At 45.1% G+C, this 70,446-nt stretch overlaps 3 protein-coding genes across 5 annotated transcripts; 2 read left to right on the top strand and 1 right to left on the bottom strand.

The window, feature by feature from the left end:
* The first annotated feature begins 12,286 nt into the window (after positions 1 to 12,286).
* On the top strand, positions 12,287 to 22,440 carry FUS (FUS RNA binding protein). Of its 3 annotated transcripts, none has more exons than XM_077760308.1 (15): positions 12,287 to 12,387; positions 13,842 to 13,866; positions 13,964 to 14,115; positions 14,747 to 14,888; positions 15,089 to 15,279; positions 15,481 to 15,688; positions 17,280 to 17,314; positions 18,780 to 18,812; positions 19,557 to 19,660; positions 20,056 to 20,185; positions 20,911 to 21,012; positions 21,150 to 21,273; positions 21,601 to 21,701; positions 21,825 to 21,972; positions 22,240 to 22,440. In XM_077760308.1, exons 1-15 carry the CDS (start codon positions 12,375 to 12,377, stop codon positions 22,277 to 22,279), a joined length of 1,548 nt encoding a protein of 515 aa, XP_077616434.1. In that variant the 5' UTR covers positions 12,287 to 12,374; the 3' UTR covers positions 22,280 to 22,440. The 3 variants fall into 3 exon arrangements, with proteins under 3 accessions (XP_077616434.1, XP_077616435.1, XP_077616433.1); XM_077760309.1 differs by having other exon boundaries at positions 14,744 to 14,888; positions 15,089 to 15,255; XM_077760307.1 differs by having other exon boundaries at positions 14,744 to 14,888.
* Positions 22,441 to 32,478: 10,038 nt separating this feature from the next.
* Positions 32,479 to 40,489, bottom strand: LOC144228460 (apoptosis-associated speck-like protein containing a CARD). The gene is made up of 4 exons (XM_077760268.1): positions 40,452 to 40,489; positions 33,475 to 33,788; positions 33,166 to 33,222; positions 32,479 to 32,849 (listed from the first exon to the last, which is right to left on the bottom strand). The coding sequence occupies exons 2-4, from the start codon at positions 33,746 to 33,748 to the stop codon at positions 32,593 to 32,595; spliced, it is 588 nt and encodes a 195-aa protein (XP_077616394.1). The 5' UTR covers positions 33,749 to 33,788; positions 40,452 to 40,489; the 3' UTR covers positions 32,479 to 32,592.
* A 2,764-nt stretch (positions 40,490 to 43,253) lies between these two features.
* Positions 43,254 to 51,010, top strand: TRIM72 (tripartite motif containing 72). The gene is given in 7 exon segments (XM_077760267.1): positions 43,254 to 43,362; positions 43,365 to 43,498; positions 47,373 to 47,468; positions 47,556 to 47,786; positions 48,447 to 48,469; positions 49,256 to 49,374; positions 50,320 to 51,010. Coding segments are annotated over 7 exon segments (1,287 nt in total). The 3' UTR covers positions 50,895 to 51,010.
* The last annotated feature ends 19,436 nt before the right edge of the window (positions 51,011 to 70,446 follow it).

Genomic DNA, 70,446 nt, shown 5'->3' with positions numbered 1-70,446 from the left:
CTATTTTGAGAGAGAGAGAGAAAGAGAGAGAGAGAGAGAGACTCTGAAGCACTGTCAGCACAGAGCCCGAGGCAGGGCTTGATCTCACGAACAATGTGATCACGACTTGAGCCGAAATCAGTAGCCCAACACTTAATTGATTGAGCCACCCAGGTGGCCCTCTAACTTGATTTTTACTAGGCTTTCAGACTGATTTTTATAATAGGTCATAGGTTAGTGGCATTTATTCTAGTGCAGGAGTTGGCAAACTGACCCTCTGGCCAAATCCAGCCATTAGCTTGCTTTTGTAAGTAAATTTTTTTTGGAGTGCAGCTACTCCCATTCATTTACCTATTGTCTATGGCTGCCTTTGTGCTATAAAGTTAGGGTTGAATACTTGTGATGAGATCTTTACAAAGCCTAAGATATTTACCATCTGCCCTTTAAAGAAAAAATTTAAAGATTATCAATGAATAGGGGTGCCTGGGTGGCTCAGTGAGTTAAGCAAATGCTCCGTTCTTGATTTCAGCTCACGTCATGAAAAGCCTTGTGAAAGCCCTGTGTTAGGCTCTGAGCTGACAGCATGGAGCCTCCTTGGGATTCTCTTTCTCCTCCTCTCTCTGTCCCTCCTCCTCCTCTCAAAATTAAAAAAAAAAAAATAAGCCTAAAAAAAGATTATCAATAAATAAAACAAAGATCTCCAAAGCTTGAAAAAGAAAAAAGCTGAATGTGCTTGACAGAACAAGAAATTCATTGGGAGTGTTGCTCAGACTAGGAGGTCAGGAGTTTTGAGTAATAGGAAGGGGTTTTGATGGTAATATGCTAATTACCATAAAAAATCAAGGGGTGCCTGGGTAGCTCAGTTGGTTGAGCATCTCAGGTCATGATCCTGAGTTCGTGGGTTTGAGCCCCGCGTCGGGCTCCGTGCTGACAACTCAGAGCCTGGAGCCTGCTTCAGATTCTGTCGATCTCTCCGTCTGTACCTCCCTTCCTCAAGCTCTGTCTCTGGCTCTCTCTCAAAAAATAAAATAAAATGTTAAAAAAAAAATTTTAAATGAACATTTTGGATAGAATAGAATGATCCATAGGTCTGATTCAATTGGTTAAAACAAGTCCCATTGTCATTGGTTAGGAAGGAGTCTTCGGTTTGTTCCCATAAGGGTCTGGCATCCAGGAGTCACTCAAAGGCCACACCTGTTTATTAGCTTCAGCTGGTTAGAACCATTGTGATGAAATACAATATTCAGTTTTGCTATCTCTTAGACGAGTGTTGCTCTAAATGGAAATCTTCCCTTTTAAGAGATACACCTCTGGCATCAGTGGTGCCTGGACTGGCTCAGTGGGTAGAGCTTGCAACTCTATCTTGGATCATGAGTTCAAGCCTCACATGGAGCGTAGAGTTTACTTAAAAAAAAAAAAAAAAAGAGGGGCACCTGGGTGGCCCAGTTGGTTGGGCAACCGACTCTTGATTTCAGCTCAAGTCATGAACTTCCAGTCATGACATCAAGCCTCGAGTCAGGCTCCACACTGACTGTGGAGCCTGCTTAAAATTCTCTCTCTCCTCTCTCTCTCTCTCTCTCTCTCTCTCTCGCCCTTCCCCCACTGGTTCATGTACGCTCTCTTTCTCTCTCTCAAAAAAAAAGTCTGTTAAGAAAAAGAGATACCTTAGGTACCCTAAGTATGTTTCCTGCCTATTTCAATATACTATTTGTGTTTGCCAGTGTGAGAGCAGATCAAAACAAAAAAGAAGGGGGAAGATAGTGATAGCCATTCCTCTCCTTCTTTCTTGCTAACCAGACTCTGATTTTATTCAGCCATTGAGTGGGCAGCAATATGTTCATGGATGTAGGACCCCTACCCTCTGGCCAGGAGTGCATGATAATGGTTCTGCGCCTGCTCCTCTTTACCAGCAATTGCTCAAATTCTGACCCCTGGAAAGTCTGTTGGGGCTTCTGAGAAAGACTTTCTTTCCTTATTGAAAAGAAAAATATTTTCCAGGAGAATGGATCATTTTCACGTGGCAGGATTGTACTGCCCAGACCCTCCTTGTGGTTGAGGAGAGACACGTGACTACTTCTGGCCAATGAATTGTGAATGGAAATGAATGTACAACTACTGGGCCAAAGCTTTAATTCTGAGACCTTCTGTGCTAGCTTTTTCACCCTTGCTCCAATAACCAGCAATGTTCCACTTTGGCCCCCAAATGAGGATGATAAAGAGCAGAGCCCTCAGTGGACCTGTCCATAAGCAGAAAGTAAACTTACCTGTGTAAAACTACTGAGATTCTGGGGTTGTTTATTACTATAGCATAATAGTCTAGCTCAGCAGTTCTCAAAGTGAGGTCTGAGGTCCTTTGTGGGTTCTCAAATCCTTTTAGAGGGCCTGTAAGATCAAAACTATTTTCATTATAATACTAAGAGGTCATTTGCCTTTTTTCACTTTCCGGAGTTTTCCAGAGACTACATAACATGCAATGATAATTTAAAAATTATCAATTTCTGCGGCGACTGGGTGGGTCAGTTGGTTAAGCGTCCAACTTTGGCTCGGGTCATGATCTCACTGCTTGAGGGTTTGAGCCCCATGTCTGTGCTGACAGCTTGGAGCCTGGAGCTTGCTTCAGATTCTGTGTCTCCCTCTCTCTCTGTGCCTCCCCTGCCCACACTCTGTCTCTCTCTGTCTCTCAAAAACAAGTAAACATTAAATTTTTTTTAAATTTATCAATTTTTAATATGGTAACTGTAGCTAGAGGTAACCTATACAAAGAAGAGATGGGGCACCTGAGTGGCTCAGTCGGTTAAGCGTCTGGCTTCAACTCAGGTCATGATCTCCCAGTTTGTGGGTTTGAGCCCCGTGTCAGGCTCTGTGCTAGCTAGCTCAGAGCTTGGAGCCTGCTTCGGATTGTGTCTCCCTCTCTTTTTGTTCCTCATGCTGTTGCCGTGTCTCTCTCTCTCTCAAAAATAAATAAAACATTTTTAAAAATTATACAAAGAAAAGCTTTTTTGGAGGAGTGAGCACCTGGGTGGCTCAGTCGGTTGAGCATCCGACTTCAGGTCAGGTCATGATCCTATGGTTCATGGGTTCAAGCCCTGCATCGGGCTCTGTGCTGACAGCTCAGAGTCTAGAGCCTACTTCCAATTCTGTGTCTCCATCTTTCTCTGCCCCTCCCCCACTTGCACTCTGTCTTTCTCTCTTTCTCAAAACTAAATAAACGTTAAAAGATTAAAAAAGAAGTAAAGCTTTTTGGGTTTCCTTTCTTTTTCCTTCCTTTCCTACTTTGTTTTAATGTTTATTTTCTTTCTTTTTGAGAGAGAGAGAGAGAGCATGCACGAGCACTAACACATGTTCATGAGTGGGGGAGGGGCAAAAAGAGAGAGAGAGAATCCCAGGCAGGCTCCACACTGTCACCATAGAGCCAGACATGATCTCACAAAGCATGAGATGATGACCTGAGCTGAAATCAAGAGTCAGATGGTTGGGGTGCCTGGATAGCTCAGTGGGTTGAGCATCTGACTTTGGCTCAGGTCATGATGTCACAGTTTGTGAGCTGGAGCCCCATGTTGGGCTCTGTACTCACAGCTCAGAGCCTGGATCTGCTTCAGATTCTTTGTCTCCTTCCCTCTGCCCCTCCACCACTCACAGTCTGTCTTTCTCTCTCTCAAAAATAAATATTAAAAACTTAAAAAAAAAAAAGGGGGGGTTAGATGGTCAACAAACTAATCCACCCTGGTGCCCCTTCCTTTCCCTACTTTCTTTTCATGCACATATACATTTCCCCCAAATATTTGTTTAATGACATGTATTATCACACAAAAGTATATGTTTAAATTATTGTGTCATCCAGACCTTTGTATTTTATCCATAGGGGAGTATGATTGCCCATCCCACTTTGAGCTTCTGAAGTACTAATATAGTTTACCTACAGAGTGGATGGCCAGCATATCTGTTGAAGTAGTGCAACAGTCCCTGCAATTAGCGCATCCTGGAACAGCCTCTGCAGTGTATGGGTCCCAGCAGCGCTTCAGCCTGCACATCAGACACTTACAGCCATAAGGTCCCCAGAATGCCAACTGGAATCCACACTGCTGGAACCTATTTTTTATTCTCCGATTTATAAAATCATAGCCTCTCCGTGTTACAGGAAGTTTCCTTATTGTTCCTTTCCCTACGTTAGGAGAGAAAAACTTACATCCTTGTGTTTTGTTTTACCATCTCTGTGTAAAGATTCTCCAGGTTTCACCCACTTTTCAACATCAAAACATGTTTTGTCTTTAGGCCTGTGCCCATTTGCCCTCTGGACTCTTTTTGAAAGACACAGTGTTTCCAGGGTACAGAGATTAAAGATTAGAGGTTTTATTACTCAGACATTTTAGAGGGTAAAGTGAAAGTCTGAATTATTGAGAATTACTAGGGAAAGCAGGTCCTGCACATCTATTTGCTTTTGGTAATATTAAATAGTTTAGACCAAAGCTGAAACAAAGGTATCTTTAGGGCGCTTGGCTGGCTCAGTCGGTAGAGCAGGTGACTCTCAATCTTGGGGTCATGAGTTTGAGCCCCACACTGGGTATAGCTATCCTAGATCATCCTGAAGTTTTCCTGATAAATTCCAATTACTCTGCGGTACATGTGTGTATTCAAATGCTTATTACAGTCCTTAGGTGACACCATTGAATAAGAGTTCTGGAAATGAATTCAAGATTATAACAAGAAGACTCTCATCCAGGGAGTTTACTGGAACCATTTCTTCCTTCCTTCCTTCCTTCCTTCCATGTTTATTTATTTTTGAGAGAGAGAGCTAGCAGGGGAGGGACACAGAAAGAGGGAGACAGAGGATCTGAAGTGGGCTCTGCACTAATAGCAGAGAGCCCAATGCAGGGCTTGAACTCATGAACCATGAGATCATGACCTGAGCTGAAGTCAGATGCTTAACCCACTGAGCCACCCAGGTACCTCTACTTGAACCATTTCGATGTAAATACTACTTGTTATCTTAGACCAGTAAAAGGAAGTTCTGAAATATGAAAACCTTGGTGAATTACACATCCATAATTCCCCTACATTTAGATACATTTTGATATGATTATCAGCAAATTTCTACACAATTTTGGTACTGGTGCAGAGGGTTTTGCCTATTGTCATAGAAAAGTATCAAATAACAATTATATTAAACAGGACTATGTTATTTTTCCCTGGAGACTAAAACAAACCATGCCTGCATCTCCAATTTTACACTCAGTGGTGGTTAGGCTTTTAGGATGATATCTTTCTTCTTCTATCACAGAGTAGAAACATATCTTTGCTAGAAATTACTAAGGCCATATTTACCCATAAAGTTGTCTTATTTCAGTAAGGATCATCAGGTAAGAAAATGTCTGAAATGAGAAACAAATCTTCCAGTTTTATTATGCTATGCTTTTCAGACATCTTTTTTCTTTTATTTTTTTAAAGTTTNAATTTTAAAAAAAAATTAAAGTTTATTTATTAGAGAGGAGAGAGAGAGAAGCAGAGAAAGAGGGAGAGAGAGAATCCCAAGCAGGCTCCATGCTGTGAGCGCAGAGCCTGATGCAGGATTCAGTCTCCAGAATCTATGAGATCATGACCTGAGCAAAAATCAAGAGTCAGATGCTCAATCAATTTAGCCACCCAGAGACCCTTCTTCTTCTTCTTCTTCTTCCCTTCTTCTTCTTCTTCTTCTTCTTCTTCTTCTTCTTCTTCTTCTTTTAATTTGAGAGAGAGAGAGAGGGAGAGTGTGAGCAGAGGAGCAGAAGGAGAGAATGAGGGAATTCTAAGCAGGCTTTACGCTCACCTCAGAGTTCTATATGGGGCTCGATCCCCCAACCCTGGGAACATGACCTGAGCCAAAATCAAGAGTCAGGTGCTCAACCGACTGGGCTACCCAGGTGCTCCTGGACTCCTTTTTTTTAGATTAACTACTTTTTTTTTAAGTTTATTCATTTATTTTGAGGGAGAGAGAGCACATGAGCAGGGGAGGAGCAGAGAGAGGGAGAGAGAGAATCCAAAGCAGGTTCTGCACTGTCAGCAACAGAGTCTGATGCAGGGTTTGAACTCTTGAACCGTGAGATCATGACCTGAGCCAAAGCAAGTGTTGAACGCTTAACTGACTGAGCCACCCAGGTACCCCTCATTTTACTTCTTAAAATGTTATTCCTAGAACATTTAAAGTACATATGTGGATCATACTGCTCTAGATAGTCCCCTTGAGAAATCCATTTAAAGAAACAAAAAAAAAAGCTTCATATGTGTAAGTTTCCTTTTAGTTGCCCCACAGAAAGTCGGAACTCTTACTTATACCTTCCTGTCAAAATAATGCAACTGAATCTGAAATCTATATATTTTTGGCGTGTGAGGGTTTAAATCTTCTTTGCATGAACAAGTCAAGCATAAACAAGTTGTGTCAGATGCCTTTGCATATTTGTCAGGCAGCCCCAGCTGTTACATTTTCTTGACCCTTCTCCCTTTTCCTTTGTCTTTGGAGCTGAAGACCCTCGGGCTCTGGGCTTGCAAGAAGGGTGATGATGCAGGAATGCTACCAGAGCCTTTTATGTTACATTTTTCCGGAGCCAGGTGCCAGAATTCAGGATGCCCAATTTGTTCCCTTGGGACATCTACCCTGTTTGGAAGTGATTGTGGCACAAAGATGGAACAATTTCCCAATGTCCCCAGGCTCCTCATCCTGTGCCTGTTCAGTTTCCTTGCCCTGCCTCCTGGGAGGCCTTGCCCTTTGTGTTCAGACCCAGTGACCTGTGTGGCCCTTTTCCAGCGGGTACAAGCAGCTTTTCTCTTAGGGCAGTCCAATTATCTGCCTGATATTTACTTTCCCAGTTCTGTTTACTATGACAACCTCTTCTGGAGACACAAAACCTGAGTGGGCCCTGTTGGGGGCACTTCCTGTCCTGCCCAAGGAAATAATAAAATAGTTCTTTTTTTTTTTTAATTTTAGTGTTTTATTTATTTCTGAGAGATAGAGAGAGACAGTGTGAGCAGGGAAGGGTCAGAGAGAGAGGGAGACACAGAATCCGAAGCAGACTCCAGGCTCTGAGCTAGCTGTGAGCACAGAGCCCGAGGCGGGACTCGAACCCATGAACCGTGAGATCATGACCTGAGCCGAAGTCAGACACTTAACCGACTGAGCCACCCAGGTGCCCCTAAAATAGTTATTTCTTTCTGGAAGCCGTACATCTTGAAGGAGGGTGAGAGAGAAAAGGACATTTACTCATGCCTATTTTGTCCCAGCCCAAATTACAGGTGATTTGCAAATGGAAATATCGTTTGATATTTACAACTACAGTGTCACTTTCTTCTTTTTTGAGTGCTATGAAGCAGCAGTCTTTTTATGCCTTAAGGCCTCTGCTTAGAATAGTATGGATTTTGTCCTACAGAAAAGCTAATTGGGGCAGAGTGAAATTCAGCTCCTGGTTGGGGCGCCTGGCTGGCTCACTCAGTAGAGCGTACAACTCTCAATATCAGTGTTATGAATTTGAGCCCCATGTTGGGAGTAGAAATTACTTACAAAACATTTTTTTTAATTAAAAAAAAAAAAAAAAGGAAAGAAATTCAGCTCCTGCTCCTTTGCCCAAGCCTTCAGCCCTGCATTTGTTCCATTGGCCTAGAGGAAGGGATGCATTTCTCTACTTAGCACTGCAGGCTGGAAGTGACCCAGGTCTGGCCTATGGCCCTAACCATCCCTCCACACTGTGGAGGGACTCAGGCTCAGTGAACACTCCTGAGGGACTTCTTCAGTTCTTCCTTCTGGATCTTGTAGACAGGGACCCAGCCAAAGTGCAAGGCTAGGACAAGAACTCAGTCAAGTTGTCTCCTCCCTCCTTCCTCTGTTCTTGCTGGTTTTAGAGATGGTAAACTCCCAGTTGAAATGCCATCACCTCAGGAAATGATGACCCATTATATTCTACTCACTGCAAAAATAATCACCTCTCTCACCCTAATGGTCCCACCCTGTAAAATCCTTTTACCATCTTTGCTGTGCTGCTCTAAGAGTCTTTGCTGTGAGTCAAATTCTTTCTTTTTTTTCAATTTCTTTTTTGAGTTGGTCAATATACATTCATAGTAAATTAAAATATAAAAGAGGATCCAGGATGGAGTGAGTTTCCTTCAAACACTTCTTTTATAAAAGAGTAAAGAAATGGGGCACTTGGGTGGCTTAGCCGATTAAGCATCAGGCTTCTGGCTCAGGTCATGATCTTGTGGTTTGGGAGTTCGAGCCCCAAATCGGGCTCTGTGCTGATAGCTAGGAGCCTGGAGCCTGTTTTGGATTCTGGGATTCTGTGTCTCCCTCTCTCTCTGCCTCTCCCCTCTTCATGTTCTATCTCTCTCTTGTCTCAAAAATAAACAAACATTAAGTAAATTTTAAAAATAGGGGCGCCTGGGTGGCTCAGTTGGTTAAGCGTCCAACTTCGGCTCAGGTCATGATCTCACAGTTCCTGGGTTCGAGCCTTGCATTGGGCTCTGTGCTGACAGCTCAGAGCCTGGAGCCTGCTTCGGATTCTGTATTCTCCCTCTCTCTCTGCCCCTCCACTGCTCACACTCTGTGTCTCTGTCTCTCTCAAAAATAAACATTAAAATTTTTTAAAAATTAAAGTTAAAAATTAAAAATAAATAATGACAAATGAAGTTATTCCTGGTACACATGCCATGCAAATCTTCCTTCTCAAACTACCTTTGACCTGGGTTCCCGAAGTTCCTTTGTAGGTCTGATGCTTTTTCCGAGAGAAAAAATTGGGGGCTATGCCCTAGGCTTGCTCACAAACTCCTACTAATTTAGGCCTTATTGGTTGAACACCCTGTTATCCACCCCATTGGAAGGTCAGTGTGACTCTGGAGTAAGACAAAGAGAAGTCCATCATTCATTCATTCATTCATTCATTCATTCTACAATTATTTACTAAGCATCTACAGTGTTCCAGGCACTGTTCTGGGCACTAAGGATACATTAGTGTGCAAAACAGATGAAGCAATTTAGTAACAAAACTAATATTTAATAATGATAATTTCATTTCTCTTATTCATCACAATAAAAGGTTGATGTGAGGATTACATTTTGCAGATGAGCAAACAGGAAGAATGAGGTCGAAAGCTATGGCCAGGGCTATACAGAAGGTAGCAAAGCCAGAAAGCCAGGTCACCTGGTCATAGTTCCTTCTCTTAACTTCTATGCTTCAGCAAACATGGTTCAAGCACTGCATAATATGTAATGAGCATGTGGCAGACTTGAGGGAGGAAGATGAAGATCTGGTCCCTGAACCACAGAACACCAATCAACATATTTTTTTTAAGGTTTAATGCTTATTTATTTGGAGATTGCTTGAGCAGGGAAGGGGCAGAGAGAGGGAGACAGAGAATCAAAAAGCAAGCTTTGCACTATCAGCATAAAGCCCAGTGTGGGGCCTGAACCCATGAACTGTGAGATCATGCCTTGAGCTAAAGTTGGATGCTCAACCAAGCTACCCAGGTGCCCTCTGATCAACATATTTCTTAAAAACATCTTTGTCGGGGCACCTCGATGGATCAATCGGTTGAGCTGCTATGATTTGTTGCCTATTTGACACCATATTGAGAAAAATGTTAAATGCCAATTGGAGGGTAGTTAAAAAAAAAAAGATAGTATTTTCCTGTCCAAATTTGTTATTCAATGGATGCTATTTTCAGACCCCTAGTGGGGACTCCAGGTTAAAAACTAGGTCTAGACAATCTTATCCACATTATGCCTTCAGCTCCTGGATGTGTATGTCCAGCCATGACCCTCTCAAGCTCTATGCCTGTCTCTTAATCATATCCAGTCCAATTTTGTCCAGCAGATGCATTCCACAAGATTGGAGACAGCAACCATTTGTGAGAAGTTCAGATATTCTAGCCAGCATAGTAGCTCAAGGCTTTGGTCCTTCACAAGTAGCTCTTATGGGGGTTATAACATCCCTAGTATAATTTACGTCAATGGCATGAGGTGACAGCACTGGAATTTATTTCTACTAGAAAGGTCTGTGTGGTGTCATTGCACATTTGGACTGGTACGTGTTACTGGCTGGGAAGCATCCAGGCTTGACTTTGACTCTATCAGAAATGTGGTAACCGCCTCTCACAATCTTTTTTTTTTTTAATTTTTTATGTGTTTATTTTATTTTGAGAGACAGAGAGCGAGTGGGGGAGGGTCAGAGAGAGGGGGAGACACAGAATCTGAAGCAGGCTCCAGGCTCTGAGCTAGCTGTCAGCACAGAGCCCGACATGGGGCTCGACCCCACGGACTGTGAGATCATGACCTGAGCCGAAGTCGGACGCTTAACCAACTGAGCCACCCAGACTCCCCTATCACAATCTTTTCTGCTTAAAGTGGATTATGTCATCTGCAACAAAGAACTCCCAATTTATACCACTGTCATTGCAGAATGGTCTATATATCAAAATATTATGTCATCTAAGTACCTATCCCATAGGGAATCTGGTCAACGTTATTGTATGGCAAGATTTCTCAATCTCAGCACTATTGGCATCTTGGGCCTTGTTGTGGGAGGACTCCTCTGCATATTGTAGGGATATTTAGCAGCATTCCTGCCCTCTACCCAGATTTTTAAAGTGTTTTACTTTTTTTCTTCCTTTTTTTTTAACAGTTAATTTATATATTTTGACAGAAAGAGCGCACGCACGTGTGACAGAGCATGAATGCGAGTGCATGCCAGAGAGAGAGAGTGAGACGGAAAGGGTGAGAGAGAGAATTCCAAGCACCCGGGGCTCAAACTCACAACTTCAGTGAGCTCGTGACCTGAGCCAAAATCCTGAGTTGGTTAACTAACCGAGCCACCTGGGTGCCCCTCTATTTGCTTATTTATAGAGCATGGGGGAGGGAGGGGTTAGTGCAGAGGGAGAGAGGGAATCCCAAGCAGGCTCCTCCTGGTCAGCTCAGAGCCCCACACTGGCTGGATCCTACCAACCATGAGATCACCACCAGAGCTAAAATCAAGAGTTGGGTGCTTAACAGACCGAGCCACCCAGGCTCTTGTTTTAATACTTTAAAATTTGCATCTCTAGGCAAGGCTGCTTAAAATTCAAGTTGCAAGTTAATTTGAATTTCACTTTTTGTCCTTGTTCTCACAGGGAGTGAAGAGGCTTCAGAGCACTATAAAGTGTTCATTTAACCAACTAAAGCAGTATTTTGCGGCTACACAGACCTTTACTCCAATCAGGTCGAACCCTTAGCCATTCTTTAATCTGGATTGCACTTGGTCTTAGTCTCTCTTCTCGTTTGTAAAATGGAGACACCTTTACTTTCTTCATAAGATTGTGATGGAAAAGCAATTGATTATACTTTTTTTTAAGATCTTATTTTTAAATAATCTGCACAGCAACAGGGGGCTGAAACTCACAACGCCGAGATGAAGAGTCGCAGGCCCCATTAACTCAGCCAGCCAGGCACCCCTGATTGTACATTTTGAAACCACTTAAGCTCTATGTAATAATCAGTTATAACTATATAGACACATTGGTTCCTTGCTAGGGCTTCAAGAAAATATAAAGCTCTCCATCAGTAAAAGGCTGGGAGACAGGAATTTAATTTCAATGCTCTCTGAGGTCCAGAGGGCCTGGGCTTTCTGGTCCTACCGCTAGTCAAGGGCAAAACCCTGAGGGCTTGGCGGGGCACCAGTGCTGGACCCGATTAGGACAACTCTATGCTTTTTTCAGGTCAGCCGTCACAATCCACAAATCCTGGCAAGTACTAAGGAAATGCGACCCCAAAGGACGATGGAGTGGAAATCGAGACACCGGAAGAGAGGGTCTGTGTGTGTTGTCGGGGGAGGAACCTTTGAGCCAGAGAGGAAGGTTAGCGCCGGAGTTACCAAGCTCCTGGTGCAGTGGATGGGCAATGGAGCGCAAGAGCTTGCCATCCTGAGTGAAAGTGGGGCCCAGTGAAATGGGCCAGCCAAAATAATTTCGGTTCCCGCCCCACGACTCCCGGCTTTGACTACAGTTGCGTCCGCAGGCGCCCTGGGCCCCTTGCCCCGCCCCCAGAGGGTAATCAGACCGTATCATTATACCTTTATAGGGGTGGAGGTGGATCGTGGCCTAGTTCCGCAGGGCGAATTGAAGTACTTTGCCAGAAAAAATAGGATTATTTATGTTATTTGCAAGTTTCTTAGTTAATATGTTTCTCTTCTGTCTGTTCGAGTTCTCTATATTCCCTGAAGAATGGTAGGAGTCCGGCCATGCTCCCCCCTTTCTTTTCAGCATTTGGTACATTCCTCCGCGGTACGTAGGCGGGGAGGCGTACATAAACCTCGACGCAGGAGGCGGGGCTGCTCAGTCCTCGAGGCGTCGGTGCTCCGTGGTGGTAGAATCTTGTTGCTTGTTGGTCTGTGCGCGCGTGCGCGGACATGGCCTCAAACGGTATGTAAAGGCGCGAGGCGGCGGTGGCGCACCAGCCTGGGGCTTCGTTTCCTTCCAGTTGGGCTTTTGTTTTTCGGTGGGACCTGGACGGCGATCGCGTGTAGGGTCTTCTCGCACCGCTGTGGCGGGAAGCAGCGAGAGGGGTGGAAGGGGGAGGCCGATGGCGCCATTTTGTTTCGTTCCTCTGGCGCCTTGCGCGGGGCAGGGGATCTTCCCTTCGTAGTCCATTTACTTGAAGTGAGATTTGAGAGGGACGGTTCTTGGTGATTTGANCCAGCCCCGAGCTCGGGCCCGCTTTGTCGCAGTGCTGCATCCGGGCACTCGGTGCGCGCACGCGCTCTGCTGGCCCTCCCCCCCTTTTCGCGGCGCGAACCCCCTCCCGCCTCGTGTTAGCCCTGCTTTTTGTCGCGATACCCTCCGCTGGAGACTCTGCGGCGCGCGTCCGGTGTGGGCCTCGCCCCCGAGGTCCCTTGGGAAGGGGCGGGACCGCCTGGTTCCCGCCTCGGTTGCCACGCGGCCGGGGGCGGAGGCTGGGGATCGGGGCAGTGGGCCCGCTTAACGGTTTGGGGGCGGTCGGGGGGTCGTCTAACGGGCTTGGGACCTGGCCCAAGGGTTTTCCCGCCTAAATTTCCGCTATTTGTGGTGGGAACCGAAAGGAACGGCTGCTCGAGGCCACACCCTCTCCCGGTCCTCTGCCCTATTCCTGCGGGGGGGAAGTGCCTCGTTTCCTGTACTGAGGAGATGAGTTGATCTGGCTGGTGCGCGTTCGATCGGTGTGGCGATTTAAAGCGCTTTCGCTGCCTTCGGTTTTCGAGTGTCCTCACAGCTCCGAGGAAAGCAGGTAGATGAGAAAACGCTCGGAGCCAGAGGAGTGGGGATTTGAGTACCAGTTGATTGGGCTCCCAGGGAAAACTCTCTGATGATCTGTCATTTGGGGTCAACGCATTCTGTTGATTTACCTGGTTTTCCACTAAAAGCCCACTTTGCCATTCTCCAAGATCGGGCAAAGGACAAAGCTTATTAGCCGTGGTCGAGAGAGTGGGACCGCATTCTGATTACTGCTTTCTCCCGCTTTCATTAAAACCTGTCCGACTCAAGTAGATCTGTGATATTAGCTTGACTATTGGTGATCCCTTTCCCCTTCGTGTTCTGTTTGTGCATTTCCTGGCATCAATTGAATTTGCAGAAAATAGTTTTCCACCGAGATTCTAGTTTATTCCAATAATCAGGATATAGTGGTGTCTAAAAATTTGCTTTTTTTCCTTTTCTTTATTGTAAGTAAATTATCACCTGCCACCTTGTCCTTCCTCTCAACTAGTGTTTCATGAGGGAATTTCTGCTTTTCTTGCAACATAGTTGATATTATCTGGAGTCCCTAGGGCTTGAGTTAAGAGATTGAATTCTTTTCCACTCAGGGATAGCTGAGGTAATGTAATTATATTTTTCTTTTGCAGACTATACCCAACAAGCAACCCAAAGGTGAGTGTATCATTTCAGGGCGTCCCAAAGAGTCTGTAGAGGGGCAGGGGTGGCTAAGGTATTTTTTCCTGATTGCAATGTTTTTCTTTTTCTCCAGCTATGGGGCGTACCCCACCCAGCCTGGGCAGGGCTATTCCCAGCAGAGCAATCAACCCTATGGACAGCAGAGTTACAGTGGTTATGGCCAGTCAGACACTTCCGGCTATGGCCAGAGCAGCTATGGTGGTTCTTATGGACAGACCCAGAACAGTGAGTCTCTTTGAGTGGGTTACCCCGCCTCTTCCTGCTCTTTCTGAATGTTGCTTTTCTTAAACTTAAGCAGTGCTCTAATGTTGAAATCTGTCTTCATGTTTTTTTTTCCTGAATCCGTCTGTAACCCTTAAAACCTTTTGGAGTCCGAATCTTTTCTTTTTTCTTTTCGGAGTCTGGATCGTCATTCAGAATCCGAATCTTTTCAAACAAATTCTTATTGGTTTATAATTCTGGTTTCTTTTGTTTGACTTATTTTCCTTTTCATGGTCTCCTTTTCCCTATTTTCTCTCAACACAATGGAATGTGGGGGCGAGTATTTTCTATATTTTCCACACAGGGAGGAAATGTTAATGAATACGGGTCTCCTGGGTTTTGGGTTGTGATGAATAGTGATCCTGGAAACTGGCTTTGGGATAGGTGGGATGTGATTGGAACTCTGAGGCTGCTAGAAGTTAGATTAGAGTAGAAGGGGAAGGGCATCTTTTCCATGATTTCAAAGATTTGCAAGCAGCTTCTAAGAGGCTGCTTTTCAAGTATGCTTAGCATTAAGTAGTACAGATTTTCTTCGACCTATTGCCTGCCTTTTTTCTCATGGTATTTGTGACTTCCATTCTTTTCCTTGTAGCAGGCTATGGCACTCAGTCAACTCCCCAGGGATATGGCTCAACTGGTGGCTATGGCAGTAGCCAGAGTTCTCAGTCATCTTACGGGCAGCAGTCCTCTTATCCTGGCTATGGCCAGCAGCCAGCTCCTAGCAGCACCTCGGGAAGGTAAGGCGTTTGAGGGGGAAGGCCTGGAATATGATTAGGTGTGAATTGATAAGAATTCATTACTCCTAGAAGCAACTAGGAGTACCGTCAGGAGGGAGGAGTCTTTGTAATGGGGGAGGGTACAGAGAATGGAATGTGCCAAAAATGAAGTTTTGGACATGCTGGCATTATGATTCTGTTTTTTTTTTCTTTCTCCTTAGTTACGGTGGTAGTTCTCAGAGCAGCAGCTATGGGCAGCCCCAGAGTGGGGGCTATGGCCAGCAGTCTGGCTATGGTGGACAGCAGCAAGGCTATGGACAGCAGCAAAGCTCCTACAATCCCCCTCAAGGCTACGGACAGCAGAACCAGTACAACAGTAGCACTGGAGGTGGTGGTGGAGGGGGTGGTGGAGGTGAGGTGTCTTTAGCTTTGTCTCATGTCTGTTTTCTGTAGAGAGATTTGTATTCTGCTGTTGGGTTCCTTATCTTAGAAGGTTCTTAGTACTTTGTTTTCTTGTTCTTTAGCTGTCTTTTTATTTCTGTTGTCTTTTACGTGCTGGCACTGTTTTATCCACTTCAGTTTTTTCCTTAAAGAATTCTTTCTCTTCTGACAGGTAACTATGGCCAAGATCAGTCCTCCATGAGTGGAGGTGGCGGCGGTTATGGCAATCAGGACCAGAGTGGTGGTGGCGGTGGCTACGGGGGAGGCCAGCAGGACCGTGGGGGCCGCGGCCGGGGCGGTGGCGGTGGTTACAACCGTAGCAGTGGCGGCTATGAACCCAGAGGTCGTGGAGGTGGCCGTGGAGGCAGAGGCGGCATGGGGTAGGTGTTCTTGTGAGCCAGGGAGTAACATCGCCTGGGGAGCGTGGAGGGTTGCATGAATATCCCTTGAAGCTTAGTTCCCTAGTGCATGGTTAAGTTTTATTCTAGGGATTTATGAGGGCTTGGAGTTGGGGGGTTTGATGGTTTCTTCGTACATCCCCATTTTTTGGTGAGAATTTGGGAGCCTTAACTCTCTGAATAGACATTTGAGTACTGACATTTTATTTGCAAAGAAAAAGGGAAAAATATGTGGGTGTATATAGGTTGGAGTCATTGATCTCATAGGCAGGAAACATGGAAGTAAAGTCTTCTTTGCAAGGGAAACCGATGATCCCACTCCTGGTAGTAGGGAAACTCGTTAAATGTATTCCCATGTGTCCTCTAAAGCAGTTGTTAATGCTTAACCTGATGACTTCAGCTTCCAGGAATTGGCTACTCTTCCCGTATTTTGTAGTTACTTGAATCCATGAGCTTGATTTGCAGTAATTTGACTGGCAATAATGATTTTGTGCGTGACTTGGTTGATGGGGCTGTCTGAAGTGTGTAGACCTTTTGGACAAAATATGCTTGACAGTGGTATCCCATCTATTTGCTCCACTGTCCCCCTCCTCCTGCTACTTGTCCAGGTGGACCTTCTCTTTCTTCCCCTTCCCGCTGTAGTTGAAGTATAAAACCTTAGATTTGATGTTAAAGCATTGGTCAAATCTGTTGGTAAATACGTTTGAAGGACCTTCCTCTGTCTCCCTTTGAAAAGGGGAAGAATGTCAGTGTGTTAACTCCTTTTTTGGAAAAGTAGGTTTTTTAAATGAGAGTTTGCGAATGGTAAGTATTCAGAGGTGGGTGGGGGCAATCTCAAAAACCTTACAAAAATAAGGAAAACTCTGTTGTGTGCGTGTGTTTAATGCAAAACTTTAAAAAGAAAAACAACTGTTATGTGACTGTTAACTTGCTCTGCATTTTATGTGCCACAGGTATGAAAGGTGACATTGCAAAATACTCCGCTCTTCTCGCAGTGTAGAAGGGGTGACCCCGGGGGCGGGGGGAGATCAAAACAGCTCAGTAGTTAGGATAGGGCTTAGCTGAGTTTGTCTTGCTTTAAGGGGAAATTGCCTTTGGTTTTGACTTTTTATGGAATGGGGTTGGGTCTGCTTGCTGCTTTCAAAGCAAAAACCATAAAAATGTGTTCAGGGCTACCCCAGCCTGGTGTGAAATGTCTTCTGGGTGAATCGGGGGGTAGGGTTTTTAAACGAACTACTGGGTTTTCAACCACTCGCGACAAGAGGAAAAAACATCTGCTACATCAGAAGAACGACCAAGGAAAATGGGTCATTTTTTTTTCCAGAGGAAATAGATATATAACCTTTTAAAGCAAAAATCCTTAAAAATTGTGTCTGAGAAATTGCACACGAGTGTGTGACATGCTCAAAGGTCAGACAAGGGGTGGTCAGGAAGGAGAATGTATTTTAGTAGCCACTTGTATCTTTTTCCCAAAACACCTACTCATGTTTGGGGAATGTTAAACAAAATCAAAAAACGCCCTTTTGTAGCCGTTGGAAGCTTCATGTCCTTTCTTCTAACTTGTCTTCTCCAGCGGAAGTGACCGTGGTGGCTTCAATAAATTTGGTGGTAAGTGAACAGAGTTTCCAAAATTCCCAACTCCCAGCAATGCTTTGTCTGATTGTTCATTTGCAGATGTCTTAGCGTGTTTTAAGTGTCAAAGGTATTGAAGTGTCCAGAACCACCTCCAGAAAGGGGTGGGGTAGAATGCCACCTGCTGCCAGATGGGTGCTAACTGGAGGCAGGCAGGGTAAGACTCAGCAGTCATCTGGTGCCAAATTGGTTTGACCCAGGTTAATAAGAGGTGTTTAGTAGGCCTCTGACAGGACTGTTGCCACACCTGGCACTTAGTGACCACCGTTATGTGAAACTGGAGAGTGTGTGCTGGAACACGTGGTGCCAACTTGGCTTTAGGATCCTTTTGATCAGTGTGTCCAAGGCTAGTGTGTGTGTGTAACAACCTCCAAATGTTTTAATTCTGGAAGGGGGATGTGAAATATTGCCCTGCCCTGAGGATGGTGAATTTGGTGTATATTTAAATATTAAATACTGAATGGTGTCAATGCATTTGTACATATACATACTTAAACTCAATTCAGGTGGGCAAATAGAAACTAGCTATGGGAAGGAAGGTGTGGACTACTACAAGAAAGGTTGGGAGCATGTGTGGCTCATGGGAAATAACCAGGTCTTAACAGCACAAACTGAATTCATGGAAAAATGGCAAATTTGAGAAGTCTCCCAGTAAGCTGGAACTTTTCTGGTTTGGTTAACTAACAAAAGGTGTTTTGATTTGTCTCAACATTTAAAGCCAAAGGCTTGCGTTCATGATTTAGGTGTCATGGAGTGTGGGTACAATATTTATATACGGTGAATTCAGATAAACTTTGGTCGAAGATGGTCTCTGGAAAAAAAATAGAGGCTGCATTATGAAAATAAGATTTCTGGTCTGTTCCCTGGGACATGCTTTAAAAATAAAATAGCTCTTATGTATGTTTTTTATCTTCATGTGGTTGGGGAAACAACATGGTTTTAAGAATGGTTCTAAAGATGAAATTAAAAATTGTTCCACAAGGGATAAGTGTCTTTGGTGTTAAAGTTTGGAGAAACTGGATGAATGCATATCACATTGCTGGTGGTGAGCCCATTTCTCTCTGGCACGAGAGAACAGGGCCAAGCTATGAGTTGGTTTTGTTAACTGCAATGGGTCTCATTCCTGGGCCCCCCCCAGTCTGTGCTGAGGACATTTCCCAGCCTGAGCTGGGGGAGGCAGAATTTTCTGAAGTGTGGAGTTGTCCCTGTGGGGACTCAAGTTAACATACAGATCTTAGGGGGCCTGTGTCTTCCCCAGCCCTGTCTAGGGTTTTGTCTGGGCAGGCAGCCCAGGACAGGGTTTGGATGAGGCTGTGAGCACTTAACCTGATAATTTTGCAAGAGTTTGGATTGGTGTTAATTTTTTTCCTTGTCTGTCTCTCCCTGTTGACTAACAGCCTCTCTTTCCTTGTTTTTTTTTTTTTTTTTCATGTCACTTAAGGCCCTCGGGACCAAGGATCACGTCATGACTCTGGTGAGTTCGCAGTTGCCATGAAAGAATGGCTAATGTGTTATCAGAACTTTTCTTGGCTGTTCTTTGACATTTACAGGAATCTGAAAAAGGTCAGGGGTAGAGATGAAAGGAAGGGAATTTCAGTGTAGTTATAGTTAGCAGTGATCTGTAAATAAATGAGCATATATCAGAAATACCTTCATGAGTAGTTTAATTCCCCAGCAATTTAATAGGTCTGAGAGGAGCCTGATAATCTGCATTTCAAACAAGTTTGAGGAGGTGGTGATGCATCTGTGTAGACCGTACTTGTACTGCTGATTTAAAGCAGTGGTTAAAAATGTGGATCATGACTAAATTAGTCAATGAAAAGACCCATAAAGGGATGGATTTAGTCTTCTTTGGTTGTCTGTTGAATTGTAGTGTAAAATAGGTTTCTTATCTTGAAAATGGGCAAACACTGTATACTCCTTTTGTGATCTTGGGCAATAAACTCCTGAGCCCTGGTTTCTTTAACGGCTATTAACATGATTCAGAGGATAGTTGTAAAACTAAATTTGTGAAATGGCTAGCATACAGGCACTCAGGTAATAGAAGGGAGTTGGGCTTCTGTCATTTGTCTGACTTTAGACTGGTTTCTTTAGGATTTATTTTCTTTGAAAGCTTAAGAACAAGTATTAAAGTTGGGTTAAGGGTCAGTGTCATTTTTTTTTTCTTAACCTTTGCTTGTTTTCTCCATATTCACATTTTCTTTTTTTGTTCAAGCAGAACAGGATAATTCAGACAACAACACCATATTCGTGCAAGGCTTGGGCGAAAATGTTACAATTGAGTCTGTGGCCGATTACTTCAAGCAGATTGGTATTATTAAGGTACTGTGGAGCATGGTAGTGCTTTCTTGTGTTAGAAGCTTTTGGATTTTACACGTTAGTAAAAATAAAGTCTTAATGGTTGCCGGCTTAATTTTTTGAGGCAAGAACATTAGCTGTTGCCATTTTCTGAAAGAGCACATCTTCACACAGAAAAAGCACAATTGAAAAAAGAGGATGAGTGTCCTAAACCTTTGCATTTGTAGTTTATAAATCTTTTAGTATTGAAGTGAGAGATATTTGTAGTCAGTGACTTTAATTCAAGTTCTACGTGAGATAGGAAATTGTAACCAGGAAGAGAGGAGCTGAAATAAGGTTATGATAAACCTCTGATTCTTGAAAGGTGAAAGGTGGGTAGTGCTATCTTATAAGATGTTATTTCATGTTGCTTTTTTCAGACAAATAAGAAAACAGGACAGCCCATGATTAATCTGTACACAGACAGAGAAACAGGCAAGCTGAAGGGAGAAGCAACGGTATCATTTGATGACCCACCTTCTGCTAAAGCAGCTATTGACTGGTTTGATGGTATGTATGAGGCTAGTGGCGTGGGTGGGATAGGGCAACTAACCTTGGGAAGTAGGTTATATTTTAGTGTTTCCTTTTAACTTCTTTTTTTTTTTTTTTTTTTTAAACGTTTACTTGTTTTTGAGAGAATGAGCCGGTGGGGTGGGGTAGAGAGGGAGACAGAAGATCTGAAGCTGGTTCTATGCTGATAGCCAGGAGCCCAGCGTGGGGCTCTAACTAACAAACAAACCGTGAGATCATGACTTGAGCTGAAGTTGGATGCTCAACCGACTAAGCCACGCGTTTTACTTGCTGCTTTAGTGTAATACAGTTGACTCTTGAACATTGTGGGGATTTAGGACTGATGACCTCTGTGCAATTACAAATCTGGATATTACTTCACTTCCCCAAAACTTAGTTATCAGTTGCCTACTGTTGACTGGAAGCCTTACTGAGAAGTCGATAAATCTTTTTTTTTTTTTTTACATTATGTGTCACTAGGACAAGTATAAAGAGAAAATACATTCAACGTACCATACTGTATTTATTGAAAAAAATCCATGTATAAGTGGATCTTCGCAGCTCTGACCAGTGTTCAAGGGTAAACTAGTCTTACCTTGGCTTATATCTCATATGATGATAAGTCTTTTTAGGAAGGTGTAGAGTCTTCTCTTGATTGTACCAAACTTACTTTTGGATCCACAGGTCTTAATAAAAAGTCTCTTTTTATACCTTTATTTCTGTAGGTAAAGAATTCTCTGGGAATCCCATCAAGGTTTCATTTGCTACTCGGCGAGCAGACTTCAATCGGGGTGGTGGCAATGGTCGTGGAGGCCGAGGGCGAGGAGGTGAGGAGCTACTCCTTGCTGATGGTATAAAGAGGAGATGGGTAGAGTGGAGAGGATGGTAAGGGCTTGAATAGGAAAAGAAGGTTAGGTTAATCAAACTTGGAAGGCGAGGGGACTCATACCTTTATCTACACTAGGTCCAATGGGCCGTGGAGGCTATGGAGGTGGTGGTAGTGGTGGAGGTGGCCGGGGAGGATTCCCCAGTGGAGGTGGTGGTGGTGGAGGACAGCAGCGAGCTGGTGACTGGAAGTGTCCTAATCCGTGAGTGAAACTTTTTTCCTTAGTTCTTTTAAATGTATGTCCTTTGATACTATGGCAGAGTTGGATATTTTCTAGACAAATGTCAAGGCTATACTGATAAGGGTACAGATTTGGATGAGAGCTTACCCAATTAAGGTTATAGTGGGAAAGATACTATGCTGGGTTTCGTAATCTATAGTTTTTGTTTGTGGTTCTGCTCCAGAGAAGACTTTTTGCTCTTCTGAGACCTCTGTTTCCTCACTGTATCTCTACATCACTAGAATCTTTTCCTAATTTCTGGGTCTTGTTTATTCCCACTTTTCCAAACTGTTTGTCTTTTTCAAACAGTATATGTGAGAACATGAACTTCTCTTGGAGGAATGAATGCAACCAGTGTAAGGCCCCTAAACCAGATGGCCCAGGAGGGGGACCAGGAGGCTCTCATATGGGTAAGAAAGGGTAGAACTGGGAATAAGGAGTTGGGATCACAAAGCCCTTAATTTTAAGTAGGGAGGTTGGAGGGAAGGTAGGGATTTGGGGTTGTATGATCTACCCTATTTCTTTTGTCCTAGGGGGTAACTATGGAGATGATCGTCGTGGTGGCAGAGGAGGCTATGATCGGGGCGGCTACCGAGGCCGAGGCGGGGACCGTGGGGGCTTCCGAGGGGGCCGGGGTGGTGGGGACAGAGGTGGCTTTGGCCCTGGCAAGATGGACTCCAGGTAAGACTCTTAAATTGAAATAAGCAATTGAGGGGAAGTCATGATAGGAAGGTTTCATTTTGAGGACTAGATTGGAAAGCTGAGGTTATAAACATAGTGGGGTATGGAAGGAGAACAGGAGAATTATCTTGGAAAATTAATCTATAGACCCACACTTAAAGAGAGGAGACCTTTCTTGGTGTTAGCAGGGGCAGATAGATAGGATTTTGGGGGTTGGGTGGGTGGAGAGGTTGGTAATTCAGACCTAATGGACACTCTTTCTTGCAGGGGTGAGCACAGACAGGATCGCAGGGAGAGGCCGTATTAGCGTGGCTCCTGAGGTTCTGCAACAGCTTTTCTTCTTGTACCCAGTGTTACCCTCATTATTTTGTAACCTTCAACTCCTGATCACCCACGGGTTTTTTGTGTCGGACTATGTAATTGTAACCATACCTCTGGTTCCCATTAAAAACCATCGTTTTAGTTAAATTTTTTCCTTCCTCCTCATCACTCTACTGGAGGATTGATACCTGGGTCAAGAATGTGGGGAGTTTTTCTCCTTTCAGGTTATCCTGCTTAGCAGGAACTGGAATAAAGTGTGTGATACTTAGTCCAGGGGAGAAAAAGTTAAGTGGCATCCTTGAAAGTAGAGATTAAAACTTTTCTGTCATGGCAAAAATTGGATGTATGAATGGGGTAAGTGAAACTTGTAATGTCATGACTGTGGTCCAGAATATGTCCCACTGCGTGGGAGTTTTTCTTTTACCATTTTTTACCCTGTTTAATAACATGCTGATCTTGGTTTACTATTCTATCAGTTTTACCCTTTTTAAGGACTCTTGGCTCTGTTGACACTTTTCTAAGGTGGGGCTCAAACAAATGTAACTTGTTTTGGGGGCAATATTCAAAGTAATCATGATGGAGAGCACATAGCCAGCCAAATTGTGTCGTTTGTAGGAAGGAGTGTGTACCTGCTTAGGGCAGAGGTTCTGTGGCCTCACTCACTTTACAGGCAGAAGATGAAGTACATGGAGTTAAGTGCATGGAGAAACAGAAAATGGTAGAGCCAAGATTGAGGCCTAATTCTTAGAACTTCATTTTCATTTCTTAGCATTTTCATTCTGAAATCATTGTTCCCAAGGGGATAAGCGATCACAAAGCTTTTGTGTGCTTAGATCTTAGGAGGATGCTAAATTTGAGGGAAGAGGAAAGGGAATGAATAAGTTGATGGTAAGAGGAAAGGGTAGCTGGGAAAGGAAGGTAGAGGTAGCTCCTTGTATTTTCAGGGTGAGAGGGACCTCCCCCACCCTAGTTTTCCTGAAGGTGGGGCTTCGGTAAATAGAGACCTGGTGTCACTTTCCTATCCTGCCTACATTCAGGGTTGAGGTCATGGGTATTTTGGGATTTTAGGCCTGAGCCTGAATGACTGCTGCTGGAAAGCCTTCCCTTTTCGAGGGGATGTGTTAGAGATAGGGAAAGGGTAGGGCCGATGAGTTGAAATAAGACAGTTCTCAACTCAACCTTATGCATTTCCTGACCCCCCCCTTCCAGCCCCTTGTTTTCCTTTTTTTTTTTTTTTTAAATTTTTTTGATGTTTACTTTTGAGAGAGTATGAGTGGGGGGAGGGCAGAAAGGGAGACACAGAATGTGAAGCAGGTTCCAGGCTCTGAGGTGTCCAGCACAGAGCCCGATGCGGGGCTTGAACTCAGACTGCAAGATAATGACCTGAGCCGAAGTGGGACACTTAACTGACTGAGCCACCCCAGTGTCTCTTTTTTTTCTAGCTCTCAAATGGGAGTTTAGAAAACTTGCCTGTACTTGCCAATGAGTTGTTGAGTATGAATTTTAGTTAATACAGAACTGAAAATTACGGCCAGTAGAAAAAGGTAAGTTGCTGTCATAGCATAGCTTGTGGAGTTCCAGAGGCTCTTGAGTTTGGACTCCGTTGAAAGTGGTCAAGTATGCTGAAGGTGTTCTCTAGAGAAGGTTGCTTCACCAAATTTCTGGTGGCCAGACAGGGAAGTGGTGGCCTTGTCAAATAAATTAATTCCTTTTACTCTCCCTGCTGAGTGAGGATGCTCAGTAACCAAGAGAAGGTGGAGATTGGCTGAGGTTCTCTTTGGCAATCCTTTGGCTTGACTATTTATTGAACTTGGTACATATGAAAAACCTTCGTTGAGAGCCAAGGATGTGGTAGTTCTCTGTAGCGTTCACGGGCTGCCTTTAACTATTTCTTTGATTTGCTGTTTTTTGATCTGTTTGCTCAAGTGATTGATTTGAATAGCCTGATTAAAAAAATAGGGCGCCTGGGTGGCTTAGTCGGTTAAGCGTCCAACTTTCGCTTAGGTCACGATCTCGCGGTTCGTGGGTTCGAGCCCCGCGTGGGGCTCTGTGCTGACTGCCAGCTCAGAGCCTGGAGCCTCTTTCAGTCTGTGACTCCCTCTCTCTCTGACCCTCCCCTGCTCACGCTCTCTCTCTCTCTCTCCTAGAAATAAAACATTAAAAAAAAATCTTTAAAAAAAATAAAATTAAAAAAAAATAGCCTGATCCAGGTTTCTAAGAAGTTTGTTTCTGCTTCAGCTACAAGAGTTCTGGCGTTACGGTTCAGTTGTGGTTCCTTGATCCTGCTGCAAGGGGTGAAGGAGGTTGGAGCTTTTTGTGAACTTAATTACTGACTGGGTCTGCCAGTAACAATCTTACATCCTTTATTTTTATTACTATTTTTTATAAGTTTCACGGGTGCATGGGTGGCTCAGTCGGTTAAGCTAACTGTCCAGCTTGAGCTCAGGTCATGATCACAGTTTGTGAGTTCAAGCCCCATGTTGGGCTCTGTGCTGACAGCTCAGACCCTAGAGCCTGCTTCGGATTCTGTGTCTCCTTATCTCTGTGTCCTTCCCCTGTTTGTGCTCTGTCTCCCTCTCAAAAATAAACATTTTTTAAAAACATTTTAAAAAATTTGATTTTGAGAAACACCCAGGCGCCCCAACATAAAAAAATGGTTTAATGTTTCATTAATTTTTGTGAGAGAGTTCAGGAAGGGCAGAGAGGGAGATGGGGTCCAATGAGGAGCTGGGGCTTATGAACTGAGAGATCATGACCTGAGTGGCTCTTAGCCAACAGAGCCACCAAGGAGCCCCGATTTTCCATCCATTAAAGGGCTTTAGTGATTGGCATTGCTCTTAAAGGAAATAGGGTCCCATGTGTCTTAGGTGTCTGATTAGTGGGGTAGATCCAGTTTGGAGGCTTTTCCAGGACAGTGGATGAAGATGGAAATAGAGGGAATGTTGGTTTTGAGCAGCTGCTGCTTTTTTTTTAAACTTTTCAAGCTTATTTTGAGAAAGGGGGTGGGGGTGAGGGCAGAGAGGAGAGAATTCTAAGCAGGCTTTGTAGTTTTCCCATGGGGCTCAAACCCACGAACCCTGAGATCATGACCTGAGATCAAAGGTCTGATGCTAAACTGAGTGAGCCACCCAGGTGCCCCCAGAGCAGCTCGTTTTGATTGCAAGCACATTGGTGAGAAAGTGAGACCCTGGGATTTTGGAATTGGACCCTCTGTTCTTTGCTGTATTCCCTTGTAATAGCATGGGCAGCAGTAGCTAGCCATGTTTCTCTGGTGAGGATTTGAGACTGGTCCTTTTTCTCCTAAAGAATACACGCTGAAGTATTGAACAGTCTGCTATCTGGAAGCACTAGGTGTTTGGGCAGTTTTTGGTTTGAGATTGGGGCAGGCCAACTAGGGAGAAGGGTAGGTGGGGAAAGGTGTGCTGCAGATCTTTTTGCTTTCTCTCTTTAGTTCTCTGTTCATGTTCTCAGGTGTTTTTGCCATTACATGCTGTATCTGTCTAGGTTTGAGTACCTTTGGTATGGGGTGAAGTCATTGATGGGTAGGTAGACTGTTTAGGATTAAGGTCTAGGGTGTAGCCTTGTGAGACAACACGTTACATCCTTATGCACCTTTCTTCCCACTCCACTCCATTCTGTTGTCCCTTGATCGTCCACCATGGGTTTATCACCGGATCTCACTTCCACACTTGTGTGCAAGAGAGGCTGAGGGGTTCCATCTGCAACCATTCCTACCCACATTTCCCAGAACTCACATTCTGTCTCCTACCTTTGAGCCCTCAGTGCTTAGCCTCTTTTCCCTTAATTTTTATTTTTTAAAAAATTAAAATTTTTTTTTAATGTTTGCTTATTTTTGAAGGAGACAGATAGAGTGGGGGAGGGGCATAGAGAGGGAGACACAGAATCGGAAGCGGGCTCCAGGCTCTGAGCTGTCAGCACAGAGCCTAATGTGGGCCTCGAATTCAGAATCCGTGAGATCATGACCTGAGCTGAAGTTGGGCGCCCAACTGACCTAGCCACCCAGGTGCCCCTAAAAAATTTTGTTTTTCTTTTTTAATGTTTGAGAGAGGGGAAGAGAGAATCTGCTGTCAGTGCAGAGCCTGATGGCAGAGCTCAATTTCATGAATCTGGAGATCATGACCTCAGCCAAAATCAAGAGCCAGATGTTTGACTTGACTGAGGCGGCCCCCCATCTTTTGTTTTTATTTTGAAATACTTAAAAAATAATAATGTTTATCCATTTTTTTGGTGGAGGGGAAGGGACAGAGAGAGAAGANAATGTGGGCCTCGAATTCAGAATCCGTGAGATCATGACCTGAGCTGAAGTTGGGCGCCCAACTGACCTAGCCACCCAGGTGCCCCTAAAAAATTTTGTTTTTCTTTTTTAATGTTTGAGAGAGGGGAAGAGAGAATCTGCTGTCAGTGCAGAGCCTGATGGCAGAGCTCAATTTCATGAATCTGGAGATCATGACCTCAGCCAAAATCAAGAGCCAGATGTTTGACTTGACTGAGGCGGCCCCCCATCTTTTGTTTTTATTTTGAAATACTTAAAAAATAATAATGTTTATCCATTTTTTTGGTGGAGGGGAAGGGACAGAGAGAAGGAGACACAGAATCCAAGATAGGCTCCAGACTCCAAGCTGTCAGCACAGCCTGACACAGGGCTTGAACCCACAAACCATGAGATCATGACCTCAGCTGAAGTTGGGACACTTAACCTTAGCCGCTCAGGCACCCCTCATTTTGAAATACTTTTAGAAGAATGAGTAATCTGCTTTACCCTTTCATGAAATAAAATCTTCATGGTACTGGCTTATGAGAGCTGAAGGTGTAATGTCAAGTGGATCTTGCTAGCACATTTGACTTTAGGGATGGCTTCTAGAAATTATTGGGCCATCACACTTAACCATGGTGTTAGTAAGAAAAGCTTTTGGATGCTGTTCTTTCTAAAATTCCCTGGTATTGAGGCAGAAATAGGTGAGGAAAATACCTCATGAACAGGAGTTTGAGTCTGGAAATGGTGCACCCTGCTTATGGATAGTGCTCTCTCAGCTCTTTGGACAGTGGCTTTAGTCCTAAATCTTGGGGCTGTAGTACCAGAGAAGGGTTCGTTTAACAGAACAATAGAGCCACTAGTGTGAGGAGTGCAGACAGGAGAGGATTTGGGATTGTTGGATTAAGGATTTGGGATTTCATGTGCTACAGTGGGAACCAAATTAGATGGCTAAGTAGAGAACTCCCCTAGGAGGGTGAGTGGGATGGGTATGGGAAGAATAAACATTAAGGGGAGCAGGAGCCAAGCATTCCAGGTAGCATCCTGCACACATACCTCAGGGTGGCAGTGTTGCACAATTGTACCCAGACTCTGTAGCTTTTGCCAGTGTTCTGCAGTCTCTGTAGGGAGTTGAGGACCTGTTAGATCTAGACTGATAGGGCTTTTATGACTATACTTTCCCCAGAGTTAGCGAGAAAACTGGCTGGCCCTGTTTACTGGAGACCTCTGCAAACTTTAGGCTGAGATGGTAGAGCCAGTTCTCTACAGCAGTGTGTCTTAAGTTGAACCCATTGAGTCATTTGGGAATTTTGTTAGCATGTGGATTCTGATTCACTATGTAGATCCAAGTGGAACATGAGCTCTCGGACAGTGTTGATGTTGCTGGTTCAACTGTACACTTAGATCCATATCCTATAAAAACTTGAAGAGATTCCTTTTGTGCTAGTTGACTGCACCTTCTCCCTGTGAAGAGGAACTTGGTGTGTAAAACTTTCTACAGAAGTGGGGTTACCTAGGAACTAAGCTAAATGTCATTCATGGAAGGTTGAATCCTGCTTACCTGAACTTCATAATTTTAATTTTATTTTGAAAAATTTTAGATTTTTTAGCTGTTTTTGAGAGCATGAGAGAGTGAGGGGCAGAGAGAGAATCCCACAAGGAACGGAGGGAGAGAGTGGAGCCTGAAGTGGGGAATGAGCTCACCCAGTGTGGGCTGTGAGATCCTGACCTGAGCTGAACTCTGATGCTTAACCGACTGGGCCACCCAGGCACCCCAGATTTAGCACAGACCCAGCCAACACTAGTTTTTGTTCTTGTTATTAAAAAAAAAATCATTCTGTGGATAGAATATTTGGCATGATACTGGGTAGGGGCATATTTAAATCTGTGTTAGTATTACTGCATTTTAAAAAAAAATTTTTTTTTTTTAATTTTTTGAGAGACAGCAAGCTGGGGAGGGGCGGAGAAAGAGGGAGACACAGAATCTGAAGCAGGCTGTTAGCACAGAACCTGATGTGGGGCTCAAACTGAGATCATGACCTGAGCTGAAGTCGAATGCTCAACCCACTGAGCCACCCAGGCATCCCTTCTTTGTTTTTTTTTAAATTGTTTTTAATGTTTATTTTTGAGAGAGAGAGAGCGCCAGTGGGGGGTGGGGGCAGAGAGAGGGAGACACTGAGCTGTCAACACAGCCCAATGCAGGGCTTGTACCCGCAAACTGTGAGATCATAACCTGGGCTGAAGTCAGATGCTTAACCAATTGAGCCACCCAGGCGCCCCAGGAACACATTCTAGTGGAGATACTTGGTAACACTAATGTGTACTAGTGGTGAGCCAGTTGCTGTTCGGTTTCTGTTATTTCCACTTTATAGATGGGGATGCTGAGGCACAAACAGGCCTTAAATCTTGTAACTGATATGAAGTGGAGCAAGGGTTTGAGTTTATGACGTTTGGCTTTAGAACTTGTCTTTGACTGCTATATTTTACTGTGCTTAAAGACTTCAGGCAAGGGGTGCCTTGGGTGGCTTGCTTGGTTAGGCAGCAGACTTTTTTTTTTTAATTTTTTTTTTTAAATGTTTTATTTATTTCTAGGAGAGAGACAGAGAGAGAGACAGCTTGAGCAGGGGAGGGTCAGAGAGAGAGGGAGTCACAGACTGAAACAGGCTCCAGGCTCTGAGCTGGCAGTCAGCACAGAGCCCGATGCGGGGCTCGAACCCACGAACCGCGAGATCATTACCTAAGCGAAAGTCGGACGCTTAACCGACTAAGCCACCCAGGCGCCCCGGCAGCAGACTCTTCTTGGCTGGTTTGTGACCCGTGCTTTGTTAAGTTCAAGCTCCGAGTTGGGCTCTGCACTGAGAGCATGGAGCCTGCTTGGAATTCTCTCCCTTTCCGCCCCTCCCCCCCTCAAATAAATATTAAAAGCATTAAAAAAAAAAAAAAAGACTCAAGGCAGGCTCCAGTTCTCCCTTCCCCCTTGACACCCCAAGGGGGAAAAAAGCCCCAAATAAATTTTAACTCAGGGAGCAGTTGCTTAGAACCATTTCTTTTGCCTCAGGCTATACAGTTTTTGTTTTTGTTTTAAATATTCATTTATTTTTAGAGCAAGTGTGGGGGAGGGAGAGAATCCCAAGCAGGCTCAAGTCCACACAGAACCCCACACAGGGCTCAAACTCAAAACTGCGTGATCATGACCTAAGCCAAAACCAAAAATTGATCACTTACCTGAACCACCCAGGCACTCCTGTGCTAGTTTTTGTAACTTTTTTTTTTTTTAAGGATCTCTGTTGGGCAAGAAAGAAAGTGTTAGCTGTGCTCCCATCTGCCGAGAATCATTAGGTTCATAGGCAGTTTTAGGAATAACCCTCTAGAGATAACAGTAGCTACTGTTTATTACTTTCTGTATGCAAGGCACTTGTACAAAGGTTGAAAAGCTGTCTTTTTTATGCGGGTCAGTCTAATGCAAGAATCCTATGTAAGAACAAACCAACACGGTTTGGTTTACCACAGTGACTTTGGGAATACCCCTGGAACACAAAGGCACGCCTGTGGGCACTCTGGCAGGTAGACGTTTCAAGGTACCCAGAGTTAAGGGACCAGCATGTTCTAGGGATTGTGGTGTGAGCAAATGTTGGGATCATGGGATGTGAAAGGAAGATTGAGGTTGAATGGAATATTTGAGGGCCAGGCTGGAAGAATTAGGTGTCCCAGTGTTAGAAGTGAGACCATCATCTCCATGATCACTTTTAATCATTCCAGCCCTTGAAGGTAGGCTGGAAGTAGAGAGCCTGTTGTAGATGAGATGTTAGGCATAAGCCAAGTGGCAGCAGTGAGGTTGAAAAAGAAGGCGGTTGGATGTAAGTTAGTCTTGGATGTTAGTCTTTTATTGGTAAAAGTAGTCTCCATGCCCAACATGGGGCTTGAACTCCTGACCCTGAGATCAAAAGAGTTGCACACTTCACCGACTGAGCCAGCCAGGCACACCTGGGTGTTAGTTTTGGAAGTTGGCCAAGACTAACATCAAGACTGACTAAATATGGACTTTGTGGAACATGTTAGGATTTCTAGTTTTCTTTTTACCCTGATACCACCTTCTGTCAAGATGCGGGGATGGTGAAAGGAAAACCACTTCAGTTTTGTACATGGTGAGGTCCTTGCAGAACATAAGTGAACACATCTCAGGGTTGAGTATGGAACAGGGACCATCAGCATTTATTGTATGGGGTGGCTGGCTGAAGAATGACGAGCCCACAGGAAACGGAGTGTTGGGGCTGATTGATGCTTTTGGAAAGCTCTGCTCTCCTGGAGTCCCAAGTAGCATTAGGAGCAATCAGTCCCATGTGACTGGGTGGCCTTGATAGAGGCCACATCTTAGCTTGGTAGCTTCCTTTTATAGCCAACTATGAACTTGATTTCTCCTGTTGCTCTGGTGATCCGGTAGATGAGAATAGGGACATCTTCATGCAGACTGAGGATATTGTACACACACCTCTTAGGGAGCCTTTGTGTCCTCTAGATGAGTGTATTCAAAGTGAACTCTGCACAGCGTTTCTTTAAAAAAAACCTAACATTTATTTTTGGGAGACAGTGACAGAATGAGCAGGGGAGGGGCAGAGAGAGGGAGACAGAATCTGAGGCAGGCCCCAGGCTCTGAGCTGTCCTGACGCAGGGCTCAAACCCACAAAACTGAGATCATGACCTGAGCCAAAGTCAGACGTACACAGCTTTTCATTGTGAACTGGTGCATTCTTGTGAGTGACACAGAACCTGCCACATTGTACCTGGATCCTGTGTCTGATGATCTCACCCCTAAGAATGGGATGCTGGGCTGGTGTGCCTGCCTGTTGCTATGCTTACCTTCCCCCAACCCTGCCTCAAAGCCTGAAAGAATTTGAGTGCAGTGTATTCAGGATGTAGTTCTAGGATCCTGCTTCCCTGACAGCCTTTGAAAAAGGCTCCTTAAGTGCTGTTTCCTAGAGAAAAACAGGTCCCTCTGCAGGCAAAAATTCAAAGAGAAGAAACAGCTATTAGAACTGATTCCAAAGTCTTGCTTTTGTGGTTGCTATGTTTTCTGGGCAAAGTGTAATCTTTAACCCCTTCCTCTAAGGGTGGGAGGGAGCAGAGGGAGCAATTAAGCCTGCTGAAGGTTGTGCCAGTTCCAGAAGGAGCCTTAGAATTATGCTTGACTTCTTGTGCTCTTCTATGTGTTTGTTTTTTTTTAATGTTTATTTTTGAGAGTGCGTGCATGAGAGTGCAAGCAGGGGAGGGGCAGGCAGAAGGAGACAATTTCAAGCAGGCTTCATGCAGTCAGTGCAGAGTAATATGGGGCTCNGCTCCAGGCTCTGAGCTAGCTGTCAGCACAGAGCCCGACGCGGGGCTTGAACCCACAAACTGAGATCATGACCTGAGCCAAAGTCAGACGCTTAACCGACTAAGCCACCCAGGTGCCCCAAGAGTTAGACTCTTAACTGAGTCACCCAGGTGCCCCATTCTATCCTGCTTAGAGGATACTCTCTCTCCCCCTTAAAGAGTGCTCTAATTTTACAATATATTTTTCCCCAAAGGAAAAAGTGAAAGAGAAGCTATTGTAGCCTAGTCTGTTGATAAATGTCTCTGACAAAGCCAACTCCAGACTCTTCCTACACACCTCTCTAAACTTTAGACCTTGGCCACAGGGCTAACCATGACCTCAAGGACAGACTCTGAAGAGCACAGGAGGAGCTGCCAAATGGTAAATGGGATATATACCATGGTGACTGAAGCAGGATGGATGAAGTGTTTGGGGAGCCAGCTGCCCTAGGAACAGGCCTTGAAGTAGAGTTTCACTTGGCCTGTGTGGCATTTACAAAGTAGCTTAGCTTTGCGTGTACCTTAAGGCTGGAAGTAGGAAAAACACACAAGTACAAGCTGGATTTAGTACAAGCTGCATTTTCATATATTATGATTAAGAAAAATCAAGAGATTAGGGGTAAGTTGGCTAGAACTGCCAGGTGTTGTACATGGGGCCAACTGCTGGCAAAGACACCTCAGCTTTGCTCCAGGTCAGCCACCAGGTAAGGCTGGGTGTCCTTCAGGGCCTGAAGGAACATATCTTTGCAGGTCACATTCCAGGCTGGAGCAAAGCTGAAGAGCTTCCTCATCTTCAGTGGGTTGGTGGACTCTGCTCGCACTGCCTGGTACTGCTCCTCTGTCAGGATCTTCCCATACAGGATATCCAGCAACCCATCCACGTCTGTGACCCGTGTGATAAGGGCTGCTCGGTGCTGGTCCACAAAGTGCAATGCTAGGGACAGGATAGAGGAAAGCAGATGAGCCAGTTCCCAGGCCGGATACTGGGACCTGTTTCTGCTCAGCACTGCCTTCTTCAGAAATTGTTCTGTGATCCTAAGGGTTGGCTCAAGGCGGGCAGCCCACGGGCACCGGAGATAACAGTGGGAGTATAACTGTGATTCTCTCCCCTGAGCTCCCTCCCCCCAGGTGAGACAGTGGGAAGGGTAGGCCCAATCTTGCTCTCCCATTGTTCCTGGCTGTGGGACAGCTCCAGGCTGTGCAGGGGTGTGGTGGGGTGTGGCTGGAGAAGTTGGGAGTGGAGGCCTCACCTGGGCTGGCTGCCTTCAAGTGAGAAGTCTGGATCCCAGCAGGTGCAGCTTCACGGCCTGTAAGGAAATGACTAGTCAAGTGGTCCCCTTCCCCTCCTACCTTATCTCTAGTCTGGCAGGGGCCCCTTAGTCAAGAAGCCAAGGTCAGGGCCAAGCACAGGAGGAGGAGGAGCTTTTGCAATTTTAGTGGATAGGAGGAACAGAAAGCGAAAGAGCCCAAGGGGCAAACGTTCGGGTGGGGGTGGTGTGTGGGCATGTAGGAGAACCAGCAATTGGGGCCCCTGCAGAGGGTGGAGGGGGCGCGCTCACCTTTGCGCACTTTCTCCTGCAGCCGCTCTGATACCTCTTGCATGCCAATGTCGCGCAGCACCAGTGCTGTGAGGTCTGCGCCGTACTCTTCCAGATAGTAAGAGACCAGCTTGTCTGTGAGGTCCATGGCGTCCATAGACAGCAGGGGTCCCCGCGGGATGCGCCCAAAGCCTTCGCGCAGGGGCACTGAGAGCAGCTTCAGCTTGAACTTCTTGAATTCCTCCGAAGTCAGGTCCTCCAGCGCCTCGAGGATGGCGTCGCGAGTGCGCCCCATGGCTCCAGGGTCCTCTGCTGCTGTCGCTTTCCTGGGCTGTCTGCAGACCAGGAAGTCCACTCTGGGGCGGGATCTGGAACTCCCCGCCTTCTCCCAATTACTGCCTATGCCCCAGCCCTGGGGCACAGAGTGCCTGACTACCCCATTGGTTACCACACACCAAGGTGTGTAGACTAAAGCCTGGCCATTGGGCAGCGTCAGGATTGCATCCTCCAGCTGATGCCTGAGGTGGGACCAGGGAGACAGAGAGAGGCTTATGGGGGTAGGGTTTGCATCTCCAGGTTTGCAGTAACTAGCACAGACCAGGAGCCTGGTTTATTGAAGCGCCAAGTCTTAGAATCTTGGAATTCTAGAACGCTAAAATGTCCATGTTTCTCTGAATCTTAGCATCCTCTCTTACGTGCCATAGAATCTTTAGAACCATAGAATCCTAACAGCCAGAACCATGAAGCTTACCAAATCCCACATCCTGGGGAGAAATGAGAAGTTTAAACAAAAGGGAGGGGGGTAGAGAATAGCTGTGCGTGCTTTTCCTCTCTCTGCCTCAGTTTTATTATCTGTAAAATGGAATAACCACACACATCCACTTTGTAAATATTCCACCATAACATGGGCTACCTGATGGTCTCTAAAACTTTGCCAAATACTGGGCAGCCAGGATTTGGTCTCAGGAGCTGAATTTCAAGGGAAGTGACGAGGAGACATTTGTGATGAATGATTGAGAACATTCTTGAGGGAAAGTCGTAGGTGGAGAGCCACTCTGGGCCCAAGGGAGCTTTATCTAGAAGAGCAAATGAAAGGTGGCATGGATAGGCATTGGAGCCCAAGCTGTGCCCCAAATCTTTAACTTGCCTTGAATGTGTCTGCGGAGGCCCTGCTGGTCTGGTGCCTGTGAACCTTACCAGCCTTGTCTTGTGCCACACCCTGCTCTCCCTCCATCTCTGAGTTTCAACCATACTGGCCTCTCAGTTCTTCAAATGTGCCAGACTCCTTTGCTTCTACAAGCCTTTCAGTGTACTGTTCCCTCTCTGGAAGTCTCTTCCCTCATTCTTTTCCTTATAAATTCTTGAGGTTTTAGGTCTCCAGTTAAATATCACTTCGTCTGGAAGGCCAGGTTTGGAATCCCTCTTGGACTAGTTCATAACACCTGCTGTCTAGCTTCTGAATTTGTCCTTTGTTTACTCTTCCCTGTTGATTTTTCTGTCCTGTCTGCACAAAACTTATTATTCCTTTACGTGTCTGCAGGATGCTTTTATGATGCCTTTCTCATACAATGTGTCTGTTTACTCTGGTTTCCCACCAATCTGAGAGCTCCTTGAGGACCCTCTGTGGTTCATGGCACCTACCACAGGGCTTGGCATAGATCTAGCCATTATAAGCCTTTATAGAATGACAAAAGAATTCTGGAATCTAGAATCATAGAAACCTGCTCTTTTCACATTTGGTAGAATCTTAAATGCTTTGGGTTTTTGAGCCATGGAATTTTATTTTTTATTTTTTATTTTTTACAAATAGTTTATTGTCAAGTTGGTTTCCATATAACACCCATTGCTTATCCCCACAAGTGCCCTCCTCCATGCCCGTCTCCCCCCTCCCCCCCACACCCATCAGTCCTCAGTTTGTTCTCATCATTCAAGAGTCTCTCATGGTTTGCCTCTCTCCCTCTCCCCCACCATTTCCCCCTTCTTCTCCCCCATGGTCCTCCATTAAGTTCCTCCTAATCCTCCTATACGTGCAAACATATGATATTTGTCCTTCTCTGCCTGACTTATTTCGCTCAGCATAACACCCTCAAGGTCCATCCATGTTGCTACACATGGCCAGATTTCATTCTTTCTCATTGCCATGTAGTATTCCATGGTATAGATAAGCCACATCTTCTTGATCCATTCGTCTGTTGATGGACACTTAGGCTCTTTCCATGTTTTGGCTATAGTTGAGAGTGCTGCTATGAACATTGGGGTACATGTTTGAGCCATGGAATTTTAAAAATGATTGCCTGATTCAACCCCCACCTAGAGCAGGGACCCCCTTGACCACATGGCCATTTGACTGTATCTCTTGAACCCCTGTTTGGATGGGATGGCCTTGGCTTTAAGTAAACTCAATGTAACGTATTTCTCTTTTTTTTTAAGTATTTATTTTTGAGAGAGAGCAGGTGAGCACCGGGATGGGGAGGGGCAGATAGAGAGGGACACAGAGGATCTGAAGCAGGCTCTGTGCTGACAGCAGAGAGAGCTCCATGTGGGGCTCAGACTCATGAACCTTGAGATCATGACCTGAGCCGAAGTCAGATCTTAAGCTACTGAGCCACCCAGGTGCCCCCTCCATGTAACATATTTCAGTGGAAGCTGTGGGGCTGTGGGTAGTTGCTCCTGGGGGAGTATGAGTTGTGACTAGGAAGAGAGGGTGGGCTTCTCATAATTGGCTTTTGGGGGGTGAGGAGATTTAGGATGTGTGTCATGGTGGTGTAACACTACCCTTCCCTTGTTCCTGCATGTGACCATCCAGGACCCTTTTGAGCCCAGCTTGTCTCTGACATCCAACCCCAGTCACGTTTCTGCCCACACACATTCTGACTGGGACATGGAAGATCCAGGCTGTGATTTTCACCCAACATCTCAGAGCAAGTGCTAGCAGTTTGGTGTGATGTCATAGGGAAAGAGATGGGCTAGGAAAGCAGCTATTCTTCCCCCAGAATTGGAAGGCTCACTCCTGCCAGTGGTTTCAGGCTGGAGCTCAGTGAGAATGAGGACACTTTTTGGCAAGTGGATGTGAACTCAGAAGGAAACAAAGTTTTTGGAGTATGTGTTTTACTCTTAAGATGTATTAAGGATCTACTAGATGCACAACTGCATGGTAAGTGCTGGTGGGAGACAGAATCGTAATAACAGCTTCCATTCTTTGGAATTTACTATGTTGGAGGCACTGTGCTAAGCACTTAACATGCATGATCTCATTTAAGCCTTCAAACACCCCCGTGAACTATGTGTGTTTATCCTACTTTACAGAGGAGAAAACGGAATTTTTCAGAAATTACTCTGGAAGCTGACAGTGGTAGTAAATGAGGAAACAGATTGAACCATCTGACTTATAGGCCCAAATTCCAACCGCCTGAAAGTCCTAAAAGTCTCACTCTCCTCAAAAACTGACAAATGACTTGGAGAGGTTATGTATATGGAAATTTATTCCTCCTCTGGATTGTCCACAAATACCTTAGGAGTGCAGATGTTATGATAATAGTAATGATATTAGCTTTCTCCTCTTCACAGAAAGCTCTAGAATTTACAGAGTGCATTCAGAAGATTGTGAAATAGTGGAAAAAGCAGGATATGAATGGTGTCAGACCCACTCAGATTCAATTCCCAGATCCTCTCTTAGTCATGTGACTTAGGGAAGTCACAGCCCCTCTCTGAGGTCTGTGTTCTGTAACATTAATGCACTCACCTCATCAGCCCATAGGGAATCAGGACCCTGGAATGGCAATGACTTGGCCAGGGTCCTACACAGAGATAAAGGCAGAGCCTACTTGTTCCTGGGCACTGCCAGGGTGATTTCCATCTGGGATGGTGAAGAGTAGAAATTTTGGGCAGCTCTCTGGGAAGCCATGATAATCTCTTCTCCTTCAATACCTCCTTTTCTGGGGGAAGTGCTCAGAGAGAGCTTTGAGCTTTGATCCCTGGCAGGAAAGAACCTCCAGTTCGTACCTCAGGCCCACCCTTGCCCCCTGGACTCGAGCCAGAGCTGTTGGTTAAGGTGCCTCCTGGGTGTGCTCCCTCCCCCCAACAAAAGTGACCTTTGATTGCTGGAACCGGATGCTTCTTCTGCATCCAGAAGGACCATTACTGCCAGAACTTTGCTAATCTTGTGCTTCATTGCCTCCTTGTAAAATAGGAACAATACTGGGTTGTTACAAGTTATAAATGAAGTTATGAGGTTATAAATGGATTAAGAATGGTAAAGTACTTGGAACAAGCCTGGCACATGGTAGGCGATTTTGTCATTGTTAGTTTCTGAGCCTCACTTCCCCAGTCCTTGAAGCAGGGATGATGTTATTGACCTTACACAGTTATAGGGAAGATTCACTGGAATACTTAGTAATAATAATTGTAATATCAATAGCCAACATTTATTGAACGTTTCCTATGGACCTGGCATCGTTCTGAGAGCTTCATATGAATTAGCTTGTTGAATCCTCATAACAATCCAAGAGTCTTAATAAAAATCCTTACGTGATTCCTATTTTACAAATGCGAAAATCAGGTTAAATGACTTGCTCAAAGTCACAGGAAAGAGCAGAGTGAAGATTTGAGCCTAGTGGTGGCAGTCACTGACTCCTAAGCCCCTGGGTGCCAGCATGCTGTCCCTGGCATTTATTTAATATAATATCTAGTTTAATCCCCATAACAACCCTACAGGGATGACTTTATTATCCTACTTATCCTTATATTGTGGCTGAAGATGTTGGAGCCCCAAAAGGTAGGCGATCTTTCTGGGGACGCCCAACATGAGTTTGTGACATCAGCATTCAGGACCTGCTTCTGCTCTGGCCCTGATTGGGGGATGTCTGCCTTCTTTCTGCATTTATCCAATACAAGGAGGTCTTCCCTCCCATGGCATTTATGACTTCGGCCATTGGGAAGCTCTCCCTTAGAGCAAGCTGAAATCTGCCCCCTCTGAGCTCTGGGCCCCAGGGACCTCACAGAGCTCCTTCTTAGGGATAGCAACTTACTTCCTCCTTACTTCCTCTCCCCCCCCAATGTTGTTCCTGGCCCCTTCTTGTCCTCCAAACTGCTGTAGATAATCAATGTCCCTTCCATGGGTCAGAGGTCAAATCTGGTCCATCTACAAAGAGGGATTGAGTTGACCATCCTTGTCCTGGGCACCCACTCCTATTAACCAAAACCTTTAGCCTCAGCCTGGCAGTAATGAAAACTCCAGGTGAGATCTATATTCAGCATGTTGACTTTTTATTTTTGAGAAAGAGACAGAGTGTAAGTGGGGGAGGGGCAGAGAGAGAGGGAGACACAGAATCCGAAGCAGGCTCCATGCTCTGAGCTGTCAGCACAGAACCCAACTCAGGGCTCGAACTCATGAGCTGTGAGATCATGACCTGAGCTGGAGTCAAATGCTCAACTGACTGAGCCACCCAGTTGCCCCTTGACTTTTGAGTGGAAGTAAAGTGATTTGTGGTTTTAGAGACCATCTCCAGATATACTCTTGTCCCCACCCCCTCCTGTTTGGGGAAATCAAGCTTCCCTAGGTTTCTCAGAGTTCTGATAAAAAGCCCTGGTAGCTTCCTGAGACTTTCCAATACCCTGAGGGTAAAATCTATAGTCATCTGTGGAGTCAATTGCTGTGATCCAAAAGAATAATAAAACGTATCTCTTTCTGAGAGGCCTAAATGATTATAGCCTGTATAATGTTCTTAGATAAGCCTCCAAGGTGCCAGGAAGCCTAAGGTAGCTTCCTAAGTGGGCCAGCATGTAACATGCAAACACTTCAAGTGTTCAAGAAGAAATGAACCTCAGAACTTGGAGACAAGTTCAAAGACTTGTCATGTTTAGAATTTACTCATGCTTTTGAGATTGCAATTCATTGTTTATCTGGACACTGTTTTGGGATTTAACAAATTATTAAAAGGAATGGGAGTTTCAGTTCATAAATATAACTTTTGTAGGGTGATAAATAAATACAAGAACGCCCTGCTTAACTGAGTTCTTTTTCCCCCCCAAATTCTACATTTTCCTAGGATTTTGATCAAGCACATAAGCACAAATCTATATCTAATCAACAAGGCTTAATTTGACAACCTTTAATACTCATCTATAAGATCATTGAGATTATAGAGCTGTGCTCTCCCATTTGATAGCCACTATAAACATTTGGCTCTTGAGCACTTGAAATGAGGCTACTGTGAAATGAGATGTGCCGTAAGTGTAATATACACACTTGATTTCAAAGACTTAGTACGGAAAAGAGAATGCAAAATATTTCATTAATAATTAAAAATTTTTAATGTTTACTTATTTTTTTTTTGAGACAGAGTGGGGGAGGTGCAGATAGAGAGAGGGAGACACAGAACCTGAAGCAAGCTCCAGGCTCTGAGCTGTCAGCACAGAGCCCAATGTGGGGCTTAAACCCATGAGCTGTGATATCCTGACCTGAGCTGAAGTCGGATGGTTAACTGGTTGAGCCACCCAGGTGCCCCTCATTAATAATTTTTTTTAAGTTATTTATTTTTGAGAGAGAGAGAGAGCGAGAGCGAGCATGTGACAGAGTAGGGGAGGGGCAGAGAGAGAATCCCAAGCAGGCTCCAAGCTGTCAGCACAGGGACGCGGGGCTCGAACTCACAACCATGAGATCATGACCTGAGCTGAAATCAAGAGTCAGACGCTTAAATGACTGAGCCATCCAGGTGCCCCAATATATTTTTTTAAAAGTAAGCTCTACATCCAACATGGGGCTTAAACTCACCACCCTGAAATCAAGAGTCGTGTGGTCTACAGAGTCATGTGGTCTACATCAGTAGGATGCCCAACATTAATAATTTTCAAATTGGTTGCATGTCAAATGACAGCATCTTGGATACATTAGGTTAAATAAAATATATTCCTGAAATTAAAAAAAAATAAAAACAATGAAACAAAAGACGAGCTGAGATGGGCAGGGAGCTACTTGGCTCCTGGGGAGATTTATTTACCTGGCAAAGAGTTGAAATAAAAAGATCTTCAAGGGGCGCCTGGGTGGCTTAGTTGGTTAAGAATCCGACTTTCGCTTAGGTCATGATCTCGCGGTTCGTGGGTTCGAGCCCGCGTCGAGCTCAGAGCCTGGAGCCTGTTTCAGTCTGTGACTCCCTCTCTCTCTCTGACCCTCCCCTGCTCACGCTGTCTCTCTCTCTCTCCTAGAAATAAAAAAAAAATTAAAAAAAATAAGTAAACACTTAAAAACAATTAAGAAAAAAAAAAGATCTTCAAGAAGGAGACGGGGACAGTTGATTTCTACTCCTTGAAAGGAATTCTTCCTTGTTGCTCACCTATAAGGTGTCTGGCTACCCTTATGGGAAAATTGACCTGGCTCCCATCCCATCATCCTATGGCACAGGACATTTACTATTTACTGGGAGATATTTAATAAACCTGTCTCTTATTAAAGAACACCTCGTGTGCACGTTTGGGATAAAATTAATAAAAATGAACATTAAAAACCCAAGAAGCAAAAAGAGAGTCCAAAGGGGAGATTAAGATTGAAACATAAACAGAAACTCAGATTAAGACAGAGAATGCAGTTGAGGGAGAAATGAACAAAAACAGGTAAAAGCTGAGAGAAAGTGACTGTGAAGCCAAAAGAGAAGGACCCAGTGAGCTTGTGTGTTTATTCATTCATTAAGTATTTATCGTGTACTTACAGTGTGCATATACTTTATTCTAGGTTGGAGACAGTGTATAAAATTTATATTCTGGTAGGAGGACTCAGACAAAAAACCAGTAAGTAAAATACTGGTTGTCAGATGGTAATAAATGTTATGAGGAAAAATAGAGCAGGGAAGGGAGCTGTGAGATTTATTTTTTTTTAATGTTTTATTTATTTCTAGGAGAGAGAGACAGCGTGAGCAGGGGAGGGTCAGAGAGAGAGGGAGTCACAGACTGAAACAGACTCCAGGCTCCGAGCTGGCAGTCAGCACAGAGCCCGACGCGGGGCTCGAACCCATGAACCGCGAGATCATGACCTAAGCGAAAGTCGGACGCTTAACCGACTAAGCCACCCAGGCGCCCCGAGATTTATTTTTTTTTAAAGTTTTATTTATTTCTAGGAGAGAGAGAGAGACAGCGTGAGCAGGGGAGGGTCAGAGAGAGAGGGAGTCACAGACTGAAACAGGCTCTAGGCTCTGAGCTGGCAGTCAGCACAGAGCCCGACGTGTGGCTCGAACCCACGAGCCACGAGATCATGACCTAAGCGAAAGCCGGACGCTTAACCAACTAAGCCACCCAGGTGCCCCGGGAGCTGTGAGATTTAAAATCAAGGAGTTAGGAAAAGCCTTCACTGTAAAGGTGACACTGGTTAGAGATCTGAGGCAGAACAGGAAGGGAACCAGGGTATACGGGGAGGGGGGGGGCTTTGAAAGAGTGTTCCAGACATCGGGGGACAGCAAGCCCAAAGGCCAAGCCTGGAGTGAGGAGGTGGGGAGGGGTGAGAGAAGAGTAAGATCACTTTCAGTAGGGCCTTGAAGGGCACAGTGAGGACTTTGATTCGAAGGCTAAGCATGTAAAGGCCTGTAGTTGTCAGGGCAGAATCAACTTCTGGGCTGCAGGCCCTGGATTCAGTTCATTCATTTATTCAACTGTCCCCCTATCATTCATTTCCCAAGCACTTAGGGAGGCTCGCTTTGCCCCAGGGTTCGTACTAGGCACTGGAGAGACCAGCAGGGAAAAGCCTTTCTCCTCAACTCTGGAGGAAGAAAAGCTTTCAGGGTGTGCTGAGGTCCTGGACTCCTGCAGTATGATCTTGGAGAGCCATAAACTTGGGGAGTAAGTGGGTGACAAACTGGGGAGGGGCCACAGGCAGGGAAGGGGGAGGCTGGAGAGTGTGGAGGTGGGGGTGGAGGAGAAAGGAGAGACTCCTCCCAGGCATGTTCCTGTTTTTTGTCTTTTTTGTTTTGTTTTGTTTTGTTTTTTGGTGGTATGAGAGGCCCTGCCTCCCTGCTGGTTGTAATTTCTGGCTCCAGGCTGAGCAGGGGAGGGGACAGTGGGATGGGCCAAGACAGGTGGCCTTGACATATGATGCCTGTCCGCTGACCACTCAGTCCTCACTTTTAGAACGGTTTCCAGAAGTGATGGGAAGGGGTGGGCAGAGCAGCTAAATATAGCCCTGGGGCCAGGGCTCAGTCTGGGAGGGTCTGTCTTGTTATTCACCGTGTGCTTTCCCTGTGGCCTTCACTGTTAGCTCCCCCTGTGAGTTCCCCTCCTTGCTCTGAGCTTGCTGCTTGCCCCTTGCCTGTCTTCAGACACAGCTCTGACTCCCTGTAAGGTTAGGCCTGACCTTGACGGGGCCTCCTGGGACTGTCTTTTTGCCCAAGATCTCCAACCAGACCTGTGAGTCCTATGGGTTCTGTGGGCCTGGAGATGGGGGCTGGGGGGGTGGGCTGGGGATCCTGGAGAGAGGAGTGAAAGGAGGGGAGGGGCTGGGGGCTCCGGGGAATTTGGGGCTGGGGCTGAGGCCTAGGATAAGACAGGGGAAGGACAGCGGGTAAGACTGCAACCGGAACTCGGGTTTAGGGCCTGGGATGGAGACAAAGTCCCCCTTAGCAGCTATTGTGGGGGCTGGAGCTGAGAAATGCAGCTGCCGCTGCCTTTGGGACTGAGTGCCTCTTCCCCCTCGGCCAGAACTAGGGTCCTTTTGTGTATGAGATGTGAGCTCTTTCTAGGCTGGGGATCCTCCTTGTCTGGCTCTGGGGCCGGGCCTAGCTGAGCCTCCCCGACTGACCCCTCCTCTCCTCAGGTCCATCATGTCGGCTGCGCCCGGGCTCCTGCACCAGGAGCTGTCCTGCCCGCTGTGCCTGCAGCTGTTTGACGCGCCCGTGACGGCCGAGTGCGGCCACAGCTTCTGCCGCGCCTGCCTGAGCNGCACCTAGACCCGCTCAGCATCTACTGCGAGCAGGACCGCGCGCTCGTGTGCGGCGTGTGTGCCTCGCTCGGTTCGCACCGCGGCCACCGCCTGCTCCCCGCCGCCGAAGCCCATGCGCGCCTCAAGGTGTGNTGGCTGGAGCGGAGTCTGGCCGATCTGGAGGTCGCCGCATTGACCTGGATTCTGAGCTTCAGGGCCCGGGGCGCCTGGAGTTTCCGGGGACGCGGGCGGGGCGCGGCCGCTAGGGAATGGGGCGCATGAGCTGAAGGCGGAGCCTGGAGGAGGCCTCCAGGGGCTGCGGCTTCCAGACGTAGATTTTCCGGGTTTAGCTACTGGAGGGCGCCCAGAGACACAGGAGCCACGGCCACAAAGCGGAGTTGGGTGGCGGCCCGGGAGGAAAAGACTAGATGGGCGGGGCTTGGGGCCAGGTCAGGTGGCTGGGGGCGGTGTTGGCTGAGGCCGGCTAGGCTACTTCGCGGGTGCCCGCGTTCTCCTCCAAGTTGCAAAACTTGTACAGGCCTGAGGGTCACAACATCTGGCGGGGAGTGGCAACGCAGGCCCCCTTTGGCACCGAGACCCAAAACCAGGTTGTTTTTCTAGATGGCGCTGGAAGTCTTGAACGCTTCCAGAGCCCAAACACAATTGTGGGCACACCAAGGTTTGCAATTGCCACGGGTGCCCAGAAAAGACACCCACACATTAGCAAATAGAGACGCAGGCTCACACTGGTTCCTCTGTGTCAGACGTGTGCCACATCACACGCATGTAGCTGCGGGAGAGTATGTGTCTACATAGGTCCCTGAAGGTCTGTCATGAAGCATTTGTTGGGCTGTGGAAGAATAAAGGATAGGCGTGGGAGCTGGAAGAGGCGNAGGAAAGCTGCCATTGTCTTCTTCCGAATGATGAATGGGGTGGGCTTCTGTGGATTATCTTTGCCCACAAACATTAGTGTTGCACTGCAGCGCTTCTGCTTGGCCATCAGGTGACGACGACTACTACCACTACCACTACCACTACTACTACTACTACTACTACTACTACTACTACTATTTCTTCTTCTTCTTAATGTTTATTTTTGAGAAAGAGAGAGAGCAGGGGAAGGGCGGGGGAGGGGGACAGAGGATCTGAAGCGGGCTTGCGCTGACAGCAGAGTGCCTCATGCAGGGCTCAACTCATAAACCTGAGATCATGACCTAAGGGTAAGTCTGACGCTTAAGGGACTGAGCCACCCATGCACCCTAGGCCCCCAGACTTCTAAAGAGGGTAGACCACCTCCTCAGGCTGATATTCAAGGCCCCCAGACTCCGCCAGGGAACCAGCCTCACCATTCCTCCCGCTCCTGCCTTACCCAGTTCTGCCCAGTGCTGACTGGTGGTCCCCTAGGCCAGTACAGGAGCTTCCTCTTCCCAGGAGCCTTCCCAACCCAGGCTCATCTTTGCTAGTAACCCCAGAACTCCCAGTCTGGTAGAGAGAGGGGGAGAGAGAGAGAGAGAGAGAGAGAGAGAGGAGATATCTGTGGAGAGAGAATAGAGTCCGTGAAACGGAACAGAGTACCAGGTGACCCAGGAATGCCTAGGGGGCAGGTGGGTCAGGATACATTCTGCCAGGGTATGTATCAGCCCGGCCCTAAGCCTTGTGGAAGGGCTGGCAGGAATTCTGAAGAAGGGACCCCAGGAAGAACTCTGGAGGAGGAGGGAGCCAGGAAGGCTGGGGCGTGGCTGAATGCCTGGGTCCTTGGCGACGAAGAGGGACTGGGTCCACAGACCATGTACCAGGACTCGAGAGTGGTCGAATGGGATCTGCCGGGAGCAGGGTACTCACTCGACCCCCTGAGACCTTGCTGTCTCCTCTTGCGTATTGATGTTGCGCACCAGGACTGCCTTGAGCTCGGCCCGTAGTCATCTAGTCATCGCGGCAGAGGGCGACCAGCTTGTAGGTGAGATCCTCAGCACCTCGTGGCCCCAGCGGGAAGTTCTGAAAGCCTCCCAGGGGCGGCTCCATCCCCAGCTTCAGGCTGACCTTCTTGAGCACAAGTGCGGTCAGGATTGCATCATAATCGTGCTTCTTCCTCATGGCTTAACCCTGCAGCCCCTGCACCTCTGCCGGCTCCATGTTGAGAGCCACCAGGTCTGTCCGCTCTGTCCTGCAGCAGGCGGGGCCATTGCCCGGGACGACGTCCCAGGAAGGAGACTGACCTGGTGGCTGGTCAGGAGACCATGGGCTCCATGGTCCAGTCCTGGGGCTTCCACCAGCCGTGGACTCATCTGCAGACAGAGCCTAGAGGGTCTCTCAGTTTTCCTTAGTGGGAGCGGGGAGGAGGCCGCCAATCTGTCATTCTGCAAAAGAGGAAACTGAGGTTGGAAGCCATGGGGGCAGGACTGGAACCGTCTGATTCCGAGGCCAGACACCTTCTGAGAAGAGTGGCTTTGGCAGGAGCTATTAGGAGTTTCCCTACACTTGCATTTCAGGACTCAGAAAGTGACAGACCTACAGATGTGTTTAACTGGCTGATACAGCAGACATTTTTTAAAAAAAACAAGCTTTACCTCCAAGGTGGGGCTGGACCTCACGACCCTGGAGNGGGCGTGGCTGAATGCCTGGGTCCTTGGCGACGAAGAGGGACTGGGTCCACAGACCATGTACCAGGACTCGAGAGTGGTCGAATGGGATCTGCCAGGAGCAGGGTACTCACTGAGTACCTTGCTGTCTCCTCTTGCGTATTGATGTTGCACACCAGGACTGCCTTGAGCTCGGCCCGTAGTCATCTAGTCATCGCGGCAGAGGGCGACCAGCTTGTAGGTGAGATCCTCAGCACCTCGTGGCCCCAGCGGGAAGTTCTGAAAGCCTCCCAGGGGCGGCTCCATCCCCAGCTTCAGGCTGACCTTCTTGAGCACAAGTGCGGTCAGGATTGCATCATAATCGTGCTTCTTCCTCATGGCTTAACCCTGCAGCCCCTGCACCTCTGCCGGCTCCATGTTGAGAGCCACCAGGTCTGTCCGCTCTGTCCTGCAGCAGGCGGGGCCATTGCCCGGGACGACGTCCCAGGAAGGAGACTGACCTGGTGGCTGGTCAGGAGACCATGGGCTCCATGGTCCAGTCCTGGGGCTTCCACCAGCCGTGGACTCATCTGCAGACAGAGCCTAGAGGGTCTCTCAGTTTTCCTTAGTGGGAGCGGGGAGGAGGCCGCCAATCTGTCATTCTGCAAAAGAGGAAACTGAGGTTGGAAGCCATGGGGGCAGGACTGGAACCATCTGATTCCGAGGCCAGACACCTTCTGAGAAGAGTGGCTTTGGCAGGAGCTATTAGGAGTTTCCCTACACTTGCATTTCAGGACTCAGAAAGTGACAGACCTACAGATGTGTTTAACTGGCTGATACAGCAGACATTTTTTAAAAAAAACAAGCTTTACCTCCAAGGTGGGGCTGGACCTCACGACCCTGGAGATCCAAGAGTCATATGATCTACTGACTGAGCCAGCCAGGTGCCCCAACACAGCAGACATTCTTATTAAATTGCCACAGCACTCAGGTGTGCAGGAAGGCTCACTGGGGCATTTTGCTAATGTTCTGCTTTTAAGGATAGGATGAAGCCCAGGGAGAGGGGGAGGTCGCATTTCTTCTTCATACAACCTACACTCATCCTGTGAAGCCTGCTGTGTGGTACCACCATACCCCTCTGTTGGAGGACACCAAAACACATTTATGTTCGTCACCCTCACAAAGACCTGTGCTTAGGGGTGCTGACTGCTGAGGGGGTGGGGTCAGGGAACGCAAGGCCATGGAGGACTTCCTTAAATACACAATGGAAGGGTAAGGCATTCTAGACATTGGCAAGGGCCTAGAGATCAGCACATGAGTTTGGGGGAACAGTAAGATGGCAGCCTGGATGGAGGAGGAGCTGGCACTGAGGCTGAGCCAGAGAGGGCAAGTTTAGGGCGGGAGGTGTGGGTCTGATGGTGGTGGGGGCAAGCAGCATCACTTCTTTATGCCTCACCCCCCAGACGCAGCTGCCACAGCAGAAGCTGCAGTTGCAGGAGGCATGTATGCGCAAGGAGAAGAGTGTAGCTGTGCTGGAACATCAGCTGATGGAGGTGGAGGTGAGGGGCTCAGCATGGCACATCCTGGGAACTGGGCACCCAAGCTGGGGGTCCCAGCCAAGTGCGTTTGCCTGTCTCCTCCCACAGGAGACGGTACGTCAGTTCCGGGGGGCTGTGGGCGAGCAGCTGAGCAAGATGCGGGTGTTCCTGGCTGCACTGGAGGGCTCCTTGGACCGTGAGGCAGAGCGTGTGCGGGCTGAGGCAGGGGTCGCCTTGCAGCGGGAGCTGGGGAGCCTGAACTCCTACCTGGAGCAGTTACGGCAGATGGAGAAGGTGCTGGAGGAGGTGGCGGACAAGCCGCAGACTGAGTTCCTCATGGTGAGCACTGGATGACCTTCCCTTTCTGCCTCTCAACCAGGGTTCAAGACCCAGAGAGGGACAGGGACAGGGCCAGGGTCATGCATCGAGGAGGGGTGGGACTGCTGTACTGGTTGTTTAGGCTGGACACTGCACAGCCACTGAATCTTCGTGGGCACCATTCATGTCATACCCACTGGGGCTTTGTATATTTATGTGGACAATTCTACCAGGTGGAATTGGTTTCTTTTTTTTTTTTTAATTTTTAATGTTTGTCTATTTTTGAGAGGGAAAGAGAGAGACAGAGCGTGAGTGGGGGAGGGGCAGAAAGAGAGGGAGACACAGAATCCGAAGCAGGCCTCAGGCTCTGAGCTGTCAGCACAGAGCCTGACGCAGGGCTCAAGTTCATGAACCATGAGATCACGACCTGAGCTGAAGTTGGGCGCTTAAACGACTGACCCACCCAAGTGCCCTGGAATTGGTTTCTTGAAGAAGGCGGGGTACATTTTTATAATTCACACAGAAGTAAAGGGTTAGGATTGGCTTCAAATTCTGGGGTTCTTTGGGCTTTTCTGATCCATCCTCACACCACACTTAGCATTCCTGCTGGGCTACCCATTCTTACAAGTCCCCAGGGCCTCCTCTGCCTGCTTCATCTCCTCTCTTTTTCTCTCTTTCTAGAAATACTGCCTGGTGACCAGCAGGTGAGATCAACTTGGCCCTGGCCCTTTTCCTAACTTGTCCTAGTCTTCAAGAACACTGGCTCGGCCACCAGCTAATCACAGGAAGCCCTACATCCCCATTCCATCCACCTTGGTCTCCCTGCATTTGTGTTGAGCACAGAAATGAACGTGGCCTGGTCCTTCTCCTCAGGAACGTCTCAGACCGGTGTGGGGAACAGATGTGGGCAGGGACACAGCTTAGTGCTGTGTGGCGGGAAGGGGGTGGCTGGGGCAGGCTTCCCAGAAGAGTGTGCATTTGGTGGACCTCTGGAGGAATGACAAGGAGAGGTGAAGAGCTGGGGGAAGAGATGCTACAGGCAGAGGGAAGAGCAGGTGCCACGACTGGTAAGAGGGAGAGAAGACGAAGCTGGTGCGTTAGCTGGGGGCAGACTGAAGAGCTGAGGAGTTTGGACCTTATCCCAACGGAAGGTTCTTCTTAAAAAAAAATTATGGCGAAATATACATGACAAATTTTGCCATTTTAACTAATTTTTTCTTTTTAGTGTACATTTTAATTCCAATGGCATTAAGTACATTCATGTGCCGCCATCACCACCACCTCTCTCCAGACCCTTTTCTGTCTTTCAAACTGAAACTCTGACAGACTTTTAGGGCAGGGGATGATGCGCGGGAGCTCCTGGAACTCCACACCATGGCCCCTGTTCTCCTCTCTGTGGGATCACATCTCTTGCCCTCTCCCCCCACCCCATGCCTCCTCCAGGAAGTCCCTCCACAGACACCTCCCCCCACCTGTCCCTCCCCCTCCAGGCTACAGAAGATCCTGGCAGAATCACCACCGCCTGCCCGGCTGGACATCCAGCTTCCTGTCATCTCAGATGACTTCAAATTCCAAGTGTGGAGGAAGATGTTCCGGGCTCTGATGCCAGGTACTGGCAAGGGCTAGCTCCGGGTTTGTGTTTGTAACTGTGTGGTTGAGGTGGGGCCCCAGCTGCACACAGAGAGGCCTCTCAGCTGCAACTTGGGGAAGTCATCGAAGAAGGTGCTCATTCCCCCTGAACCCTTGTAGCCTGTGCTCAGAGAAGGAACTTTGAGGGCATGCGGTTTATGGGTGGGTGACTGATGTGGGGTGGACTCTGCTTATCAAAAAGCTGCTGCTGCTGCTGCTGCTGCTGCTGCTGCTGGCAAGCAGGGGAGACTAGGGCTGGGGGTCGAGCCTCAATCCCGGGTTAGTTCCTGCCCCTTCTGGACAGTGGAGATGATAATCCCTGCTAGATGGAGGCTAAGGATCTGCAGAACTGGCACCCTGGGGACTGGCCTGAGCCAGACACTGACTGACTCTGGTGGCCTATGGCTGGGGAGGCCCCAGGGCTCTCTGCCTCCCTTCCCTGAGAGCTGGATCCCAGTGAGGTGCCGTAGGTTAGAGAACTCCAGGACTCATACACATGGCTGGTTCAGCCCTTGGGGAAGGTGGGAATGAAGGGGGTTCTGTTTTATCCAAGGCAAGACTAAGGCCCAGAGACTGGCTCAAGACTGACTGAAGTCACACAGCTGGGTGAGGTGGGGACTGACTTAGGACCAGGCTTCCTGACTCTCTCCTGCTTTGTGACCAGGGCCTCAAATACGGACTTAAATGCCTTGTATCCACTAATCCTCCCTACCGTGGAAGAAGTCAGTTATGGCTTCGTTTTTCAGCTGAGCAGACTGAAGCTCAGAGAGGTACAGTCATTGGCCCAAGCCAGTAAGCAGAGAGGAAGGGGCTCACCAACTAACGATATTGGGGAGACCAGAGCAGACAGGCAGGCCCCTAAATTGGTTGGGAGAAGCTCACAGGAGGCAAACACACAGGGGTCTGACCACCCTTCCGCTGACAGCTCTGAAGGAACTGACCTTCGACCCAAGCACGGCCCACCCGAGCTTGGTGGTGTCTCGCTCTGGCCGCCGCGTGGAGTGCCTGGACCAGAAGCCGCCGCCGGCCGGAGAGGACCCGTGCCAGTTCGACAAGGCCGTGGCACTGGTGGCACACCAGCTGCTGTCTGACGGCGAGCACTACTGGGAGGTGGAGGTGGGCGACAAGCCGCGCTGGGCACTCGGCGTGATCTCGGCCCAGGCCAGCCGCCGAGGCCGGCTGCACGCGGTGCCCTCGCAGGGCCTCTGGCTGCTGGGGCTGCGCGAAGGCAAGATCCTGGAGGCGCACGTCGAAGCCAAGGAACCGCACGCACTGCGCGCCGCGGAGAGGCGGCCATCGCGCGTTGGGATCTACCTAAGTTTCAGCGACGGCATTCTCTCCTTTTATGATGCCAGCAACGCCGACGCCCTCGAGCAGCTCTTTGCCTTTCACGAGCGCCTGCCCGGGCCTGTGTACCCCTTCTTTGACGTGTGCTGGCACGACAAAGGCAAAAATGCCCAGCCGCTGCTGCTCGTGGGGCCTGATGGCGAGGAGGCCTGAGCTGCCTGCCGGATCGGGGAGGGGTGCAGGGGCCTTCAGGCATGGAAGGAGACGGGCGTGGGCAGGGGACAGGTTGCCAGGGCTGAAGGCAAGGCCAAGGGGATTAGGAACTGGGAAATCGGGACTCCAAGAGTTCGGAGAAGTTGGGGGTTTCAGGGACTGGGTGGCTACGGGGAGGGGAGATCTAAAGTCAGGTCCGTGAGGAAATTCCAGTTTGGGAACCAGGAGGCCCAAGAATTCTAGGAAGAAATTGAAGTTGAGGGGAGGAGTGAAAAGGGCCAGGGATATGGGGGGAAGGGGACTGAAGAACTCTGTAGAGCAAGGAGACCCTCACATTCCTCTCACATTCTCCTCCTTCTTGGTGTCCTTGGGGCAGGGGGTCCAGGTTCACCGTACAGAAAGATTTTTCTCTTAGTGGCTCTCCAACGTGCATCAAAACCACATTTTCAAAGCATGTAACAGTGACTTGTTAAAGCAGAGTGTTGAGTTTCTGGTTCACTAGGTCTGGGGGCAGACCAAAAATTTGCTTTTCTAACCGGTTCCTGGGGTGATGCTCTTGTGGCAGGTTTACAAATGGGTCACCTGGAGAACTGTTGACTTAAGTAAGACACTGGTCTGTTCAATCAGCTTCCGTTATACAGAGTCAGTTATCAGATAGCTATCAGCTGTCAGGTACAGAAAAACCACAATATATTCCTCTGGAGATCAACAGCCATCTAAAAACTGCCAGAGCCCATGCTGAGTGAATAAACTGACCCCCAACTATTTCTCTCTGCCTCCGGAATATGTTTACTGAGTGTTTTGAACGTTGAAGAAATACCCCAAGTTGCCAACCAAGGGGAAGAGGCTGATGTTGGCCCTCGCCTGGGCCCTGCTGCTCGTGGAGAATAGAAAGCTGTGCCTGTCACGTTCTCCTCTTGTTCACCCCCCTCCCACGCACCCCGTTGGGCCCTCACTGCTTCCTTCCTGGTTCACACATCTCTTTGGTTTTAGCTCAAAGGCCCATTTCTTGGGCTCTAAACTAACTACTGAGGCCCAGAGTGAGAGTCCCTCTTACTTGGGGGAGAGGCCTTTGGGGACTCAGGCAGGTGGGACCAGAGGCTACTGCCCCTCCTGTCATGAGGGAAGCTGATGGTGTGGGGCCGTTCGCTCTCCCAGGTCAGGGATGCTGCTGCTGATGTGTGAAAGGGTGGGGAGTCCTAGAAACTGGTGCCAATATGGAAATTTTCTTGGGGGGTAGAGGGAAAGGAAAGTGTGGGTAGGGTAAGGGAAGCCTCAAGGTCTAGATAGGGGGCATTCCTGGCTGTGTCTCCCAGAGGAATAGGTCTGGGGAGAGAGGATTAATTTGAGAAGCTGTTTCATGAAAGAAAGTAAAATAAAAAGGGTTGTATGGTTGTAAAATCCAGCGGCATTAATAGAGACTATTATATTCAGACTCTTTCCCCATTAAATCTGTGTGAAAGATAAATGACCTGTTCCTAGGCCTAGTAACCTCTTTATTGTCCAGCTGCTTTCCTTTATATATATATATAGCTGTCAGCACAGAGCCCAACACGGGGCTCGAACCCACGAACCATGAGATCATGACCTGAGCCGAAGTTGGATGCTTAACCGACTGAGCCACCCAGGCGCCCCTGTCCAGCTGTTTTTCTAATCTTTCTAAAAACACAAATGTGGTCATATGATCCAGTTGCTCAAAACTTTCAAAAACTCCTTGTTGCCTGCAGGGAAAAGCCCTAGATATTTGGCTCTGCATCTGAGGCACTCTACGATTCCCCAGCCTCATCTTGTGCCACCCCCGTGCATACATTTACACTCTGGCCCTACTGAACTCTTAGGGTCCCTGCACCACCAAAGCATACAACTCTCTGTTAGGAATGCCTTTTGCCTCTCACTCATCCTGCAGGAATTTCCCTAAACACCACCTTCTCCTATCTTTGCAAGGTGCGTTCCACTGCACTCCCTCTCTTGAGCTGGTGATGTCCAAGAGCCCAAAGCCCCATTTCTGAGGAGTTGGGTGCTTTAAGAACCAGATGTCGAGACAGCATTAAAGGTGGAAGGATTTTATGAAGGAAGATGCCCACATGGGAGCAATTGTCAGATTGTGATGCCAGTCTGACCCTAAGTGAAGGAGAGATGGTGGGAAGGTTGTGGGGGCTTCTTTACAAGCTGCCTGTGCAAGGAGCCTGTGTGTGCCCAGAAGGGGCCTGGCTTTGTGTCCCTGCCATGCTCAGTTACTGGCGGGAGAAGCTTACAGGTTTGCCGTCACAGCTCTTCAGCTGCTGCCTTCAGTCTTTGCTCCCCTTTGTTGGAGTTTTATCAGGAAAATTTATTTTCACACCCTCCACAGGGTCCTTCTACATAGAGTTCCTCTGGTTTGAGCTTGTGCGTTGAGGGATGTGACCTCGTGACCTGGCCTGTGGCTGACTGAATGAGAGAGTGGGTCCCTGACACAAAGGCTGTCATGATAGGGCAAGTTTGTGGGAAACTTTTGCCTAGTTCCTTTTTGGATGGTGGCCACCTGGCCCATCCAGAATCCCCCTGGTGATGTAGGAAGGTAAAATGGGAACACAGAACTGGGTCCCTCCCCAGCACTTATGTCTCAAAAGATCAGAATCTTCTCCTTTAGTACTCCCTCCTCATGGAGACTCTGGAAACCCAGAGCAACTGGGTGCTGAGAGGTTTCCTGAGCCTAGTGGCTTCCTTGTGTACAAGAACAAACTGGCACCTGTCAAGGCCATGCTAGACTGCAAGCAAAACCCTTTATCGAGAGCTTGTTGTTTGATATCTTATGTGTCCTCACAGCGCTAGGCTTCACAATGACTAATGCCTAACTAGACTCTGTGGCCTCTTTCCCTGAAGTTCAAGTAACCCCTGGGAACATAATGGTATACCACGGAAGACCTGAATCCACAGGTGCATGATGAATCGTGGAGTATCAACTTTACACCAAGATTATTATTATTTTTTTTTTAATGTTTATTTATTTTTGAGAGAGAGAGACAGAGCGTGAGTGGGTGTGTGTGTGAGGGGACAGAGGGAGAAGGAGACACAATCTGAAGTAGGCTCTAGGCTTCCAGCTGTCAACACAGAGCCTGACACAGGGCTTAAACTCATGGACGGCGAGATGACGACCTGAGCCGAAGTCAAACACTTAATTGACTAAGCCACCCAGGTGCCCCAAGATTATTATTATTCTTGGTGGTGAGAAAGTTGTGTAATTTAACCAATAAGTACATATTGCAGACATCATGTCCATATTAAAACAAATACATTTGTTTTTTTTTAAATGTTTTATTTATTTCTGAGAGAGAGAGAGCAGGAGAGAGAGAGAGAGCAGGAGAGGGTCAGAGAGAGAGGGAGACACAGAATCCGAAGCAGGCTCCAGGCTCTGAGCTGTCAGCACAGAGCCCGACGTGGGGCTCGAACCCACGAACCGTTAAATCATGACCTGAGCCGAAGTCGGACGCTTAACCGACTGAGCCACCCAGGCGCCCGTGTATATATTGCTTATACACACACGCATATATATATAGTTTTTATTCTCAAATTAGTTAACGTACATTGTAGTCTTAGATTCAGGAATAGGAACCAGTGACTCATCACTTACATGTAACACTTAGTGCTCATCCCAACAAGTGCCCTCCTTAATGCCCATCATCCATTTTCCCCACCCCCTTCAACCCTCAGTTTGTTCTCTGTATTTAAGAGTCTCTTATGTTTTGCCTCCCTCTCTGTTTTTTATCTTATTTTTCCTTCCCTTCTCCTATGCTTCCCTGTTAAGTTTTTCAAATAGAACAAACATATTACGGAGTACAGAATTGACATGAATTTTTGAGATTAAATAAGAGATGTTCATAAACTTTTGCATTTGTACTGACTGTTTGGATCTAGACTTCTAGACCCTCATGGATGTGAATTCTTAAAATTATTTAAAAAAATTTTTTTAAATAATGCACAAACATAATAGTATCTTACAGATAAGGGGAAAGTTCTCCAACCATGTTCCCCTCCCGTCCCCATTCCTAATTTCTTCTCTTCCTCCCGCATTAGAAATAATGTCTGTTGTCAATTTGGTGAGTAGTTTTCCAGGACTTCCTGTACATATATGTGTTCCACAGAAAATATATAGTATTATGCTATTCCTTCTATATAAATGATGTCATACTCTACATGAATATGACTTTTTTTTTTTTAATTTTAGAGAGAATGAGAGCACGAGCAGGGGAGAAGGGCAGAGAGAGAGAGAATTTTAAGCAGGCTCCATACTAGACTTGGAACCCAATTTGGGACTTGATCCCATGAACCTAGGTTCATGACCTGAGCCGAAATCAAGAGTCGGATACTCAACTGACTGAGCCACCCAGATGCCCATGTCTGCAGCTATTTTTAGAATGTGGGGAAGCATTTCAATCACACACTGTCCTTAGCTTTGGGGCTTTAAACAAAAACTGTATCAATTTACACTCCAAGCATCATCATGTGAGAATGTAGTTTCCCTAAATTTTCTCCAGGACTCAGTATTATCAAGCTCAAATTCTTTTTTCTTTTTGCCAATGCAATGTGATGGGAAATAAATAAATAAATAGCATCCCATTTTTCTTTTATTCTAATTTGCATATTTCTCATTACTTCCATTTATTGACTTCCATTTATTGTTATAGTTTCTCTTTTAAAAATTACCTGTCCATGGGGCGCCTGGGTGGCTTAGTCGGTTGAGCGTCCAACTTTCGCTTAGGTCATGATCTCACGGTTCGTGGGTTCGAGCCCCACGTCGGTGTCTGTGCTGACTGCCAGCTCAGAGCCTGGAGCCTATTTCAGAGTCTGTATCTCCCTCTCTCTCTGACCCTCCCCTGCTCACGCTGTCTCTCTCTCTCTCCTAGAAATAAATAAAAATATTAAAAAAGAAAAAAAGAATTCTGAAGAATTTGCCAGGAGGATGTGATAGGGACTCTTAGATCTTCAGAAGGAATACTGTGTTAGTAAAATTGAAGGTTGTCATAGACAATTTAAGTTGTTGCTACTGTTTTTCTGGCTTTTTCCTGAGAGGAGATGCTGAGTAGAAAATTTAGCAAGGCTGGGTGGAGCTGGCCATTTTAGGAAAGGACTTGAGAGCTAGGAAACACCTCTTGCTTAGTTGCTCAAAGTCTGGCTGAATAGAAACAGCTCTGTGGTGTAAATATACCTTCTTTTCCTTCAAATCATTATGAAACTGTGAACCAAATAGTATGAGATATAATATTGGAGAGTTTTTAATGAAATGGGAAATACTCATGTTACAAGTGATAAATGACAAAGAAAACATCATATCAAAACTATGTATCCACCATGGTTGCAATTATGAGAAAAAATTCTCTGAAAAATAAAACAAAACAAAGACAAAAGAAATACTGAAACATGTCACCAATGGCATTCCTCATGATTTAGTTTTTCTTCTTTTTCTTTTTTCTTTCTTTCTTTTTTAAATGTTTATTTATTTTTGAGACAGAGAGAGACAAAGAGTGAGAGACAGAGGAGGGACAGAGAGGGAGACACAGAATCTGAAGTGGGCTCCAGGCTCTGATCTGTCAGCATAGAGACTGATGAGGGGCTCAAACTCACAAAGCATGAGATCATGACCTGAGCCAAAGTTGGACGCTTAACCAACTGAGCCACCCAGGTGCCCCTGATTTTTCTTTTTATTTCTCTGCAGTCTCCTCATGTTTGTTAGTGAGCAAGTGCCATCTGAATGTTTATGAGGTGGAGGAATGAAGGCTCAGAGAGAGGTGGATGGGACTGCTCTCTCAGGAGTGTTGTTTGTTAGGTGGGGACTATCAGTGTTGTTTTCTTTTTCAAACCAATAAGGATATTAATACTCAGAGAAGGTAACACAGATATGAAGTGGCAAAGCCTATTCGAACTTAGAGCTGGTTTACTGCTCAAGGACATGAAGTAAGTTCTGTCTCTGGAAGGGATGTTCTACCAATGATAAATTGGGTTTACTGGGACAAACTTGGCATTCATCTGTGACTGACACATAAGAATGTTATTTTCTTTCTGGAGCTTCTGTAACCCTGCTGATTCAGGTCAAAAGAAAGCCTCCATTTGGGACTTAGCACTTTCTGACACTCTCTTACACCTTAGCATCTGTCTGATACTCATTTTTGTAACAGAGAAAGAACACATCTTAGGCTCAGACCCTTTAATAAGCAAAATCATCTAGGAAGTTAATTTTGTTTTGTATTTATTATATTTATGTTTCACCGTTACCTTCTATTCTTTTTTCACTTTACGTTCTATAATTTATTTTTTATTATTTACATCCAAGTTAGTTAGCACATGGTGCAACAATGATTTCAGGAGTAGATTCCTTAAGCCCCTTACCCATTTATCCCATCACCCTCCAGCCACCCTCTGTTTGGTTCTCTATATTTAAGAGTCTCTTATCCCTCTATATTTAAGAGTTTTGTCCCTCTCTCTGTTCTTATATTATTTTTGCTTCCCTTCCATTATGTTCATTTGTTTTTTATGTTTTTTTAAAAATTGATTTCTGACAGAGGGAGAGAGAGTGAGAGAGCGAGCAGGGAAGGGTCAGAGAGAGAGAAAGACACAGAATCCGAAGCAGGCTCCAGGCTCTGAGCTGTCAGCACAGCGCCCAACATGGGGCTCGAACGCATGAACCATGATATCATGACCTGAGCTGAAGTCGGATGCTTAAATGACTTAAATCTCCATGTTGAGATTTACCTTGACAAATACCTAAAAGTAGAATTGCTGGACAAGTTATGCAGTTTGAGCCTGTGTTTCAAAAGTAGTTCCATCAATTTTCACATTAACCAACACTGTATTAGAGATCCCATTGGTTTGCCACCCCCCTAATACTTGTATGTATGGACTGAGTTGTAAAGTAAAATTCCGTTTTTTACCATAGTTACATTCAGAAATGTTTGAGGAAGCTTGGTTTAAAAACCAAATGGTTATACAAGGTTTGTCACAAAAACCTACAGTCCTTAGTGCCCTCTTCTCCCACCCCAGGCCATCACTTTTGCTAATTTTGGCATTTGTTTTCATAACTGTAAGCAACACACATATAAAATACAACTTCTCAACCTTTAGGCATGATCTGGTAGGCTTTCCTGCTATGTAAGGTAGACTTTCTCCTTTTTTACCACTCCTCTCTTCTATGCTCCCAATAGAGTGAAAGTTTTATTTTTTATTAAATTGATGACTTTATTATTTATTATGATTGTGTATATGTTATTCATGGCCAAGCCATCTAAAATGTTTTGATTTGTTTTTATCTCTTGTATAACTTTTGTTTTCTCTGTAGTTACTAATTGTCTTTCTTTTCTTAGTTATCTTAGTGGTTACTATTAATTCAGTTGCTAACCTCTTTACCATTTATCTAAATCTCTTTGGTATGTCCAGACATATTAGGTAGATAGTCAATCCAGTGGCGTATCTGTGCCTCTCATCTGTCTCCCTGTCTTCTGTGGCCATAGCCCCCCAAGGCCATCACCCTTTCCTCCTCCTGCTGTGGAGACCATAGTTATTTTGTTTTGTTTCTTCAAGTCACAGCAGTCTGGTTTCCACATGCCCCATGCCTCTGTGGTGACCTTTGTCAAGATGAGGTTTGTGTTGCTAAATCTGATGGGCACTTTTCTTTCTCATCTTTATCTCTCAGCTGCATTTCACACCCCAGACACTGGACTTCTTTGAGGTAGGTTTTTTTTTTTCGTATCATCTGTATCTATCTTGGGCTGTATTCTCCTAGAAACAGACCATGAGGCAAAGATTTGGGTAAAGGGGTTTGTTTGAGAGGTGTAGGGATCACTTGCAGAGGGTCAGAAAGGAAAGGCAGATAGTAAAGGGTACATTAAATTTTTTTTCTCCAGCTTTATTGAGGTATAATTGATAAATAAAAATTGTATATATTTATAGTGTACAGGTGTTTTTATATATGTACATATTATGAAATGATTACTACAATCAAGCTAATTAACATACTCATCATCTCACATAGTCATCTTTTTTATGTTTATTTTTTTATTAAAAAATTTTTAAGTTTATTTATTTATTTTGAGAGAGAGTGCAAGCAAAGTAGGGGCAGAGAGAGAAGGGAGAGAGAGAGAGAGAGAGAGAGAGCCTGACATGAGGCTCAAACCCACAAACTGTGAGATCATGACCTGAGCCAAAGGCAGACACTCAACTGACTGAGCCACCCAGGTGCCCCTAAAGTTTATTTATTTAAGTAATCTCTACACCCAATGCAGGACTCGAACCCATTACCCCGAGATCAAGACCCACATGCTGTTCCGACTGAGTACCCCTCACATAGTTATCTTTGTGTGTATGTGGTGAGAACATTTAGGATCTACTCTCTTAGCAGATTTCAAGTATACAATATAGTATTAACTATAGTCACTTTACATTAAATCTCCAGAATTTATTCATCCTGTATAACTGAAACTTTATACACAGGGTGCATTGTCAAGTCAGCTACTTTAGTAGGTGACTGGACCTTAATCTAGAGGGGAAATACTGGGAAACAATGAAAAACATACCTCAGAATTGTCCCACATAAGATGTGAGGGACCTAGGGGATTTATATGCCAACTTCTGAAATTTATTGCTTGAGAGCTACTTTTGGGGTGAGATGGCATTAATTTCTCTGCACTTGCAGCTTAATGGATTGCAGCCTTCTAGAAGTTGCTAGTGGGTTCAGAGGGTGTTAGTATCTGAGGGATTTGAGGACAGGGTGCTGACAGTGTCTGGTACACACCCAACTACAGTTGACCCTTGAACAACACAGGTTTGAAGTGCATGGGTCCACTTACACCCAGATTTTTTTTCAACAAATATACCTACAGTACTGTAAGTGTATTTTCTCTTCCTTTATGATGTTTTAGTAACATTTTCTTGTCTCTAGATTACTATATTGTAAGAATACAGTATATAATACATATAACATACAAAATACGTGTTAATTGACTGTTTATGTTGTCAGTAAGGCCTCTGGTCAACAGTAGGCTATTACTACTTAAGTTTTTGGGAAGTGAAAAGTTATACGTGGATTTTTGAGTGCATGACAGTCAGTGCCCCAACCTGTGTATTGTTCAAGGGTCAACTGTAGAACTTAAGGTCTAGGAGGGCAGGGATTTCCTGTGTTTTGCTTATTTCTAGATGTCCAATGCCTGGTACATAATAGTTGCTTAATACATAATACTGAATTTTAATGAACACATGAATGAATGAGGAATTCATGGATTCAGTTGTAAGGGTCTAGCAAGAGGCTAAAAACTGCAGCAGTTCAAGGGCGCCTGGGTGGTTCAGTCGATTGGGCATCTAACTTCAGCTCAGGTCATGATCTCACGGTTTGTGAGTTTGAGCCCTACATTGAGCTTGCTGCTGCTAGCGCAAAGCCCACTTCAGATCCTGTCCCCATTTCTCTCGGCCCCTTCCCTGCTTTCTCTCTCTCTCTCTCAAAATAAATAAACTAAAAAAAAAAAAAAACTGCAGCAGTAGATATTGAGGAAGCTAAACATTTTAGGCAAATGAGCCTCATTTACACATGGAAAAGATGAACCAAGGGGAACCCTTGTAAAGAGGAAAACTTAAGAATAATTCAGTTTAACATAATCATGGAATTCAAATCAAGTGACATGAAATCACTGGGTTCTTGTTTTTACACTTTTATTTTTATTTATTTTGAGGAAGATTCTATTCTTATTCTTACTTTTTAAGTAATTTCTACATCCAAAATGGGGCTTGAACTCATGATACTGAGATCAAGAGCCATATGTTCTATCAACTGAGCCAGCCAGGCACCCTGCACTCACTGAGTTCTTAATAATGCCACTGAGCTGCTGAGTACCAAACTCTGGAACCCACCTCTGGTTTTGTTCTGTGATATGATACACTGATAAAGGTTTGAATTGAGATCTCTGTTATTTGTAGCCCAAAGCATCCCAACAGATATACCTACTGTTGTAAAAACTTGGTATATAATTATATAACTTTTATGTGCCTCAGTTTCTTCATCTGTAAAATGGGGGTAATAATATCTTCTCCATAGGATTTCTACGAAGATTAGAAGAGTTAATCCACTTAGAACGGGCACAGAATAAAAAATCAATGTTGGTTGTAATTATTGTTTTATTATTATTCTCTTAAAATTTAATGTGTTATTATACTATATGTTTACTAGTTATTCTATGTTATTAAAATGTTCAATTTTCAGAATTTTGCATTTTTAGTTCTATTTTTGGTATTTTCTATTTTTACCTTAATGTATCATGATAAGATAATATGGCATTATCATTTCTGCTCTTTCGTGGCTTAAAATTGGAATGGTTTTTGTAAAATGTGCTTCAGTGTTTAAAAAGCTATATTCTATTTCTGAAAATTAATCTTTCACATATGTCTATAAATGATTCCTATTAATTTATGTCAATCAGCTCACACCACATCTATAAATAAATCTAAACTTGTCCTTCCTTTTCTACTTTCTACTTTCTAAATCTTTCTAAGATTCACCTCTCCCTTCCAGGTTCTAACTGGACATTATTCCAACTTCTTTTCAAATTCCAGTTTGTTTCTAGACTCAGTGCTTTGCCTCTAAGAACTTTGTGTTCTGTACTCTTAAAATAACTTTCATTATCAAGATTCTGGAAAAAGATTCCAAGCTATGGCTTTTCTAGCATCACTAGTGGAACCCATTTTATTCTTATTTTTATCTATATATTTCTTTATACATCTTGGACCCCCTTTAAAACCATACTTCTTTTTGTTCTGTCTGTGTGCAGGAAGTGTCTGAAACCATATGTTCCTCCTTTCTATGCTGTCAAAATTTAGCCTCCTTCCCTCCCCCAACCTTGTTTGGGGCACTTGGCTTGTGGCCACATTATTGCTCCAGTTCTCTGTTGCAATGGTTCTTGCACTTTTATATCTGCAGACTAACTTTTTTTGAGAGCAAAAGACACTATGGAACTACCCACTACAGCTTATATAGGCTTCATTGGCATTTTTATGACCCAGGAAAGGAGTTTTCAACATGAGCTAAAGAGCTAGGAGTGAGAGCAGTCCTACAATAATATCTTTGGTATTTCTCCTCACTGTTATGTTTTTTCTTACTCCTAACTTTGCTTCTCAGACTGAGGGAAGACATTCTTTGTCTTTTCCTGAATTGAAGTTTCAGTTATTATTTATTCAATCAATATTTGTTAAGCTCTATTTAATGGGTCATGTACCATGCTCAGTCTTGAGGATATATATTTGGATAATTAAAAATTGTTGGCTCCTTGGGTCATGATCTCACGGTTCGTGGGATCAAGCAGCTCTCTGTGTCGGGCTCTGCAGTGACCACGGGGAGCCTGCTTGGGATTCTCTCTCTTTCTCAAAATAAATAAGTATTTTAAAAAGTCATTAAGAATTTTAAAAAATTTAAGGAGTTAAAATCCAACCAACAGAGGCATCAACATAAAGCTGCTGGTAATACTGCTCTTCATCTATAGCTCTTTTGCACAAGGGTCTTAATGATGAATCTTCTAGTGGATAGCTATGAAATGAAAATAAATCTTTTTCTTCCTATTTTTTTCTTAAAAAATGTTTATTTTTTCATTTTGAGAGAGAAAGAGAGAGCCCAAGGGAGCTGGGGAGGGTCAGAGGGGGAGAATCTTGATTTCTGCTCAGATCATGACCCCAGAGTCCTGGGATCCAGTCCTGAGTAGAGCTTGGGATTCTCTCTCTCTCTCATAATAATAATAATAATCATACAGTAGAAAAAGTTTTACTTGCTATTTCAAAATTTCCAAATAGCACTAGTTGCTAGATTCTTCACCTAGGAAATGCAATCAGCAAGTACTTCTTGGGAAGATAGCTTTAGTTCTTATCTTATGTGAATTATGTCTGATGACACACACATGCACGCACACACACACACACTCATGAACTATACAATTAAAATACTTTATGAACATGTAAAAAAATAAAAAGTATTGCCTTCAATAAGCTATAGTGGGAGAAATAATCTTATAAACATTTAATGAGAATACAGCGTGAGAACTGCTAATAGAGCTGTACACAAGAGAGCTTGAGTCTGAATAGGAAAATCAGGGCAAACTTCTCAGAAGAGGTGACAGCTTGATTGGCCTTTGGAGAACTTTCTAGCAAGTTTCTAGAAGTAAGAGTTAATAGGGATAATAAAGAGAGGCAGAAGGAAGACATTCTACATGTATTCAATGGTAGGTTGTAGTTATGTAAAGCTTCCTAACAAATGAGCCCAAACTGAGTGGCTTAAAGCAACATTATTCATTTCTGGTGGACATGCAAAATGGCCCAGCCACTTTGGAAGACAGTTTGGTGGTTACTGACAAAATTAAATATACTCATACCATACAACCCAGCAATTGTGCTCCTTGGTATTTAACCAAAGGAACTGAAAACTTATGTCCACACAAAACCCTGCACATGGATGCTTATAGTGGCTTTATTCATAGCTGTCAAAACTTGGAAATAACCAAGATATCTTTCAGTAGGTGAATGGATAAATAAGCTGTGGCACACCCAGACAATAGACTATTTTTCAGTGCGAAAAAGAAATGAACTATCAAATCATGAAAATACATAAAGTCTCTTAAATATTTATTATTAAGTGAAAAAAAGCCATTCTGTAAAGGTTACATACTATATAATACCAGCTATATGACATTTTGGAAAGAAAAAATCTATAGAGGCATTAAATATCACTTTGGTGGAAGATGCTGATAATGGAAGAGGCTATACTTATGTAGGGATAGGAGATGTATGGGAAATCTTTACATCTTCCTATTAATTTTGCTGTAAACTTAAAACTGCTCTAAAAAAAAGCTTTATTAAAAATACCCAATAATAATGATTTCTTCCATGATTTCCATGGGTCAGGAAGTTGGGGATTGTGTGACTGAGCAGTTCTGACTTAATGTGTCTCATGAGATTGTGGTCAGATGTTAGCCAGGGTTGCAGTCATCTGAAGGCTTGACTGTTGTTGAGGGATCTATTTCCAAAGTAGCTCACTCATACAGAAGGTGAGTTGGTATTGGGTATTGGTGGGAGACCTCAGTTTTTCTCCATCAGGGCTTCTTTACAGGGTAGCTTAAATGTCTTCATAGCATGGTGGGTGGCTTCCTCCAGAGTTCAGAGATAGCAATCCAAGGGAGTAAGGCAAAAGCTTAAATGCCTTGGAAGCCACAAACCTTCACTTCTGTTGTATTTTATTGGTTACCCAGGCCAGCCATAATTCAATATGGAAGGGGTATGATTATTAAGAGAGGAAGGTCATTAGGAGACATCTCAAATGGTGGCTACCACGTAAGCCTTGCCAAATGTAACTGATGCAGTGTGCTTGGGTTATTAAATGGCTAGAAATGAGGCAGAAAGTGATCTATGTACTAAATTATTAGGAGCTAAAGAGTTGACTTTTAACTGTTGATGATAGGGAAATATTGAAAGATTTTAAAGAAGGCACCTAGGAGATTGAACTGTCTCTTCTTATCTAAATTTGACAGCAAGGTATCCAACACATTTATTTATTTATTGTTTATTTATTTTTATTTTTTTATAGTTAATAAACTGGTTTCCATATAACACCCAGTACTCATCCCAACAAGTGCCCTCCTCCATGCCTATCACCAATTTTCCAATTCCCCCACCCCTATCAACCCTCAGTTTCTCAGTATTTAAGAGTTTCTTATGGTTTGACTCCCTTCTTCTCCTTAACTATTTTTTCCCTTTCCCTTCCCCTTCCCCATGGTCCTCTTTTAAGTTTCTCCTGTTCCACGTATGAGTGAAAACATATGGTATCTGTCCTTCTCTGCCTGACTTATTTCACTTAGCGTAATACTCTCCAGTTCCATCCACATTGCTACAAATGGCCAGATTTCATTCTTTCTCATTGCCATGTAGTATTCCATAGTATATATAAATCACTTTAGCTCTTGATCCATTTGTCAGTTGATGGACATTTAGGCTGTTTCCATGATTTGGCTATTGTTGAAAGTGCTGCTATAAACATTGGGGTACATGTGCCCCTATGCATCAGCACTCCTGTATCCCTTGAGCAAATTCCTAGCAGTACTATGGCTGGGCCATAGAGGAGTTCTATTGTTAATTTTTTGAGGAACCTTCACACTGTTTTCCAGAGGGGCTGCACCAGTTGGCATTCTTACCAACAGTGTAGGAGAGTGCTCGTTTCTCCATATCCTCGCCAGCATCTATAGTCTCTTGATTTGTTCCTTTTAGCCCCTCTGACTGGTGTGAGGTGGTATCTCCGTGTGGTTTTGATTTGTATTTCCCTGATGATGAGTGATGCTGAGCATCATTTCATGTGTCTGTTGGCCATCTGGATGTCCTCTTTGGAGAAGTGTCTGTTCATGTCTTCTGCCCATCTCTTCACTGGATTATTTTTTTGAGTGTGGAGTTTGGTCATTTCCTTATAGAGTTTGGATACTATCCCTTTATCTGATATGTCATTTCCAACTATCTTTTTCCATTCCATTGGAGACAGCAGAGACTCCACTGCTACAGAGATCAAGGATTTTAAAAATAGTCATGATGAATTTAAAAATGCTATAAATGAGGTGCAAAATGAAATGGAGGCAGCCACAGTGTGGATTGAAGAGGACATTTTAGACCAGAAGACACCTTCAGATTGAAAGTGAGGGGATGGAGAGGAGAGAATAGGTGAATTAGGAGATAAAATTATGGAAAAAGAGGAAGCCAAGAATAAGAGAGATAAACTGATCCAGGAGCATGAAGGAGAATTCGAGAACTGAGTGGTGTAATCAAATGGAACAATATGTGTATCATAGGAATTCTAGAAGAAGAAGATAGAGAAAGGGACTGAAGAGGTACTTGAACAAATCATAGCTGAGAACTTCCCCAACCTGGGGAAGGGAACAGACACTGAAATCCAAGAGGCACAGAACTCCCCTCAGATGTAACTTGAATCAATCTTCTGCATGACATATCATAAGTGAGACTGGCAAAATACAAGGATAAAAAGAGAATTCCGAAAGCAGCTAGGGATAAAAGGGCCCTAACGTACAAAGGGAGGCACATCAGGGTAGTAGCAGACCTATCTACTGAAACCTGGAAAGCCAGAAAAGAATGGCAGGAAATCTTCAGTGTGATGAACAGGGAAAATATGCAGCCAAGAATCCTTTATCCAGCATGGCTGTCATTCCGAATAGAAGGAGAGATAAAGGTTTTCCCAAACAAAAAAAACTGAAGGAATTCATCACCACTAAGCTAGCCCTACAAGAGATCCTAAGGGGATCCTATGAGGGAAATGTTGCAAGGAATACAAAGTACCAGAGACATCACTACAAGCATGAAACCTACAGATAACACAATGAGTCTAAACCCATATTTTTCAATAATACCACTGAATGTAAATGGACTAACTGCTCCAATCAAAAGACATAGGGTATCAGAATGGATAAAAAACAAGACCCATCTATTTGCTGTCTACAAGCGACTCAGTTTATGTATGTATGTATGTATTTACTTAAATGTTTTATTTATTTTTGAGAGAGATAGAGACAGCATGAGCAGGGGAGGGTCAGAGAGAGAGGGAGTCACAGAATCCGATGACAGGCTCCAGGCTCTGAGCTAGCTGTCAGCACAGAGCCTGACGCGGGGCTCGAACCCACAAACTGTGAGATCATGACCTGAGTCAAAGTTGGATGCTTAACCAACTGAGCCACTCAGGTGCCCCAAGAGACTCATTTTAGACCACAGAACACCTTCAGATTGAAAGTGAGGAGATGGAGAAATAGCTATCATGCTACTGGAAGTCAAAAGAAAACTGGAGTAGCCATACTTATATCAGACAATTTAGACTTTAAAGTAAAGACTGTAACAAGAGCTGAAGAAGGGCATTATATAATAATTACAGGGTCTATCCATCAGGAAGAGATAACAATTATAATGTCTACACACTGAATTTGGGAGCACCCAAATATATAAAACAATTAATCACAAACATATACAATCTTATTGATAAGAATGTGCTAATGGCAGGGGATTTTAGTACTCCACTTACAGCAGTGGATAGATCAACTAGACAGAGAATCACTAAACAAGCAATGGCCTTGAATGACACATTGGACCAGAGGGACTTAACGAACACCCTACTAAAGAACGAATGGGTCAACCAGGCAATTAGAGAAGAAATGTAAAAATATATGGAAACAAATGAAAATGAAAATACAACAACCCAAAATCTTTGGGATGCAGCAAAGGCAGTCACAAGAGGAAAATACATTGCAACCCAAGCCTATCTCAAGAAACAATAAAAATCCCAAATACAAAACCTAACAGCACCCCTTAAGGAATTAGAAGCAGAGAAGCAAAGACACCCCAAACCCAGCAGAAGAAGAGAAATAATAAGGATCAGGGCAGAAATAAACAACACAGAATCCAAAAAAAACAGTGGAACAGATCAATGAAATCAAGAGTTTGTTTTTTGAAAAAGTAAACAAAATTGATAAACTTCTAGCCAGGCTTCTCAAAAAGAAGAGAAAGAGTACCCAAATTGATAAAATCACGAATGAAAATTGATTTATTATAACTAATCCCTCAGAAATACAAGCAATTACTAGGGAATGCTATAAAAAATTATATGCCAACAAACTGGACAACCTCGAAGATATGGACAAATCCCTAAACACTCACACACTACCAAAACTCAAAAGGGAAGAAATAGAAAAGTTGAACAGGCCCATAACTAGTGAAGAAATTGAGTCAGTTATCAAAAATCTCCCAACAAATAAGAGTCCTGGACCAGATGGCTTCCCTGGGGTGTTCTACCAGACATTAAAACAGAGTTAAATACCTATCCTTCTCAAGCTGTTCCAAAAAAATGGAAAAAACTGATAGCTTTTCCCCCTGAGATCAAGAACACGACAGGGATGTCCACTCTCACCATTGTTGTTTAACATTGTGCTTGAAGTCCTAGCATCAGCAATCAGAAAACAAAAGGAAATCAAAGGCATCAGAATTGGCAAAGAAGAAGTCAAACTTTCACTTTTCACAGACAACATGATACTCTACATGGAAAACCTGACAGACTCCACCAAAAGTCTACTAGAACTGATTCATGAATTCAGCAAAGTCGCAGGGTACAAAATCAACGTGCAGAAATCAGTTGCATTTTTATACACCAATAATGAAGCAACAGAGAGAGAAATCAAGACATCGATCCCATTCATGATTGCACTCAAAACCATAAAATACCTAGGAATAAACCTAACCAAAGATGTAAAAGATCTGTATGCTGAAAACTATAGAAAACTTATGAAGGAAATTGAAGAAGACACAAAGAAATGGAAAAACATTCCATGCTCATGGATTGGAAGAATAAATATTGTTAAAATGTCAATACCACCCAAAGCAATCTACACATTCAGTGCAATCCCAATCAAAATTGCACCAGCATTCTTCTCAAAGCTAAAACAAACTATCCTGAAATTTGTATGGAACCACAAAAGACCCCGAATAGCCAAGTAATATTGAAGAAGAAAACCAAAATGGGAGGCATCACAACCCCAGACCTTAGCCTCTACTACAAAGCTGTAATCATCAAGACAGTATGGTTTTGGCACAAAAACAGACACATAGACCAATGGAGTAGAATAGGGAACCCAGAACTGGACCCACAAATGTATGACCAACTAATCTTGGACAAAGCAGGAAAGAGTATCTAATGGAAAAAAAGACAGCCTCTTTAACATACAGTACTGGGAGAACTGGACAGCAACATGCAGAAGAATGAAACAGACCTCTTTCTTACACCATACACAAAAATAAACTCAAATGGATGTAGGACCTGAGTGTGAGACAGGAAACTGTCAAAACCCTAGAGGAGAAAACAGGAAACAACCTCCTTGACCTCAGCTGAGCAATTTCTTACTCGACACATCTCCAAAGGCAAGGGAATCAAAAGCAAAAGTGAATTTTTGGGACCTCATCAAGATAAAAAGCTTCTGCACTACAAAGGAAACAATCAACAAAACTAATAGGCAACCAACAGAATAGGGAAAGATAGTTGCAATTGACATATCGGGTAAAGGCCAACATATATAAGGAACTCACCAAACTCCACACTCGAAAAACAAATAATCTAGTGAGGAAATGGGCAGAAGACATGAATAGACAGTTTTCCAAAGAAGACATCCAGATGTCCAACAGACACATGAAATGATGCTCAACATCACTCATTATCAGGGAAACTCAAATTAAAACCACACTGAGATACTACCTCATGCTGGTCAGAGTGGCTAAAATGAAAAATCAAGAGATTATAGATGCTGGCAAGGATGTGGAGAAATGGGCACCCTCTTACTCTGTTGGTGGGAATGCCAACTGGGGCAGCTGCTCTGGAAAACAGTGTGGAGGTTCCTCAAAAAAATTAACAATAGAACTCCCCTATGACCCAGCCATAGCACTGCTAGGAATTTACTCAAGGGATACAGGAGTGCTGATGCATAGGGGCACATGTACCCCAATGTTTATAGCAGCACTTTCAACAGTAGCCAAATCATGGAAACAGCCTAAATGTCCATCAACTGACGAATGGATAAGGAAGATGTGGTTTATATATACAATGGAATGCTACTTGGCAATGAGAAAGAATGAAATCTGGTCATTTGTAGCAATGTGGATGGAACTGGAGGGTATTATGCTAAGTGAAATAAGTCAGGCAGAGGACAGATACCATGTGTTTGGTCTTGAGAAACTTAACAGAAGACCATGGGGGAGGGGGAGGGGGAAAATTACAAAGAGGGAGGGAGGCAAACCATAAGAGACTCAAATACTGAGAACAAGCTGACGGTTGATAGGGGATGGGGGAGAGGGGAAAGTGGGTGATGTGGATGGAGGAGGGCACTTGTTGGGATGAGCACTGGGTATTGTATGGAAACCAATTTGAGAATAAATTATATTAAAAAAATAAAGCTTTGTGATTTGGGGTCTTCCTTATAGCAGTGAAACCTCAGTTTCAACCAATACAAATTATCATTTGTTGGGTACATCCTACATGCAAGGCACTGTGCTAAGCTTTTCACATACATTACTTAATCCTTACAATTTTGTTTTTGTTGTTGTAGTTATTAACTAGTGCATCAGTTAGGACCTATTGGGAAAAATCAACAGAAACAGACTCTGGCTAACAAGTAAAAATGTAAGTACTGGTGGCTCATAGGATGAAAGGGAAGCAGACTCAGAGAGGACAAGAACCATTGTTTTGGCAGTCCTACCAGGATAGAAAGAAACCAAATATTAATTTTCTGCCTTTGCATCAGTGTCCTCAAAATTCAAATTAAAAGTAGAGAGTCCAGGGTGCCTGGGTGGCTCAGTTGGTTAAGTATCCACCTCTTGCTTTCAGCTCAAGTCATGATCTCATGGTTCAAGCCCCGAGTTGGAGAGCCTGCTTGGGTTTCTCTCTCTTCTTCTCTCTCTGTCCCTACCCTGCTTAAGCATGCTCTCACTCTCTCTCTCTTTTGGAATAAATAAATAGGGGCACCTGGGTGGCTCA

The sequence above is a fragment of the Crocuta crocuta genome, unplaced genomic scaffold (genome assembly GCF_008692635.1).
Source record: "Crocuta crocuta isolate KB4526 unplaced genomic scaffold, BGI_CrCroc_1.0 scaffold73, whole genome shotgun sequence".
NCBI lineage: Eukaryota > Metazoa > Chordata > Mammalia > Carnivora > Hyaenidae > Crocuta > Crocuta crocuta.
This window is presented reverse-complemented; position numbering and strand designations above follow the sequence as displayed.

Excerpts from the sequence above, each read along its gene's own strand:
- LOC144228460 (XM_077760268.1), bottom strand. The coding sequence starts at position 33,748 with ATGGGGCGCACTCGCGACGCCATCCTCGAGGCGCTGGAGGACCTGACT. Across the intron at positions 33,223-33,474 it reads GCAGGAGAAAGTGCGCAAAG|GCCGTGAAGCTGCACCTGCT; the intron begins GTGAGCGCGCCC and ends ATTTCCTTACAG. Across the intron at positions 32,850-33,165 it reads CTTGAAGGCAGCCAGCCCAG|CATTGCACTTTGTGGACCAG; the intron begins GTGAGGCCTCCA and ends TCCTGTCCCTAG.
- FUS (XM_077760307.1), top strand. Across the intron at positions 15,280-15,480 it reads TGGTGGAGGGGGTGGTGGAG|GTAACTATGGCCAAGATCAG; the intron begins GTGAGGTGTCTT and ends CTCTTCTGACAG. Across the intron at positions 15,689-17,279 it reads GGAGGCAGAGGCGGCATGGG|CGGAAGTGACCGTGGTGGCT; the intron begins GTAGGTGTTCTT and ends TGTCTTCTCCAG.